Source organism: Gopherus evgoodei, chromosome 4 (assembly GCF_007399415.2).
Source record: "Gopherus evgoodei ecotype Sinaloan lineage chromosome 4, rGopEvg1_v1.p, whole genome shotgun sequence".
Lineage (NCBI taxonomy): Eukaryota > Metazoa > Chordata > Testudines > Testudinidae > Gopherus > Gopherus evgoodei.
The window spans coordinates 127283250-127353575 of NC_044325.1; the positions used below are offsets into that span (position 1 = coordinate 127283250).

General features: G+C 50.5%; 2 protein-coding genes, 1 long non-coding RNA gene and 2 other non-coding genes across 6 annotated transcripts; 3 read left to right on the forward strand and 2 right to left on the reverse strand.

Moving 5' to 3' along the window:
• Positions 1-1439: 1439 nt before the first annotated feature.
• Positions 1440-25524, forward strand: OSBP (oxysterol binding protein). 2 transcript variants are annotated; one of them, XM_030560995.1, is made up of 14 exons: positions 1440-1774; positions 12297-12505; positions 15895-16145; positions 17241-17439; positions 18006-18108; positions 18426-18480; positions 18904-19035; positions 19243-19488; positions 19717-19837; positions 21788-21891; positions 22180-22275; positions 23658-23830; positions 24167-24387; positions 24488-25524. In XM_030560995.1, the coding sequence occupies exons 1-14, from the start codon at positions 1455-1457 to the stop codon at positions 24628-24630; spliced, it is 2373 nt and encodes a 790-aa protein (XP_030416855.1). In that variant the 5' UTR covers positions 1440-1454; the 3' UTR covers positions 24631-25524. The 2 variants fall into 2 exon arrangements, with proteins under 2 accessions (XP_030416855.1, XP_030416856.1); XM_030560996.1 differs by lacking the exons at positions 24167-24387; positions 24488-25524 and adding an exon at positions 23931-24160.
• Positions 25525-25993: 469 nt separating this feature from the next.
• LOC115650694 lies at positions 25994-28965 on the reverse strand. Its single transcript, XR_004000197.1, has 2 exons — positions 27360-28965; positions 25994-26737 (listed from the first exon to the last, which is right to left on the reverse strand). It is a non-coding gene; the product is annotated as an uncharacterized LOC115650694 (long non-coding RNA).
• Positions 28966-30207: 1242 nt separating this feature from the next.
• On the forward strand, positions 30208-30280 carry TRNAV-UAC. Its single transcript has one exon. It is a non-coding gene; the product is annotated as a tRNA-Val (tRNA).
• Positions 30281-36295: 6015 nt separating this feature from the next.
• On the reverse strand, positions 36296-36378 carry TRNAL-UAA. Its single transcript has one exon. It is a non-coding gene; the product is annotated as a tRNA-Leu (tRNA).
• A 27849-nt stretch (positions 36379-64227) lies between these two features.
• LOC115650695 (mas-related G-protein coupled receptor member H-like) lies at positions 64228-67400 on the forward strand. Its single transcript, XM_030560997.1, has 2 exons — positions 64228-64522; positions 64961-67400. Exon 2 carries the CDS (start codon positions 65015-65017, stop codon positions 65978-65980), a length of 966 nt encoding a protein of 321 aa, XP_030416857.1. The 5' UTR covers positions 64228-64522; positions 64961-65014; the 3' UTR covers positions 65981-67400.
• Positions 67401-70326: the final 2926 nt, after the last annotated feature.

Sequence of the window (70326 nt, forward strand, 5' to 3'; positions counted from 1 at the left end):
GATGGGCAAAGTAAGCAAAATGCTGCTTGAGAACTTCTTAGAGTGTGATTTAAGGATATTTACTTTGTATATGTTGACATGTGATGCTGACTTCCTCTGTGATCTTGGGGAAGTCTCTGTGCCTCAGTTCCCAATATGCAAAAAAACAGACATAATAGCACTGTCCTGCCTCTCAGGGCTGTTTGCAGGAGAAATACATTAAAGATTTTGAGGTGCTTTGACATCTATTGATAAAAAGCCCTATATTATTATTTTCTGCATCCATTAGTCATTGTCCAATCCTGACTGGGCGGTAAGGTGAAGCGTTACATGACAGTGGTGCATTTGCCATCTTTTCCACACAATTATGCTTTTTTCCCTTTCATTGCTCTTCAGGGGACAGTCTTTTCTCACTGCTGATATGGAAATCCTTATCTTGAACTTCCTCATATTTTGGTTGTGACAAGCAGAATATACCCTCCTGTCATGCTCTCTTTTCCTGACCCTGCATGTCTCCTACTTTCCGCCTCTAATTTATGGTCAACCGTTGGGCCAGGGTCTGTGCGGATTTCTCCTGATGTGAAACAGCTTGGTGGGACAAATCCATGCAGGGGTGGAGGAGCAGCCTAGCTTCAATCCACTCCTATGCTATCCTTTTCAGATGGCAGTTTAGGAGCCTTGGTGTCTGTGGGGATTTGATTGGGACAGTGGGGATCTGTTCCCGGGGCACCCATGTGACATTGGCTGAGTCTGTTGCCATCCTAGGCCCATTTTCCCAGCTCTGACTTGGGGCATCAAAGGGTCCAGTCCTAGCAGGTGGGGACACCAGTGGGGCATGCTGGGGCCCCGGTCCTGGGAACAGGTCAAGTATCAGAGAGTGGCATCCCAGGGTGACAATGACTCAGGCTCAGGGGGTCATAGGTCAGAGGTTACTAATAGCCGGGCTTGGACACGTCCATGAGTCCCGCTCCTTCCTTTGTAGTCAGCCAATCCTGATATTAAGCTGATGGAGACCCCGCCCACTGGAGCCTACCTCAGACGCAGAATGAATCACCTCTCTGCGTGTGGCGTTGCCTCATCATCACCGCCCGCAACCAATAACCGTCTCGGTTCTACGGTGACGGTAGCTTATCCCCGCCCATATCTCCCCATTGGGTGCAGATGGAGACAAACAGGCTAAACAGCCAATAATAAAGAAGAGCGACGAGGCCAATGGGATGGCAGTGACTGCTAATACCAGCCAATAGACTGCCAGGACCCGCCCAGCAGAGGCCATTAGGCCAATGGGAGAGAACGGGCGGGGCCGCGGCGCTGGTGGGCGGGACTCCTGCCTCCAGAGAGGGGAGGCGCCGCCAATGGACAGCTTGCGGGGCGGGTGACAGCGCAGCGCACGGAGGGAGGAGGGAGGAGGGAGGAGGGGGCAGGGCACTTGGGCTCCGGGCGGCGGCGCGACGAGCTCTCGGACGCGGCGCGAGATGTCGGAGGTGCGGGCTGCGGGGCCGGGGCCCGGGCCAGGCCCAGCTGCAGCGCCCGGACCCTCGGCACCAGCCGCGGGAGGAAGCGGAGGCTCCGGGCCCGGACCGAGCACCTCGCTCCCCTCGCCGGGACCGGGCGGCGGCGGCGGGCCCGGGTGCCCCGTTGGAGCGGGCCCGGGCGGGGTGACATCCACTTCCGGGTCGGGCAGCTCCGCTTCCGGGTCGGCCCGCGAGGGCTGGCTCTTCAAATGGACCAATTACATCAAAGGGTATCAGCGGCGCTGGTTCGTGCTGAGCAACGGGCTGCTGAGCTACTACAGGTGAGCCCCGCCCCCGGCCTGAGCCCCTCTGCCTAGCTCTCCTGCCCCATAGTAATGGGTTGCGGTGCTAATACAGTTGAGACTCGGCCTGGGCCCCGCCCCCCAGCTCTCCTGCCCTATAGCAATGGGCTGCTGAGCTGCTACAGTTGAGACCTGTCCCCCGGGCTGGGCCCAGCCCTCCTGCCCCATAGGAATGGGCTGTGGCGCTACTACAGGTGAGACACTGCCCCCGAACCTGAGATCATTCATGCTTTGTGAGCTGATTTTCCCTAGAGTAGTGGGTGCTGATCTCCTACATCCCCCTGGAAATAGGAGCCTATTGTGTCTCTGCCACACCCCCAGTGGTAGATCCCAACCCCTGAGCTATGGGTGAGATCCTTCCCCCTAGAGTAGTGGGATCCTAAACTTCTTTATGGAAGTCCCTCTTTCCCCTTCTGAGCAACACAGCCTCCTCCCCACTGTGTCATGCTCCCTTCCCCTCCCTCCCCCAAGCTACTACAGGTCATGGCACCCACTGTGCTGGGGACTGCCTCCCATTGGGACCCCACCCTAGGATGGGTGATTTAGCCCTGCCGAGATTATAGATCACATCCTTTCCCTCACACTGACACATCTCTGGGCCTGGGATGTCCCGACAAAGAGGCTCCTTTTCCCACCGAGAGCAATGGGTTCCTTGAGTAGTGTAACTCTTGGTCTGTAACCCTCTTCCTGTTTGGAACCTGCTGGGAAGAGCCCATTTCACATTCTCCCAAAGCAGCATTGGGGGGCTCAGATCCTGTCCTTGCATTGAAAGGTTTATACATTAACTCAGATAGTGATTATTCTCCTTCTGCCTCTCACAAGGAAGGATGTTCTTGTAGTTAAAGGACTGGATTGGGTCATTCAGTTCCCTGCTGTGCTACAGACTCCGTGTGTGACCTTGGGGGAGCCAAATGTTCTGTGCCTCATCTGTAAACTGCAAATATTACCCTGCCTTGCAAGAGTGTGGTGAAGATGGGCCAGATAAGCATGTAGACCAACAGACTCCTTCAGGTAGCAGGGTCTCTGCCTCCGCGTGATGAAGATTCAAAACCCCTAGGGAAAAAGAGAGAACCCCCTTGCTTATGCCCTGAATAGTGGGCATCTCAGCTGCTACAGGTAACTTTCCTTAGGAAGAGCCACCAGTCACGTGCCCCCCTCTGGCCCCATCTTTGCAATGAGCTCCTCAGTTACAGTTGCTGGTGGCCACCCCTTCAGAGAGTGTTTCCCAAGACCAACAGGTTCCATGGTTGTTGTAAATATCAGGGATCTTCCTGTACAGCAAGACCCCTGTAGAGAGAGAGAGAGAAAATAGCAGAACTAGAGGGAATTCAGAGAAAGGTGATGAAAATGATCAAAGGCCTGGATAACTCTCCCAGGCAGAGAGATTAAAAAGACTGGGATTGCTACTTTAGAAAGATGATGAATGAGAAGGGTCATGGTAAAAGTCTATAAAATGACTGGTTTTGAGAAAGGGAGACTGGGAGCTTCTGCTCTCCCTGTCTCCTAACCCTAGACCAAGGGACATTCAAAGGCCATACTTTTTTTGCACCAGTGTGGTATTAGCCTGTGGAACTCACTGCCACATGAAGTCATCGAGGTTCAGACTTTAGCAAAATTCAAAAAAGAGATTTGGACAGCTGTATGGAGGTTAAGAACATCCAGATTAATTAAAGGTTTTTTGGAAGGGCTTAAAGATTGGCTTAAGCCTGAAATTTATTAGGACGAAAGGAGGCCTAAAGTAAGAGACAGATTATCCCTCTCCTGCCATGGCAGCGTTCTTACATCTTACTGTGTGCTAGCCACTGGCTGAGACAGAGTATGGGACTAGATGGACCTTGGAGCTGATCCAGTCCGACAATTCCTATTCTTACCCACCAGAGCAGTGGGCTCATCAGTTACTGGGATACCTGACCTGAAACCCCCTCTATCCTTGGTACAAATATCAGCAAATAGATCCTCTTCCAGGAGATTCCAACCCATCCCCATTCCTTGGTAGCTGCGGGCTTTTCAGCTAACACTGGCACTGGAAAACCTCACTGAGGCTCCTGTGGGGGATGTCTACTCCCATCCCCTCTTCTAGGCAAATAGCTTCTAGCTAATAGAGATACCATGACCCTATCTCCTGAGCATCTGTGGAAGGAGAGACCCATCCAGACCAGTGGGTTCCTTAGCTATTACAAACACAGGAGCAAGCAGAGCAGCAGACTTCTCATCTACTATAGGTATTTGGACGTGGGAAGTCCCTCCCCTGCCCTCCTCCTCCCCCCCAAGGGAGAGGCAAACCCTTCCATATCTCCACCCAGCACAATGGGCTGCTGGTCTGTTATAGATATGGGTGCGACCAGGACCAATTATCACTCCAGTAATTCCCTGGAACCGCCACCCTCCCCCATCCAAACCCAGAGTAACAGGTTGCTGAGCTATTCCAGCTACAAGCAGAGCAGTGTTGCTTAGTGGATAAAGCACTGGACTGGGACTCAGGAGATCTAGGTTCTATACCCAACTCTGTTGGGCCACCTTGGGCAAATCACTTCCCGTCTGTTTCCTCCATCAGTAAAATGTGAGTAATGATACTGACCACCTTTGTAAAGCACTTTGAGATCTACTGATGAAATTGCTAGATAACTGGCTCGGTCCTGTCCCAGGGAGAGACCCTTCTGGGCTTCTCAGCTGCTAAAGATACCCCCAGCAAGAGAGATGTCTTTTTGTCCTGGGGATGTTCTTTTCCATGAAAAGCAGTGAGCATGCAGAGTGCTGGGATTCTTAGGTAGAGAGACCCCTGCCCAAACTCTTGCTGGATAAAAATCTCCCCGTCCTCCCCCACTCCCAGCCAGGGCCACTGAGTATGGGGCTGCCCTACTCGCTCACCCTAACTGGGCTTGCTGAACAAAAGGTTCCTTAGTTATTTCAGAGACTGGGGTTCCCTCTTGCTCGGAGTCACCCCCCTCCTCCTCACTGAGCTGTTGGCAGGGCCAGAATTTCCCCTCACTTAGCAGAGAGATTCCCCCATGTTATCCCTTCTTTGGAACAATGCTGCTACAGATGCCCCATCTGAACTCTTCTCCTCTCTCACTCAGTAATAACCCCTATGTACTGAGGCCATCTCTTCCTGATATTCCCTCTGAGGCCCAGCTGGCTGAGCAGAGCCCCAAGAATTTGGTAAAGTAGCAGGAGGGGGACTCCTTTGTTCTTTTGGTTGGTGGCTGGTGCCCATCAGGAAACTGCAGGCACAAGAGGCCAACTCTGAGTCTCAGCGCTTGCTCAGCATCGCTCTGCTGTTTGGCAGGTAGAGCACTGAGCGGACATCATTCACGTTCCCTTGTTCGGCTCAGTTTTGGGGCATCTTGAGCTGTTGGCAAACCCTCCTGCTGCCAGTCCCTAATTCCCCTTCCCCAAACTGGGCGATGGAACCGTGTTTCCTTACCTAAACTGGGTTATACATACACTGAGCTAGTGACCTATAAGTAGCGCTGGCAGCTGCTAACTGTAAGCCCCTTGCAGCCCATCGTACATTGTCTTGCATGCCCTTGGTTAACACTGTACCCAGAATCACAGGCTACACGCAGCAGCCCCCTGAATAGCGGTTGGTCCATAACATGTCTCCTGGGTTCCTTCCCCCTTCAGGGACTAATCTGAGCTTTAACAAAATATTTATTGTTCTGAGTGCATGGATCAGTGAGGTGTAAGCTCAGGGGATGTGTGGTCAGTACAGCCCTGCAGTGACTTGCACCAGGAGGGATTTGGAAAGCAACCTCTCTGTCCTCCCTAGTTTGGGTGAATGGGGCATCAAGGGCATTGCCCACACAGCCAGAGGGGCCATGTGCACCTCCTGCCCCATCTGAGTTTTGGACAGTGCAGGAGTGTTGGAGCTCTGAGGCAGCTCCAGCCTGCTCCTTGTGTAACAGTGCTGTTCAGTCTGGCTGATTGTGGGTATCAAAGTGCCACTGTGTGTGATGGAGGGATTCTGTGCCCTGGGCCCTCCAAGGTGCTGGGGTGGAAATAAGGACTGCTCTCCTCTACCAGGGTGGGCACGTTAGAGCCTTCTATAAAAATCCACTGAAATCTTTCTCCAGCCCCATCTGCCCTCAAGGATCTCAAAGTGGTGTTTAGACTGGATTCAGGCATCACTTTACCCACTCCTGTGAATTGGAATTGGCCAATTGGCCAGGTTGGGGTGGGGAGTGTGATAAGATTTTAATCACCAGGGCTGCTTACATCGTCACCTTGTGCAGCCTGGTATCCACCACCCCACTGGGGCCTTAAGTCACTACTACCCCCGAGGGCATTCCTTCCTGAATTGTTTGCATTACTGCTTGTAGCACCTCAGAGTTCGCTGGACATCTCCCATTTGACCTGGCTTTGCGTGTTTAGCGTTGGGCAGCCAGGAAGTAATTTCATTCCCACCTGCATGGTAAATATCTGCAGGTAGAGCAAAACTATTTTGCACACCCTGCCTGTAGCTGACATTTGAGCCCCAGAGCCTGCACAAAGGTTAAAAGCTTTACCAGAGGCCTGGATTGAAGATTGGAGAGAGAGGGAGGGGATGGTTCCTTCTGCCAATCCCAGCCCCACCCCCATGCTTGATGGGGGCTCCTTCATATCTGTCCCTTGCAAGTAGATGTCTGACAATCTTGAAGCCCCACCTCTGCCCCTCTTCCTACTGGGAAGGCGAAGGGTTTTTTTCCTGCCATCTCCTGACTGTTGGGCTCTTAGCGAATGTAAAACTGCCCCTGCCCCAGCCTCCTAGCTGCTGTGAGTGTGGGTGTATGGGGCTATGGGTACACTACACATGCTCCAGCTGTGCCTACCCCACTGTAGCACTGTACTGTAGAGGGGCTTTGCAGCTGTAGCTACCCCATTGTATAGAGTGACCATATGTCCCATTTTGGCCGGGGCAGTCCTCTTTTTCAACTCTGTCCCAGCCGTCCCTACTTTTTCACCAACACTGGGCATTTGTCCCAGCTGCAAGGTAGAGCAGAGTGTGGCAGCTGCTGCCTGGGGGTCAGCTGAAGGCAGTGTAACCCACCAGCAGCAGTGGAGAAATTTGCTGCTGGTGGGCAGCGCTGCCTTCAGAGCTGACCTCCCAGGCTGCACAGAGCTCAGCAGGTCAGCCCTAGCTGCAGGTGGCACTGAGCTCAGCCCGGCAGCCGGCTGCACAGGGCTTGGCAGGTCAGCCCCTGGTGGCGTGGGGAGGGCGGCTCTGGGGATGGGGACTGGGGACCGCTCGGGCGAGTCCTGTGCATGGGAGAAGGGCGGGAGCAGTTCTGGCGAGCACTGGCTGTCGTGTTTTTACTTTAAGACATATGGCCACCCTACCGCTGTAGCACTGGACTCTAGAGCTGGGGTTTCATTTGAGGTAGGTAATTCACATCCTCTAGAGGTGGCAACTAGGTCCATGGAAGAATTCTTCTATTAGCCTAGCTGCATCTACCCCAGAAGGTTAGGGCGACCTAACTACAGCACTCGGCATGAAACTTCACAGCACTGAGTGACATAGCTAGATCGATGTAATATTTAGGTGTGGACCAGTCTGCTTCTTTACTACATTGGATCCTCCTGAGTGCCTGCCACAGGGCCTGGCTTCTGCTCATATCTTTCCCCAGCGGCAGCATAAGGGAGAAGGATAGTCCAGTGGTCAGAGTACTAGCCTGATACTTGAGAGTTGTAGGTTCAAATCCTGGGTCTACCACAGGCTCCCTGTGTGACCTGGAGCAAGTCACCTAGGCTTTGTGTGTCCCTATTTTACAGATGTCACAGTGGAACTGCCCAGCTTCTCCAGGGTGTAGTGGGGATGTTAGATTGTGAGGTGCTCAGATGATGATGTAAGTGCAAGTAGCTGAGCGAGATTCTTGAGACCCTTACTCTGTTCCAGAGGGCTCGAAATGGCAGCTATGAAACTGACCAGTATCTTGTTAATGTCACTCTGCTGATGCTCAGGAAAGCCATCAGCAGAGAAGCTGCAGCTTCAGGAAGGCAGCCCTGCATTTGGTCATGTTGGGAGGATTTTCTTCCCAACCTTAAGGGCTAGAGACTTCATGTCATAAATAAATGAAAGCTTAAATCTTCAGAAGGCAGTGACTTTCCTCCCCACCCTTGACACTAGGCCTGTGGCATCTCAGAAAAGTCCCAGACAAATGGTTCAGGAGTTGTCAGGCAGGCATCTTGATTATAAACTGTTTAAAGTGACAACACAGAGGAAGGACGCCCAGCCTGGCTGAACCTGGGGTGGGGCAGCTGCTTGTTAGCTGTTCTCCTCTAGCTAGCCCTGTATTATTCATGGAGTAACTAGAGCCTGGAGGGTAAGAATAGCTGGCAATGCAAGCTCATGTTACACAGCTGAGAGTGTGGGAGGGGAGAATGCATAGTTCCCCTCCCCCAGCCTCCTTGTCTGATACTCTCCAGCAAAGACTTCCAGGGTTTAGGGAGTACTCAGAAAAAGTGGCAGCCCCTGAGATAAAGCAGCTCACCCCCATGTTGTCTTCTCCCCCTCTCCAAGAGGGTGACCTACAACAGCTTCCTTGGTATGCCAGCCCCAAGCTGCCAAAGCCAGGGGAAGGTGTGGGTGTGCGCCAGCCCTTGGCTGCCTAAGTGTTGCTTGGTTATGCAGACAGGGAGATGGCCCTGCATTGTACCACAGCGATACAGTGGGAACTTCGAACTCATGCTGAGCTGGGGTGGGGGAGGGAAAGGTTGCAGCCTGAATAACTAGATTGGCTGGTGAAGAGCTCACCTGACTGTCAGGGCAGGGAGGCTGTGTGTACTTGCCAAAAGTGATGTCCCCTGCTGGCTCAACGTATCTGTGGGGGGGGGTGGGGGGAGGAGAGAGACTCCTTGACCTAAAGGGGCAGCAAGAGAGGACCCACCCTTCCAGCCATGCTAATTCTGCCATGGCTATTTGGGGGCCTTTCTCTTCCCATCACTATTGCCCAATAAGTGAGATCAAAGGACAGGATCTAGCAGGGACATCTCCCCTGGCCAGCTCTGGAATTTCCTGCTGGGTGGTGGGTGTTCTGTGCGTGCTCTGCTCCGTGCATTACTGGGCACGTTGACAGCAGAGTGTGACGTGGCTAGCCAGGAAATTCACTAGTCCGCTTGGTTAATATTTACTTTGGGAACAAAGGCTGTCGGTGTGAACTCTGTGAAGCCACATCCACCTGGGGGTTAACACCCCCAAAAGCTCGCCAGTCTGGCCAAGTCCCAGCAGCGAATATAAAATCCCCAGCCATCTGGCCTGCCTAGTGTGCGGCTGGCTGGGCTAAATTACCAGGCAGTTCTATGAAGTTCAAGATGTTGCCCTATTAATAGAAATGCCTGCCAGTCTAGAGATCACATGAGCATAGAAAATGGTCCCCACCTAGACCCTTAAAAGGGGATTGGCCTGACCCATTAATAGAACAAACTGGGAGCCACTGCCAATGTGCAGGGTGGCATGAGAGGCGGAGAGAAATGCCTCTGCAGCTTGCCATATGCTACTGAAAGCTAGCAAGGAAGAGATCTGGCTAATAATGTCCACATAGCAAGCAGCTCAAATCAGAATAAACAGCCAGTGTATGGGGTGCCCGGCACTCCACCACCACTCCTCTGGCTGATTCCAGAGTTCTGTCTGGGAAGGAGGATGGGATGCTAGGGGAACAGGGAGATGCTGCGATGATGCCATGCCATAAGAACAGGTATATTGGGTTAAACCAATGATCCAGCTAGACCACTATCCTGTCTGCCACTAGTGGCTGGCACCAGATGCTTCAGATGGGATGAACAGAACAGTGCAATTATCAAGTGAACCATACAGTCCCAGCTGCTGGCAGTCAGAGGCTTGAGACACCCACACCACGGGGTTGTGTCCTTGACTATCTCAGCAAGTAGCCATTGGTGGACCTATCCTCTAGGAACTTTTCTAATTCTTCTTGAACCAAGTTATACTTTTGGCCATCACAATGTCTCTTGGCAAAGAGTTCCACAGGTTGACTGTGTTGTGTGAAGAAGTACTTCCTTTTGTTTGTTTTAAATCTGCTGCCTATTTATTTCATTGGGTGACCCCGGTTCTTGAGTTATGTGAAGGAATAAATAATACTTCCTTATTCGCTTTCTCCACACCATTCATGATTTTATAGACCTCTATCATCTCTCCTCTTAGTCATCTCTTTCCCAAGCTGAACAGCCCATGTCCTTTTAATTTCTCCTCATATGAAGTTGTTCCAGATCCTTAGTCATTTTTGTTGCCCTTCTCTGTACTTTTTCCAATTCTAATCTATCTATTTTGAGAAGAGGCGACCAGACCCGCATGCTTTATTCAAGGCGTGGACATATCCTAATGTCACTATATAAATCCATAGTATTTTCTGTCTTGCTATCCAGACTTTTCCTAATGGTTCCTAAAATTGTTAGCTTTTTTGACTGCTGGTGCACATTGAATGGATGGTTTCAGAGAACTACCCACAATAAATCCAAGATGTCTTTTTTTTTTTTAAGTGGGAACAGCTAATCTAGACCCCATTGTTTTGTATGTATAGTTGGGATTATATTTTCCAGTGTGCATTAATTTGATTTACCTACACTGAAATTCATTTGCCATTTTGTTACCAACCCACCCAGTTTTGTGAGATCCCTTTGTAACTCTTCACGGTCAGCTTTGTACTTAACCATCTTGAATAATTTTTTGTTGTCTGCAAACTTTGCCATCTCACTGTTTACCCTTTTTTCCCCAGATCACTTATGAATATGTTGAACAGCTCTGGTCCCAGTACAAATCCCTGGGAAAACCCACTGTTTTCCTCTCTCCAGTGTGAAAACTGATGATTTATTCCTACCCTTTGTTTCCTATCTTTTAACCAGTTACTGATCCATGAGAGGACCTTCCCTCTTATCTCATGACTGCTTGGTTTGCTTAGGAGTCTTTGGCAAGGAACCTTGTCAATTACTTTGTGAAAATCCAAATACACTGTATCCGACAGATCACCCTTGTTCACATGTTTGACCTCCATCAAAGAAGTTTAATAGATTGGTGAGGCATGATTTCCTTTACAGAAGCCATGTTGATTCTTCCCCAATATATTGTGTTCGTCTGTGTCTAATAATTTTGTTCTTCACTATAGTTTCAACAAATTTGCCTGGTACTGAAGTTCAGGCTTGGTGACCTATAATTGCCAGGATTGCTTCTGAAGCTTTTTAAAAATCAGTATTATATTAGCTATCTTTCAGTCATCTGGAACAGAGGCTGATTGAAGTGATTTTAAGTTACATATCACAGTTATGGCTTAGGTGTGGGAATCTCCTTCACATACTCTCCAGGGAAGACTGATGCAAATTATTCATTTAGCTTCTCTGCAACAGCCTTGTCTTCTTTGAGTGGTTCTTTAGCACCTTGATCATCCAGTGGCCCGAGAGATTGACAGGATTCCGGCTTCTGATGTACTTTATTTAAAAAAAAAAAAAAAAAGTTGCTGTTAGTTTTTGCATCTTCTGCTGATTGTTCTTCAAATTCTTTGTTTAGCCTGTCTAATTGTACTTTTACACTGGACTTGCCAGAGATTGTTCCTTCCTGTTTTTCCTCAGAAGGATTTGACTTCCAATTTTTAAAAGGTGTCTTATTGTCTGTCTCTGACTCTTTTACTGTTGTTTAGCCAAGGTGGCATTTTTTTATTTGGTCCTCTCACTGTTTCTATTGTTTGGGGTATACATATAGTTTGAGCCTCTATTATGGTGTTTTTAAGAAGTTCCATGCAGTGTGCAGGCATTTCACTCTTGTGACTGTTCCTCATACCCATTTAACTATCTTCTTTATTTTTGTGTAGTTCTCTTTTTGAAGTGAAATGCTACCGTGGTTTGTCTCTTTTGGTATTTTTCCCCCTAAGGAGGTTAAATTTAATTGCATATGTTGCTATTACCTAGTAGTTCAGCTATGTTCACCTCTTGAACCAGATCCTGTGTTCCATTTAGGACTAAATCAAGAATTTGCCTTTCCCCCTGGCCACCACCACCATCCCGCCCCCTGTGGGTTCCAGGGCTAGCTGCTCCAAGAAGTAGTCATTTATAGTGTTTAGAAATTTTATCTCTGCATCCCATCCTGGGGTGACATGTTCCCAGTCAATACAGGGATAGTTGAAATCCCCCATTATTATTGGGTTTTCTGTTTTTTGCAGCCTCTCTAATTTCCCTGAGCATTTCACAAGCACTGTCACCATCTTGGTCACATGGTCAGTAGTTTATTCCTACTGCTATACTCTGATTAATCAAACATGGAATTTCTATCCATAGAGATTCTATAGTACAGTTTGATTCATTTAGGATTTTTACTGTATTTCAGTCTGCTTTCTTTCACATATAGAACCACACCCCCACCAGCACACCTGTCGACTTTCCCCGAGCCCTTAGTTTAAAAACTCCTCTATGACCATCTTAATTTTACATGACAGCAATCTGGTTCTGTGATGCCCCTCTCAGTGTTGACTTGGGTTACCCATTGTTTTCCTTTGTTCCCCACCCTTCTCCACCATAATTGCAGATCAAAAGCGGAGATGCGTCACACCTGTCGTGGGACCATTAACCTAGCTACAGCCAACATCACTGTGGAGGACTCCTGCAACTTCATCATCTCCAACGGTGGGGCACAGACCTACCACTTGAAGGCCAGCTCGGAGGTGGAGCGGCAGCGCTGGGTCACAGCCCTGGAGCTGGCCAAGGCCAGGGCTGTCAAGATGCTCGCTGAATCGGGTGAGGGATGCCATGTGCAGCTTCGCCGAGGGAGCTCCATGGAAGAGAAGGGAGGGACCCAGTGGTGGTGCAGTACAGAGGACACAGGGGAAACTAGGAATGAGTGAACACAAAGACTGAATTCCCTTCCTCTCAGGGCTGGGAGTGCTCACCTAGGCTTGGGGTCTCGGGGTGGAGTGCTGTGTGTCAGGAGGGGGGATCTGAGCCCCTTAAGTAATTGTATCTCCCCACTTCTGTGACTCCCAGCTCAGAGCTCTCTTGAGAGCTGCAGGTGATTAGAACCTCGCACCTGGACCACATGCTTCACCCCGAGATACCAATCACCTTTCCATTTTAGAGATGTGAGGTGTAGCCTGGGGATCAATAAAGTTTTACTCTTCGCCCAGTTGGGATTCCTGGCATGTTTCGTTCCATCCTATATAGAGTCTCAGCTCCTCGGGGCAAGGACCACGCATCTTCAGCCTTGCCCGGCACCAAGCCTGTGATTCTCCAGTCACTGCTTAGGGCCTGCTGAACTGCGTACCCAATGCCCCATGGCAACACACAGCTTGGGGGCTTGTTGCCTTCCAGCTTGCTTTAGTATAAAGGGCAGATGGACTCTGCTTTATCCAGTAGGCTGTTCAATCTCTGGTAGATCTGTAGCTCCAAAACTACACCGTGTTTGTCTGTGTCACAAATCTGCCTGGCTCCCAATCTCACGTCTAAGCTGCTATGTTCTGCAGCAAGAGGCTTTTGAGGCCATTCTTCCCGCTGGACTGATGTGTTTAGCTCCACTGAATTTTATTTCCCATGGGAACACAGGGGTCTGACTGTGGCTCAGCTACCGCCTTGTGCTGTCTGAGGCTGTGGCATGAATGCGCATATAAAGATCTCTCCACACTCAGGCAGCTGCAGTTGGAATGTTCAGGAAAGTGAAATCAGCGCCATTGGAAGGTGTCCGGCCATCCCCAGGGACTGAATTTTGTGTTTGACAATCTGAGTTCTTCGCCTTTCTGCTTAGAAATAGACACTAGCCCCAAGCATATTGGTTTTCTAGCTTTATTGTTGGGAGTGAGATCTGCATTTTTCAGTGAGCAGTACTTCAGGTCCAATGTGAGAATTCCTTGATGGTCTCTGAACCTTTCTAATAGTGTCAGCTGTTACCTCCTTTAATACAAAAATGCCAGGTCTCCTCTGACTGTTGCTTGAACAGCAGCTGTCACTTTTACACCATGTAATATAGAACAAATGATGGAACAGGTCTGGAAAATGAAAGGTTTCTTGCAGTTTTGAGATGGGGGGAGAATATTCCAATTTTTCTAGACCTGGTGTGGCCAATGTGTGGTTCCACCATGTGGCTCTTCAGAAGTTAATATGCGGCTCCTTGTATAGGCACCAACCCCAGGATTGGAGCTACAGGCACCAACTTTCCAATGCGCCTGAGAAGTGCTCACTGCACAACCCCTGGCTCTGCCACAGGCCCTGCCCCCACTCCACCCCTTCCTGCCCCCTCCCTTTAGCCTGCCTTGATCTTGCTCCTCCCCCCCCAGTCTCCCGCACACCATGCCACGCAACAGCTGATGGGGAGGGAGGGAGAGGTGCTGGTGCTGATCAATGGAGCTGCCAGTGGGCGGGAGGTGCTGGGGGCAGAGGAGCTGCTGTGGGGCTGCTGACATATTTCTGGGGCTGTTTGGCAATGTATGTTACTAAACTCTGGCTCCTTCTCAGGCTCAGATTGGCCACCCCTGCTCTAGACCTTTTCCAGATTAACCTGTATGGACATAGCAAGTGATTAGCTATATCTGGTTGGGACAGTATGTACATCTGCCAGGACAATGAGGTGTCACTCCTGAGTGATGCCTTTGGGAGCGACCCCAATAAAATTTAATGTAGCTCTGCGTTGGCCTGCTTGGGATTTCTGGACCTCAGGTTTCTTGGGTTTGTTTTTTTTTCAGGACAACGTAGACCACTAAAAGATCAGCTGTCAGGTGTTTATTGACTCTGACAGTAATCAGGACTTAGCATTATCTCTGCCTTCTCTATCCGTGAATTCCAGGATTTGGGGCTCTGGTATTCTTGAGTTCTAAAATATACCATAGTGTTGGCTCTCTTGCTGTTGAACACACACCTCATATGCCAGGACTCCCAGCCACATGGTCAGATCAGAGCTTTCTCTTAAGATTTCCTGGCTTGATCTGTTCTGATAGTGTCTTCACATAGACTTCTCGGAGCCGCTTATGCAGTGAACAGCCCTACCCATTTAATTTTATCCTGGCTTTAGAATAATCCCTTTCAGATTCTGTTTTGAAAGAGAGGGGGGTGCAATAAATAGCCCCTCTGGAGTAAAAATGCCCTCTCTCTTTAATTCCAATCCATGCTCCTTCTCAGCTGCCTGGGGCCAGCAGACATATGCTGTTCGGCCAAGGAAGAAAGCTCAAAAGCCCCTGTCTGCTAAAGCTCTGCCCTAACAGTTCAACCAGGGCTCCAGCACTTCAGCTGCTGAGATGTCACCTGGGTGGAAAAGGCAGCGCCCAGTCCTGTCCAAGGGTAGAACCAGGAACTAAGACACATTGGTAGCTGGCATGGAGCATAAGTGTAATAATTCTTGCCAAGCGATTGGGCTGCTCCCTTGAGCACTAGGTGGAGTTTTGTGATGTGGCTTATGTAGATTGCAGTGCGGGAGCCCTGCTGCCAGCACAGGTCACTAGCAGTGGTTCTGTAACCCACAGCCACTCTGTGCCCACCAGTGCTGGCCGGGCCACAGATGGAGCCGTGGCTAACGGAGCTGGCTCTTTTAGTCCAGGCAGGAGCGGCTTATGTTTTGAGAACCAGAGGTCCTAGGTCAGTCCCACTGCTGACCCCAGCCAGGGGTTGGGTGGTACAGTTCCAACCTGAGCAGCCATTGGATGACAGCTGCTGTCAATCATTACTGACCTCCAGCTGGATTGGATAGGATGAGGGATCGTTTCCCCTTAGCTGTACAATCCACTACCATCACTTTGTGGAGACAGAATGTAGGAAGTGCTGACAGTGTCTGAGGCGCAGGGGAGGGTTTGATCTCAGCAGAAGCAGCTCCAGGCACCAGCGCGCTATCCCGCGGTGGGTACTCTGCCGGTCGCCGCGAGGGCGGCAGGCAGGTTGCCTTCGCCGGCATGCCTGCGGAGGATCCGCTGGTCCCGCGGCTTCGGAGGACCTCCCACGGGTGTGCTGCTGAATCCGCGGGACCGGGGACCTCCCACAGGCAAGCCGCCGAAGGCAGGCTGCCTGCCGTGCTTGGGGCGGCAAAATACCTAGAGCCACCTCTGGGTCTCAGGGGAGGGTTTGGTACCACAGATGACCGGTTGGTGCTGAGCATCCCTTCTTGGCTGGATGTGACATGGCTTGTCCTTGATACCCCTCGCACCCCCCAGATGAGTCGGATAATGAAGAGTCTGTGTCACAGACGGACAAGACGGAGCTGCAGAACACACTGCGCACCCTGTCCAGCAAAGTGGAGGACCTGAGCACGTGCAACGACCTGATTGCCAAGCACGGCACGGCACTGCAGCGCTCCCTCAGTGAGCTGGAGACCCTCAAGCTGCCCGCAGAGAGCAACGAGAAGATCAAGCAAGTCAACGAGCGAGCCACGCTTTTCCGCATCACCTCCAACGCCATGATCAATGTGAGTGTGGCCAGCGGCAGGGTATGGAGCTGCAGGGATTACATGCCCCGGCATGCGCTGCTCCAGATCGGAGAGGTCTCTTGGATCTGTGCGGAACGTTGCATGCTAGATCATATGCTGTGTGGGGCAAGCAGCTGTGGCCTGTGTCTGTGTGATGCAATAAGGTCCTGATCACTATTGCAATGAAGGCGAACTCTGGAGCAGAGGGCAGATGTATTGTCCTATGTAAGTCAGTACAGGCAACCTACAGGTTCCAGCTCAGCACAATGATTTTTCTGAGGCCTGTGTGGGCGTTGTTCAGCAATCGCTCATCTGGCCATCGAGGGTTGAGGTGTCATCCCCCTGGTGCCAGAGGGAGATGGGGAATCTGATTACAGGATGTATCTCTGGGGGTGGGGGAGGTTCCCAGTGTGCGCCGGTCCCCAAAAGGGAGCTGGGGCTGTGAGGGAAATGGGGATCTATGCTCACTCAAATGACTGGGCTGACAGGGCCTTCAGCTGGGAGCCCCCTCCACTTCTCTGCCCAGGGAAAGGAGACCTGAGTGATGAAGATGACGATAATGAGTTCTTCGATGCACCGGAGATCATCACCATGCCGGAGAGCATGGGCCACAAGCAGAGAAGTGGAAGGGGCTCCCAGCTGGGGCTGTGAGGGAAATGGGGATCTATGCTCACTCAAATGACTGGGCTGACAGGGCCTTCAGCTGGGAGCCCCCTCCACTTCTCTGCTTGCTGGCTCAGCTTTGTAAACTGCCATGCACTTGTCAGGGAGTCACTGGCCTCAGAGCTGCCTCTAGTCCTCAGAACCTCAGCACAGAGGGGCTCACAAGGAAGATGTCTTGACAGGCCAAAAGACTTATTGTCTGAGTGGCTGCTGGATGCTTGAGCTGGGGTGATGACTGGGACACTGCCAGTGGCTTGAAAATTCCCCTGCAGCTCTTGTTTGTCCACAAGAGGGCAGCATTGCCCCTAGTGGGATAAGAGGCATCTGGAGACTACGTACGCATGCTGAACAGACCCCGCTAAGCCTAACACAGCGCTCCTGGGGCAAGGTGGAGTGCAGAGCTGTGGCATTGACCTGTGCTCTTCCTTGCAGGCCTGCCGAGACTTCTTGATGCTGGCGCAGACACACAGCAAGAAGTGGCAGAAGTCTCTTCAGTATGAGCGAGACCAGCGCATCAGACTGGAGGAGACCCTGGAGCAGCTGGCCAAGCAGCACAATCATCTAGAGAGAGCCTTCCGAGGGGCCACCGTGCTGCCAGCCAGCGCCCCCCGAGGCGGGGGCTCTGCTAAAGGTCAGAGGGCAGAGCTCCTTCCCTGAGGCTACATGGCAGCAGTCTGCAGTTGCTCTTGCTGGGTGCTCCGCTCTCCATTGTTATGCACTATTCCCTTCTAGAGCTCCCCCTACTGAGAGAGGCTGGGACTGGAGTAGCCAGGAGCTTCTGCTATGGCAAGCGCTCCTACCTTTCTCCTGTTGGAAGAGATCAGAACTGAAGTAGCTGGGAGCTCACTCCAGGGCAGCATTGCTTCCCCGCTCCCGACAGTGCCCTCTGGTCTGGTGGGAGAGGCTGCAGCTGGAATAGCTGGGAGCTTCTGCAACAGCCAACACTCCTTCCTTGCTCCATACAGCTCCCCGTGCTGGGAAGGGTCTGGACTCAAATAGCCAGGAACTCTCTTATAGCCAGCACTCGTGCCCTGCTCCTTCTAGCACCCTCTGCTTGGAGAAGCTAGGACTGAAATAGCCAGGAGTTCCCCACACAGCCAGCACTGCTGCTTGCTTCCCATGATGCCTCCTGCTGGGCTCCAGGCAGATGGAGACTGAAGACTCTTATGTATAGCTTGCCACCATTCCCTCTTGCAGATGAATGCTGCCCAGGGAAAGGAGACCTGAGTGATGAAGATGACGATAATGAGTTCTTCGATGCACCGGAGATCATCACCATGCCGGAGAGCATGGGCCACAAGTGAGTGATCGCGGGCTGAGTCTCGGGCATCGTTCTCCTTGTTCCTCTGCCTAACAGGGAGGATGCCCCTTCCCTGCGCGTACGCCTGTGGATGATCATATAGATCTGCTTCTGCTGGTAAGCACCATATTCTAGGTTCCTGTGATGAAGAGGGGTAGCTATCAGCATGGCATGGGCCTCTCCACCTCCCTGCCATGTCCTGTACCATTCCTCTGCTCTCCAATGCGCCTCAGATTGAGAGAACCTCTGATGGCTTGGGGGAGGGAGGGCATTGAGGGGTGCAACATGCTGACTTGTGTTTTCTCTACTTCCTGCAGACGCACCGGCAGCAACATCAGCGGCGCCAGCAGTGACATCAGCCTTGATGAGCAGGTAGTTCTGTGCCCGGGGCAGGCACAGTCTTTTTGCTGATGGAAGCCCCCAGAGAGAGAGAGAGAGAGGCTGTCTGGGGGCATGGGCAGCTATCCCAAGGAATGTTGCTGGCACTGGTGACTTGAGCTTGCTGGGTGCTTTAAGCAGGCATGAAGCCAAGGGCCTGACAAGCTTAGCCTAAACAGGCAGGCCCATGGGAGTGCATGAAAGCTAAGTGGGGAAGAACTCAGCCTTCTGGAAGTGGAGTGGGAGGAGATCTGGTGGGCTGGGTCAAGGATTGTGTCCCAGGCATAGGAAGCTGCATGGAGGGAGGCTGGAGATAGAGAAGGAGATGAAGGGAGGGAGGGAGTCGAGATTGAGAGGTCTGCAGACTGGCTTTCCCTTGGTCATCCCAGCATGGTCTTGCCCATGTCTTGCCCTCAGTACAAACATCAGCCGGAGGACACCAAAAAGGAGAAGAGAACTCGGATTCCCAACAAGCCGAACTACAGCCTCAACCTGTGGAGCATCATGAAGAACTGCATTGGGAAGGAGCTCTCCAAGATCCCCATGCCGGTGAGTCCCTCAGCCTGCGTGGGGTGCTCGGGGGCTAGCTCTCTGAAAGAGAGTGACCTCCAGATTTCTGAGGAACAGCTGGAAATGAGGCTGCAGGTTGATGAGCCCCATTGATCTAAGGTTGTTGGGTTCCCAGTGCCAGGGCTGCCTGAGCAGCCATGGTCCTGGGCTCATCCCTTGTCTCTGACTCCTCTCTCCTGCTCCCAGGTGAACTTCAACGAGCCTCTGTCCATGCTGCAGCGCCTTACCGAGGACCTGGAGTACCATGAGCTGCTGGACCGAGCAGCCAAGTGCGAGAGCACCCTGGAGCAGCTCTGCTACGTGGCCGCCTTCACCGTCTCCTCTTATTCCACCACCGTCTTCCGCACCAGCAAGCCATTCAACCCTCTCCTGGGGGAGACCTTCGAGCTGGACCGGCTGGAGGAAAACGGCTACCGCTCCCTCTGCGAGCAGGTGTGAACTGCCTCTGCCCTAGAGGGCAAGCCAGGCTGCCCTGCCGTCTGTGAGCGGGCTCCTTAGAGATCTCCTCCAGCTGAAGCTCCTAGCGCTGCCATCCCTGCCTATCGCACCCCAGATCCCCACACCCCTCTCTTAGGGAAAACGAGGGGCTGGGCTTGGGAGTGACAAATGATGGCACAGGTCCCTTGGTGACTGTCTCATCCTCCCCCTTATCTCTCCCAGGTAAGCCACCACCCTCCTGCTGCCGCCCACCATGCTCACTCCAGGCACGGCTGGACGCTTCGCCAGGAGATCAAAATCACCAGCAAGTTTCGTGGCAAATACATCTCCATCATGCCCCTTGGTGAGTCCTGGCCACCAGCACCCCCACTGTTGGGCAGTAGGGAGGGATGAGGGTTACCATCTCTGCTCCCCTTGCTGTACCCTGTATGCCAGCTAGAGTCTCCAGCCCCTCCTGTAGTGTTGTCAGCTGCCCACGAAGGAGGATGGTAGAGTGCGGTGAAGATACTGCCCCAGCCCATCACAGGAACATGCACTGAAGAGATCCTGGGATCCATTCCCACTCCGTCACTGCCTTGCAGAGTGATCTTGGGTGAGCCACCCTGCTGCTGTGCCTCAGTTTCTATAGTGGAAATGGCCTGAGCTGTTGGGGAGCTTGGAAAGCGCGAAGCAAGTGCTACTGCAGCAGGCCAACCCCAGCCCCACAGTTAAGGTGACGTTTATAACCTCTAGCTCTGACCTAGAGTTTTTCAGCCATAGAGATCAGGGTCAAGACCCCTATTTTACAGAGTGGAAACTGAGGTACAGAGAGGGAACATAACTTGTCCAAGGTCACCCAGCTGGCTGGGGCACAGCTGGGAGCTAAGTTTGCTCTAAGCTGTGCAGCCGGCAATAAAAGGGCTGCGTAGATGGGGAGAGGCGCCCCTCCCTCAGCCCAGCCCTGCTGCAGCTGCTGGGCCAGGGAGAAGCACCCCTCCCCCAGCCCCAAGCTTCTGCAGCGAGACCTGCCGCAGCCCCAGGGCAGCCTGCACCCAACCCCCTTATCCCTGGCCTCACCACCAGCCAGAGCCCTCCCCCTCCCCCACCCCCTCCCCGCACCCCAGCCCTGAGCCTGAACCCCTCATCCCTGGCCCCACCCTGGAGCCTGCTGCCAGAGCCCTCACTTCCCTGCACCCCAGCCCTGAGCCCCCTCCCATGCGCCAAACCCCTCAGCCCCGCCCCTGCCACATATCGCCTTCATATTGGTGCACAGAACAAACTTCATTCTGCACATGGACGTAAAAAATTAGAGGGAACATTGGCTGAGAGTAGAACCCAGGTCCCCTGACTCTCGGCCGTATCCACTAGGCCATGTTGTCTGAGTTTCTTTGCTAGTGGAAGGAACAGTGAATATCCTGGGTCTGAGGGAGTTCTAGTCAATTGGACGGTAACTCCAGAGTAGTGGGGAATTGGTTGCACAATTGGAAGTCTGGAAAGCTTATAAGCTGTTGAGAAATAGGCATCTGCAGTATTTGCTGGAGAGCATCTTGCTCTTTTGTACCCCTTGTGCAAGGAAATCGGACACGCTCTGGGACCCGTCCTTCAGTCCCCTGGCTGCTCCTTGTGTGCTGCTTCCTGGAATTGGTACATGGCACGAGTGTCTGTCCAGAAACTGTGTTCGCCATAACGGCAAATACACACATCCAGCGGAAACCACCAAAATAAAGATGTTCTGCTGCGTGAACGCAGTCGGTCACCTCCGAAGAGATTGGAAAACGAATGAACCCAGCAGTGTTCTGGCTCCTGCAGGGACATCCTCAAATCTAGTGTGCCCCCACTCCCCTGCCTCGGTCCCTACAGCACCCTCTGCTGGGAGGGGCTGGGGCTGGAGTAGCCAGGAGCTCCCTTCACAGCAAGCACTCCTGCCCTGCTCCCTACAGCACCCCCTGCTGGGAGATGCTGGGGCTGGAGCTGGAGTAGCTGGTAGCTCCCCGTACAGCCAGCTCAGTACTTCCTAATTGCTTGGCGCGTGTGACTGTCAGATAAAAGCAGATTGGGTTGCTGTTAAGTGTTGGGCTGGGTGAAGTTGGGTTCATGTTGTGTTGGGGCTCTCCTGGAGATGGGCGGGAGGCCTGGATGGGCGCAGGTGTGTGTCGTCTGCAGCGTTGTAAGGCAGCCATTGGGGTTAGACTGGCCATTCCCTTCCCCCATATTTTAGTGCTTCTGTGGCATGGGTGGGCGGAGTTCTGTCCTGTCCCAGCACAGAGGGGAAGTCTGCTAACGGCTGTTCCAACTTCCACCTCCCCGTCTCTAGGTACCATCCACTGCATCTTCCATTCCTCCGGCAATCACTACACATGGAAGAAGGTGACCACCACGGTACACAACATCATAGTGGGCAAGCTGTGGATAGACCAGGTGAGCAGGCGGGTTTGGGAATGTGTTCACAGGGCAGCTGTAGGAGGCAGGACTCCTGGGTTCTGTTCCCAGCCCTGCAGTGGCCCCAAGGCCAAGCACGACCAGGAGCGGGTCATACAGCAGCAGTGGGAGCCAGGACCCCTGGGTTTTATTCCCAGCCATGTGACTTGGGCTAGGCATCTAACAGCCGTGGCTCAGTTTCCTCATCACTACCATGGGAGTGGGGGCTTGGAAAGTGCATTGTGAGTGCCACTGAGCCTAGCTAACCCAAACCTTTCTCCCCCACAGTCCGGCGAGATCGAAATCATCAATCACAAGACAGGCGACAAGTGCAATCTCAAGTTTGTTCCTTACAGCTACTTCTCCCGGGACGTGGCCAGAAAGGTAAGAGGGGGACTCATGGCTCATCCTCATCCCAAGTCTCCTTCCCCACCCCTGAGCAGGGTGCAGTGCTCACCAGGGCAGTGCAGTACAGGGGCTTGGGGGATAGAGGAGTGGAGAGAATAAAAGGGCCAGGTGCTGTGGGACAGAGGGGGAGACAGGATGGGAAAGGACCTGTGTAAGTTGCTGCCCCATGGCAGCTGAGGGAGAAGACAGCACATCATGTATGACATGGCAGCCACTTCTGCGGAGTGACCTGCCCAGCCAGCCCTGATGTTGGGGCTCAGCTCGGATCCCAGCTTGCTGTTGCTCTGGGATCATGGGAGTGCTGAGATAACAGGGCTGGGGGTGGATGGGCTCTGGGGAATTTGTGGAGGGAGCAGTGGGTCTGGGGCAAGGAATCTGGTCAACTCCTGAGTGGAATGATGGGTTAATGAGGAGGAGGGAGGTGGAATATGGTGAATTCTGGTTCCTGCAGCTGGCTGCTTCGTTTGGCTACTGGGAGTGGCACTAGAGCAGGGGCAGGCAAACTTTTTGGCCTGAGGGTCTCATCTGGTTTCAGAAATTGTATGGAACGCCAGTTAGGGGAGTCTGTGCCTCCCCAAATAGCCAGACATGGCCTGGCCCCTGCCCCTGCTTCTTGCCACCTGATCCCTTCTCCCCCCCCCCCCCCCCCCGACTCCTGCCCTATCCAACCTTCCCGCTCCCTGTCCCCTGACTGCCCCTGGAACCCCCACCTCTGACTGCCTCCTGATGCCCCATCCAACCCTTCCTCTCATTCCTGAATGCCCCCCATGGGACCCCTGCCCCCATCCAACCACCTCTTCTCCCTGAGTGCCCCTGAAACCCCTGCCCTGATTGCCCCCTGTTGCCCCCAAACAAACCCCTCCTCCTTCCTGTCTGACCCCTGGAACCCCTGCACCCATTCAACCCCACTGTCTGATTGCCCCGACCCCTATCCACACCCCTGCCCATCACCTCAAACTTCCCTGCCCTCTATCCAACCTCCCACCCCCACCCCTTTTACTGTGCTGCCCGGAGCATCGGTGGCTGGCAACTGTGGCTGGAGCCAGCCATGCCACCATGCAGCACAGAGAACCGGGTCAGGCCACGGTTCTTCAGCTGCGCCTCCCAGCTGCCCAGAGCATTGCACCGGTGGTGTGGCATGTTGATGCTGTGGGGGAAGGAGAATAGCGGGGGAAGGGCTGGGGGCTAGCCTCCCGGGGCAGGAGCTCAGGGGTCAGGCAGGAGGGTCCTGTGGGCTCTAGTTTGCCCACCTCTGCACTATAGGCTCACAGGGTAGCTCCCTCATCTCTGCTGCTGTGCTGGGTGGCTGGGGAGACAGCTGCACCCAGTGCCCCACTTTGTACTCTCCATCCTGGCAGGTGACGGGAGAGGTGACAGACCCCTCTGGGAAAGTGCACTTTATCCTGCTGGGCACCTGGGATGAGAAGATGGACTGCTTCAAGGTGCTGCCAGGCAGTGGGGAGAACGGTGCTGAGGGGCGGCAGAGAGCCGAGGAGAGTCAGGTTCTGCTGTGGAAAAGGAACCCCCTCCCGTGAGTGATAGCTGCTGGGCTGGGGGTGTGGCTGAGCCACAGTGGGGGGCTAGATGCTCCAGCATACCCCCAGCTTCCTTCTGGGCTGTCTCATACACAGGTGCCGGCTCACACCTTGCCATCTCTGCCCTCCATAGCAGCTATGGAGCTCCCCTCACTTGCGGCCACTTCTCCTTTGCTGGGAGGACTGGCAACCAATGCAGAGATTGGGGATTCCCATGGGATGGGGAAACGCTTCCCCACTGGCGGAGCAGGCAGCAGTGCTGGAGGGAGGATGCCATGGTGGCAGGATCTCCATGGATTCCACCCCACTGCCATGTCTCACCCTCGGCACAGGAAGAACGCTGAGAACATGTACTACTTCTCCGAGCTGGCGCTGACACTCAATGCCCCCGAGAGCGGCACCGCCCCCACCGATAGCCGGCTGCGGCCCGACCAGAGGCTGATGGAGAACGGGCGCTGGGATGAGGCCAACGCCGAGAAGCAGAGGCTGGAGGAGAAGCAGCGCATCTCCCGCAAGAAGCGCGAGGCCGAGGCCATGAAGGCCACAGAGGATGGTAAGGAGACTCTTTGCTCCCGGCCCCTGCCCCTCTCCTCCCCCACAAGCAATGCTCATGTGTCTGAGACCCCGCTCGCAAATCTTCCTTCCACCTCCAGGCACTCCCTATGACCCCTACAAGGCTCTGTGGTTCGAGCGGAAGAAGGACCCTGTCACAAAGGAGTTGGCACACGTGTACCGAGGAGGCTACTGGGAGAGCAAAGAGAAGCAGGACTGGAGCTTGTGTCCGGACATTTTCTGAGCTGGAAGTGGCAGGATCAGCAGCAGGAGGAAGAGAAGGAAAGAGGATGGAGGTTGAAGGGAAGCAGCCGATCATGTGACTTCCTTGCCTAGTGCTTTCCTCGAGTGTCTGTCTGTCTTAACCAATCGCTTGTTCCGAATCAATCACCCCAAGCAAAAGCCAGTGGCGGTGATTGGCTGGGTTGCCTTAGCTGATTGACACTGATGTTGATGATGTTTAGATCCCTAGGGCTGGCGCTCTGTGCCCTATATGGCTGTGTCCCCCAGCTCCCTTACACGGCCATCTATCTGTCCAGCTCGGCCCAACCCCTCCGGGAGCTGTGGGGGGAAGAGCTTGCGAGCTGTTAACAAGGGCCAGTCCTTTTCTAACACCCTCACACAAGGGGATGCACACAATGGGGATGTGGGTAAGAACAGAAGCCCCCCAATGTACTTCCCATGGGGGGGGCTGTTTGGGGGAGCTGGGGATATCCTGTATCTCATATCTTGGTGGGGAGGGGTCAGTCCCCCCTCCCTTAGGCGGGAGCTAGGGGCACCCAAGTGGCTGGGGGAGCCTGGTACGTGCCCATGGAGACAGAGGAATGTTGCAGGAAGCAATGCAGAGCCGCAGCTCGCCTTCCACATCCTGGAGCAGGAGGCTGTGACTGGCCTTGCTCTCTGAGAACCCTTCTTTGGGGCAGTCTGCTGAACTTTCCGTCTGATTTCAGAGAGGGCCATTGGCAATGAGACCCCCACCCCCCTGCTCTCCCCTCCTCTTCTGCCAAGAGGAACGCACCCCACCGTCTTCCCCCTCCCCATGTGCACTCTGGAAGGCGGGGAGCTGCTGTGGGGGTGGAGCATCCCTCTGGCCAAGCAAGCACCTGTTATATATCTGTATATTATATATATGTAGAGAAAGCTAATATTTTGTTTGATTTCTGCCCCCTTCTTTCCCTCCCTCTCCCCCTCCCCCAAGTGGGTCCCAGTTTTGTAACACCCCAATCTCATGTCTCCAGCACAGTGAGTACCTAGGCTGGGCAGGACCTCTGCAGAGCTTTTCAGGCACAGCACTGACCTGGGGGAGAGCGGGAGGAGGTGCTTGGACCCAGAGCCATACTTGGCTTTGAGCTAGGCCCCTGCCCACTTGAGCTAGCATCCCTCCTGCTCCACTTGGCCACTCCCTTCCTCGTTAAAAGTCACCTGCCCCTTCCAGCAGGGAGGACAGAGGCACTGACAGCGGCCAGAGCTGGATCTTGAGGTTCAGAGGTGCTGCCATAGCAGGAGAGGATCAGGCAGGGCCAGGAATCAGGCCAGCCCCAAAATCAGAGGGGTGTCTCTCTGCAGCCCTGGCTAAGAATCACACACTGAGGTGCCTTCCTTGTATGTTTCATTCTGGGTTCCCCCCCCCCCGACTCCACCGCCTCTGCCAACAGGGTGAGGGAGCAGTGCTTGTGCTGCCTGTGCTAGACTGCTGGCTGGATGGGGCGGGTCCCCTCTCGCCAGCTTGGTGAGATGAGGCCAAGCCCAGTGCTAACCGATCCCTGCTTGTTGGGACAGGAGAAGGCACAGAGGGGGCATGGGCCCTTTATTTCCATGGGAGGGACACTGGTAGATTTAAATTTAAAAAAAGAAGAAAAAATCCCTCCACTTCTAGTTTTGGGTTTTTTGCCTTACTGTTTTTTTTCTTTTCTTTTTTTTTCCAAGAAAACTAAATTAAAAAAACCTGAAAGCCCCAGCCTTGTGCACGTGTTACTGCCAGCTGATTTACTGTGGAGCATAGTGGAGACTGGCTGGGTTGGTATGTGGACCTACCCTGCTGGGGCTGAACTGGTCCCTGGCATGGGACTGTCTCTCTGGCTGGCTGCTCCTGCAGAGGGCTGGCAATTGAGATGTTGGTACCAAAGTCCTCTTCCCCTGTGGTTATGGTAGGTTCATCTGTGTACCTGGAGTGAGAGGTCATAGAATGAGTGAAGACATCTAGCCCTCTGCTTTTCCTTCTCGACTTGTGTAGGTCTCTCCCCTCCTCTTCAGCAATACAGGCCTTCAGGTGGGCTGTATATGGTGACAGAGGCCTGCAGGGCTAGGACATGCTCCCTTCATGCCACTGCCCAGCAGAGTGGGCTTAAGTTCTGTGGAAAGATTGAGGGTGGGGGTATGATTTTGCAAGGGGGTGTCACAGGCAGAGGGCAAACCCTCCCCCATTCCCATCTCCATCATCACTTGCTTCCCTAGGACCCCACTTCCTGGCTTCTGCCAATTCTTCCTCTGCCGGTTGGTGGTAGGCCGAGAGTGCTAGGCCCAGTCCATACCCCTTGTCTCCCCCTACTCTCAACAGCAGTGGACAGTCGTCCCCTGGTTCAAACAGGGCCACATAGTGTTGCGGTGAGAGGGATATTAACTGCTGGGCTGGCAATGTTTTAACAGAGGCCTCCTTTCAAAAAATGTTCTGCCACTGGCACATGGACTACTCCATTTGGGGAGGGGGGGAAATTATTCCCTGTTCCTCTGCCCACAGAATGCCCTGTTGTTCTCTCTCCCACACATCCCCCTTGTTATGCTCTGGCCCTGCTCATGTTAACATTATGCACACAGCCATGGTTGGAAGCTGTTCCTTGAAGCACTGGTGGGGATGGGCAGGTGGGCCTGTGGTAATCAGTTGTGGGGGTTATGGACTCTCTCTGGGCTAGGGTATTAGGTGGGGAATCAGTGGGGGAAACTCCTCTCTTCTCTTCCCCCCGCCCCCATCCTCACCAGCATAGGAGAGGAATACAGCTTCTTGGGTGGGTGGGGCATAGCTTCAAGCGCCTGTCCTGGTTTCAGCTCTTCTGCTCTGCAGCTGGACAGGTGCTGGTGCAGAGGGGCCTGCAGCACCCCAAGTCCTCTTCCGCTGGTGGAAGGCAGCATTGTGTCCTCTAGGGGCCCTGCAGAAGGGTAGAAGTGGGAAGCTCCCTGATGGTAATGGGGGGGCTCTCTGAAGTGTGTGCTGCTTACCAAGCTGAGCTAGCCCTAGGGTTTACAAACTATTCTTTGCTGCATTCCCTCCTGCCACTAACCTATTTTACTCCATGCTGCACCCATGGGTGCCCCCTAGAGTCAGTTTCAGCTCATAATACTACATACCTCCCCTGCCCACCCTGAGTGGGGGGACTGGGAGGGGTAGGTGTGGGCCGGGATCCGCCAGGATAATCACCAAAATAAACTGACTCATATAATGCATTAAGGGGAGCAGGGGGAGGATATGCACCCCAGCCTCCTGCTGCAGAAGCAGCACACAAGGGGGCTATCCTTCCTGGCTTAGCCCTCCCTTTGCACCAACTTATAGTGTAAGGAAAGAGTGAGATTCATCCTGCTACTCACCTCCTCAACCTACTCCTGCAAGCTGAAAGGTTAGGGGCAAAGCTGCCTTCAGAAATAATGACACCTAGTATTAGAGCAGGGTTGTTATCATTCTAGAGAGGGGAAACTGAGGCACAGAGCATGGTAGGAATTAACCACTGGCCTGCAGAGTGACCTTGGGTGACCTGGGACTAGAACCCAGCTACCGTGAGTGCCTATCTACCAAGTAATTAATTAAACACATACAGCGCGGGGTGAATGCAAATAGTGCTGCTGCACAAACAGGGAACTCACAGCAGGACACTCCTCTCCAGCCTGGTCCTATTGTAGTGTTGCCAAGTCTCAAGGGAAAAAAAACGCAGCACTGCCTTTCAAGCACACCTAACCCATTTCAGAGGGAGGGGAGTGGGGTCAGTGCTTAATTTGTAATGAAAAAGCTCCCCCAGCACAAATTTAAGCCCTGTACATATCAAAGGGGGCAGGATCCGTGGGAGATTTTCCTTCTCCGGCTTGGAAAGGAAAAACTCAAATGTTTGCAACAGGGTTTAGCCAGAGCAAAATGTGGGGGGGCTTCCCCCCCGCCTCCCCCCACCTCAGCCTGATTGAGGATGAGTGGGGTGACATGGAGGGAGAGGCAGACAGCGAGCGAGGGGCAGGGGATGGCCAGAGCCGTGGAGCTGCAGGCGGCAGCCTGGGGAGAGACCAGCTCCACCCCTGCTCCCCCAGACCACATGCACTACATCCTGCCCCCCGTCTCGCCTGAAAGCCCCTCCTGACCCTCCAATATTGTCCCACCCGCTCTCCGGAGACAGCCCCTGTTTGCGTCTTCCCAACCAGGGAAGGCTCTAGGATTTTTGCTGCCCCAAGCAAAAAAATTGTTGGCCGTTCCCCCTTTTTTTCATGCCCCTCGGCCCCTCACCAACTCCACCCCTTCTGAACCCCTTCCCCAAATCCTCAGCCCCGTCTCCTCCCCCAGGCGTGCAGCATTTCCCTCCCCATTGCTTCCTGGGGGCCCCCACGACCTCCCACCCTAGCTCACCTCAGCTGCGCATGCTCCCCCCCTGTGCGCTTCCGCTCCGCTTCTCTCCCCTCGAAGCGGAGCAGCAGCGCATTCAGGGAGTAGGCGGAGCGGACCTGAGCTAGAGTGGTGGGGCGCAGGAAGTAACGGGGGACAGAGGAACCGCTCCCCGCTCCAGCTCACCTCCGCTCCACCGCTCCGCTTCTCCTCCCTCCCAGACTTGCTGCGCAAAACAGCTATTTCCCGGACAGCAAGCTTGGGAGGGAGCGGGAAGAAAAGAAGTGGCGGCTGGGCGCTCAGGGGAGCTGGGGTGGCAAGTGGGGGCGGCGGGAGCACTTTTTCCCCATGCCCCAGAGTCGACACTTATGATGGCCACCCCACGCACCTGCTTGTTTTGCTGGTGCCTGGAGCCGGCCCTGCCCCCAACACCCCATTACTTAGCCCCCACCTAACATCCCAGACAACTATCCATTCCCCTTTGAGCCAGCCTCCCCACCCATACCTGAAGCCTTCACCAACCTACCACTGACCCCCCCCTTATCCAGCCCTCCCCCAGACCCCTTCCAGCACTCCCCAAGTTCTGTGCAGCACTGTCTCCTAGCCCTGGTGCTGCCTGGGAGCAGGGAGCATTGTTCACACAGGCAGGGTGCTGGAGGTGTTGGCCTAGTGGGTGGAGCACTGGGCTGGGATTCAGCCCTGCCTACCAGTCTCAGCCTGGCTGGGTGACTGTGAGTGAGTACCCTCGAATCCTGGCACTTCAGTTTCCCTGTCTGTGAAATGGAAGCAGTGACCTTGCCATCCTCTGCAAAGCTACGTGAGAGCTACCGATTAAAGAGTGCTAGCTAAAAGTGGGGCATTATTATATGCCAGTTATTTTAGGTCACTCTATAACTGGTGCAAATTGGAGCAGCGACAGAGGGGGAGCCTTTCTGGGCATGACTGTTTTTTCCAGGGTTGGCGCACTCAGCTGACTGGCCGTACACCATTGCTCTGGGGTCCTTCCCAGCCCCACTTCCCCGGCCCCATGCACGCAGACTTTGCATCTTCCGTGGGGAAGCACCCGGTTATAGCAAGCAATCTGCAAGTAACCACCATGCTGACCCTAGCTGTGTGGCTTCCCACAGGCAGGAAAGTACTCTGAGCACTGTGCAAAGTGAACTCTCAGCATTTCCTTGGCTTGTCCACAGCAGCTGTATGTCTCCTGGCCTGACAAAAGGTGGGAGGTGGCCTTCTTTTCTATTAGATGGTTCTATAGTGTAGTGGTTATCAGATCTGCTTTACACGCAGAAGGTCCTGGGTTCAAGTCCCAGTGGAATCGGTAATGAGAGGTTTTATGGGCAGCTATGAATAATCCAAGGGAGCCGAATGTACCTCTCATCAGGAGTTGATTTTTATCCCCCAGCAGGGGAGAGGCGCTGCCAGCCATTGCTTCTGCCACTTGCCCCAGCTTGCAGCATTCTGTGCTGCCTCCATGTGACCATTGCAAGTACTACATCCAGCCCCCATTTCTCTGATACAACCTGGGGGTTTTGGGCCTTGTCTCTTCACTAGGGACTGGCAGGGGTACCAGCACCAGACTCGCCCCTCCAAGCAAGGCAAAAGTGGTCAGTGGCATCCCCCCACCACTCCCAGGGGGTGATCAGAGGGCTGAGCCTCTTGCCCCCTCACAGGTGTCTGCCCCTGAGCCCTGCCCCTGCTGGAGATAATCCCTCCAGGGGGATGAATGTAACTGCCCGTGAGAGGGGAAGAGACAGAAGGGTTTCCCAGCAGTGCCAGAGGACTGGGGTAGGTGAGTGAGGGCCAGAAGGTGATTGGGGTGGTGGTCAAGGGGTCATTTGGCCCTCGCCTTTTCCCAGAGCCAACAACGTACAACGGTCTGCAGCCTCTGTACACCCAGGGAGAAGAATCCAGCCTGTCCATCTGCCTGGTAATGCTGCAGGGCTCAGCTGGGTCATGTTCATGGGGTACAGAACCCTAGGAAGGGAGGAGCTGTGCTGCCAGGGTGCTCAGCTCAGCTATTTCCCAAACTTCTCACTGGCAATTTCCCAATGGCAGGCGCTCTGCTGATAAGCTAAGAGCCACTGGCGATGATAGGGCAGGCACAGGGCATGGTAAGGAAAGGGGCATTAACACATGTGGGGATCGGGGGAAAAAAGTCATTGGCATCACCCGAACAGGGACTTGAACCCTGGACCCTCAGATAAAAAAAATCTGATGTTTTACCAACTAAGTTATTCAGTCTAAATTTTTTCCTACAGCTTCAAATCACTAATCCAAGCAATTGTATTGGCTGTAGTTTCAATACTTTTGTAGCTATATCTACATGTTCATTTAAACAGCACCAGATGCCTGAAACCTGGGGAGAAAACATACAAGAGACACAAAAAAAAAAGCAGCAGCAGCTCTTAGATATAATTTAGTTAAACAGCAGCAGGAGCTTGAACCTGGCTACCCATCCTCCCTGTATAGGCTCCTTCTTTCCCAAAAGGTTCCCCAGTTCCTAATAAACCAAACCGCTCCTTCCTACTCCATCCTCTCAGCTATTCCTTGAGACCCTGCAGTTCTGCCTATCTAACTGGCCCTGCACATGGAACTGTAAGCATTTCAGAGACTGCTACCATGGAGGACCTAGATTTTAATCACTTACCTAGCAGCCTAAATTTGGCCTCCAGGACCTCTATCCTACCTTTCCCCATGTCACTGGTACCCATGTGTACCACAGCCACTGGCTCCTCCCCAGCACTGCACATAGCCTGGCTAGATGTCTCGAGACATTGGCAACTTTCGCACCCTGCAGGTAATTCCCCATATGGTTCTCCCAGTCATCACAAACCCAGCTACCTATATTTCTAACGATCAAATACTCCATTACTATTAGGAACAGACATGTAATAAATGGGATTCCCTCCCACAAAGAGGTATCCTCAGTGTGAGAAGATACCATGACATCATCTGGAAGGAGGTTCCTAAATATGGAATCATTTCCCTCCACTCCACTTTGATGTTCTCCTTTGCTGAGACATTCATCCTCCTCAACAACACAGAGGCTGTCAGATTGTGGGTAGGACCACTCTACTGTGTCCTGGAAAGTCTCATCTGTATATCTCTGTCTCCTTTAGCTCCTCCAGTTCAGCCTCTCTGATCTCCAGAGCCTGTACTTGGTTTCTGAGGGCCAGGAGCTCCTTGCACTGAATGCACATGTACACCACCTGCCCCCAAGGGTGGCAATCAGACATTCTGCATTCAGCACAATAAACTCTGCCACTGGACTTCGACTTGCATTCTCTTTTTTACTCCGGCAGCCATTTTTGTTGGGTTTTGTTTTTGTTTTGTGGGACAGTCTTTATTGCCCTAAGTCTAGGTAATGTTCATCTGGTGTATCTGGGTTTCCCACTCCCTTGCAAAATTCCCATGTTCACTAGCTCCTCTGGTCACTTAGAAGGGGGCTTTTCAAAGCTCTGTTCTCCCTGAGTAGCCCCACCCCTGGTTAAGGGTTGATGGGTACTAAACGGTTTAGGGATCAAAGCCTTGTTAAGAAGCTCTCAGCCTTGCCTAGCAGGCTGGTAGGCTCAGCACATGGCCCCCCGAACAAACAGAGCACGCTATATACTTCAGTCAAGCTGCAAGCACACAACAAACAAACTGACAACAAACTCACCCCCAAGATTCACACAGTCACTCCTCCTTCCACTGGAGAACTCCCTCGCAAAACTCTGTTAGCTGCTCCTGTTCGCTGGCTGGGATCTGGTCACTTCAAAGACATAGGACACAGTGAACTCCACTAGAGGGTTCACTAACCATTTAAAGACATACTACCCTATTCCTATTCACTATATTCCACCACTCCTCAACCCACTATGGCGGGTAACATTCATCCCCTCCCCCTCACTGACTCTCCACCCCTAGTCTAACCATCACCCCCATTGTCTGGGGAGTTAATGTTGTGACCAACCCATCGCCACAGCCTCCCTCTTCTTCAGCAAACATCACACCTCACCTGCCCCAGACCTGCATCAAGCATCATTTCCCCTAAGGTTGGGGAGCTGGTCCCTTTGCACTGTGCTACAATAGAGAAGTAGCCAGCAGGTGTCACTGTGAGATCAAGGAAGAAAATGAAAATGTTCTTTCATGTGCTCATGGCATGTGGCTCAGAAACCCACAAAGTCAAGGATGGTATTAGCCAATCATCTCTGTTAAGTGTAGTATAAATCACATTAATAAGTTTTATGTGGATGGTATTATTATAATATGCATTTTATACACACACACACACACACACACACACACACACACACACACACACACACACGACTGTTGGGAAGTTTTGTTAACCAACTGTATTGCGCTTTCCCCACAATTCTAGCACCCATGTCAAGTATCCCACAACACTTTGCAAAGCTTAATTCAGCTTTGACATTAGACAATAGGAAATGAATCAAAGGCAAAATACTTTAATGTGTTACCAGGGTACAAGCTGATACCTTCTTGGACCAGTACCCAGAATGCTAATATCCAGAACAAAGATAAGGAAAGTGTAGAACAACAAGTTAAGGAACTGGGACAAACTGATGGGTAGGATTTTAGTGACTTTAGAAAGCTTTGTAACTTGTAAAATCATCTGATAAATACTGCTATCTGGAATGTGTTTCTTTGAAGTACATGTTCTATGTAAGGTGAATATGCAGCGAGAATTTGCTTCTGAGAAGTAGCTATGTATGTCTCCTTTACATATTGTACTGATTTGTCTTTAGACAATACATTTGGCTATGTTCAATTATTTGGTCTCTCGAACATTTTAAGAGCAAACCACGAATGTAGTTGGACAATTGGCTACACCTTTTAGTCAATAAATGAGAAACAGGAGGGCAAAAATAAAAATCAGTAGGTAATTAAAGCAGAAAGAGCCATTATATTTCATGGATGTTTCAAGGAAATTTGGTGTGAATCACATCAGTTGTTTTTGGATGGAAAAGAAATGTTGGGAAGAAAATTACCACATTTAGCAACATTCTGGGGATTTTCATCATCCAAATAAAAGTCATTTTTCAGTGACAACCTCAAATAAAAAACTGTAACCAACAGATCTGAGCGTGGTTGTTATAGTGATGTTATAGGTTATAATTTCATGTATATAGTTATGAGGCTGAAAATGTATCCTCATGGCTTAAAGCAAGCCCAGGCAAAAACTCTCCAAGAACTCTCTCTCGTCCACTCACGCCCCTTCTCTACCTACGCTACATTGATGACATCTTCATCATCAGGACCCATGGGAAGGAGACTCTGGAAAAATTCCAACACGATTTCAACAGCTTCCACCCCACCATCAACCTCAGCCTGGACCAATCTACACGGAAGGTCCACTTCCTAGACACCATGGTGCAAATAAGTGATGGTCACATTAACACCACCCTATACCGAAAACCTACCGACCACTATGCCTACCTTCATGCCTCCAACTTCCATCCCGGGCGCATCACACGATCCATTGTCTACAGCCGAGCACTGAGGTACAACCGCATCTGCTCTAACCCCTCAGACAGAGACCAACACCTACAAAATCTCCACCAAGCATTCTCAAAACTACAATACCCACACGAGGAAATAAGGAAACAGATCAACAGAGCCAGACGTGTACCCAGAAGCCTCCTACTGCAAGACAAACCCAAGAAAGAAACCAACAGGACTCCACTGGCCATCACATACAGCCCCCAGCTAAAACCCCTCCAACGCATCATCAAGGATCTACAACCCATCCTGGACAATGATCCCACACTTTCACAGGCCTTAGGTGGCAGGCCAGTTCTTGCCCACAGACAACCTGCCAACCTGAAACATATTCTCACCAGTAACTGCACACCGCACCATAATAACTCTAGCTCAGGAACCAATCCATGCAACAAACCTCGATGCCAACTCTGCCCACGTATCTACACCAGCGACACCATCACAGGACCTAACCAGATCAGCCATACCATCACCGGTTCATTCACCTGCACGTCCACCAATGTAATATACGCCATCATATGCCAGCAATGCCCCTCTGCTACGTACATCAGCCAAACTGGACAGTCTCTACGGAAAAGGATAAATGGACACAAATCAGATATTAGGAATGGCAATATACAAAAACCTGTAGGAGAGCACTTCAACCTCCCTGGCCACACTATAGCAGACCTTAAGGTGGCCATTCTGCAGCAAAAAAACTTCAGAACCAGACTTCAAAGAGAAACTGCTGAGCTTCAGTTCATCTGCAAATTTGACACCGTCAGCCCAGGATTAAACAAAGACTGTGAATGGCTTGCCAACTACAGAACCAACTACAGATCCTTGGTTTTCACACTGCAACTGCGAGAACAGGGCCTCATCCTCCCTGATTGAACGAACCTTATTATCTCTAGCTTGCTTGCATATATATACCTGCCCCTGGAAATTTCCACTACATGCATCTGACAAAGACGGATGTGGTTTTGTGGGGTATTGGATGGGGAAATGCCACTCCGCCCTCTCTGGCTCTTACAAATGACACCTCTCCTATGCTGTGACCCAACTACATTGTCACGTCGGTGGGAGCAGGGTAAGGCTGGCAAGGGCTGGGCCAAGCCTTGTTCCCAGAATGCCCAGTATTCCAGGAACATGGAGTGGCTTCTTTCGTACCACTGCAAAATACTGGAAAAGCTGATACAGGATTAAATCAGTAAAGACTGGGAATATAATTAATGCCAATCAACCCGGTTTTATGGAAAGTCAGCCTTATCAAACCAACCTGATATTTTTGGATGAGATGACAAAGTTTTGTTGATAAAGGTGACTGCGTACGTCATATATTTGGAGATTTGGAGACTTAGCAGCACACAGCATTCTGATTAAAAAATTAGCCCTGCTCCACATTAAGAGGAACCCTCTGATCCCTCAGGACCAATGGGATCAGCTCTCTCCTTTTTCTGTGACACAGGCTTCATCCAGACACCAGCTCCTAGGCATTTTGTGATGTGTGACTTTGGGTGCTCGTCATGTGAGCAACTTTGTTGTGTGATGGGGTAGCATGCCAACCTCAGGCCTGGAGAAGAATTCAGGGGCGTAGTGATATGAAGTAGCTCCTTCAGCAGTGCCCCCCAAGTCCCATCTAATCCAGATAAAGGGATTCAAGGGAAATCATAAAATATTATGATAAGGTCTATAGAAAAAGCTTAATCAGAGCTAGGAAGGGCCTAAGTTAATCATTTACTTTAGAATTGTTCAGTGTGACGACTAAATGTCAAGTGGAATCAAGAACTGAAAGAAAATGGTTTTATTTATTGTTAAATGGAGATATTGGGTGGGGAAAAAACACTTCTACCAGAAGTGGGGCTCGAACCCACGTGGACATATGTCCATTGGATCTTAAGTCCAACGCCTTAACCACTCGGCCATTCTGGTGCTTGACAGTTTAGTGCTTTTGCCATAGTGAGTTTTGCTCCCTGGATCCATGACTCGTTCACCCCAAGGTTCCCTGACTCTTTAGCAAGTCAGGGGAAAGCTGCAAGGACAGGTATTTCCTGTTCTCCCTATCTTGCACTTTCAGCTCAGTCCATACCTCTCTGAGCTCCAACTCTTTCTTCCTGACTGTAATTTACAGAGATCCTGCCTACCACAGCTGCAAGGATCACAGTTAAATGGAGCCCTGAGGGGCCCTTATCTAGTAACATAGTGTAGTGGTGTGCTTGGCTCTTTTCAGACAGAATTGAGTTTGAGGCCCACTCCAGTAAAACCAGCAGCTCTTCTTTGAAGCAGCAGTGTTTAAATAGTACCTCTTTGCTCTGCATTTCCTTATCTTTCCCCCCCTGCTTCTCCCCAGTCCCCTGTGGATCACAGCAGGGAGGTGAAGGCAGTTGTGGAAATGAGATTTGATCATCAGACAAGGAGAAGTAGGGTGTGTGGTGACAGTGTAAACTGCTTTGTGGCTTGCCTGCCAGGTGTCATTGTAGGGGACACCTAGACAGACCTCTGATGAGCAGTGAGGAGGAGCTTGCAGTTGTGGTCCATTTTGGTACCAGTGATCTGGAGAGAGATCCTGAAAGCTAAATGTTAGGGTGACCATATGTTCTGCTTTGGCTGGGACAGTCCCCTTTTTAAGCCCTGTTGGCAAAAGAAATGGGACAGATGCACAGTTGTGCCGTAAAAGTGGGATGCAACCCCTAGCAGGAAGTGGAGGAACGTGCGCAGGGGGCAGGGAGTGACAACACCAGCCCCACACGGGAGGAAGTGCTCAGGAAAGCAGCTTGGGCCAGGCCAGCCCTGCGTGGGAGGGAGGCAGAGGGTCTCAGGCCATTCCACGGGGGCCTCTGGCTGGCCCTGTGCAGGCAGGAGGCAGGGAGGGCTCAGGCCAGCCCCACGCAGAGCGGGGCCTTGGACCCCTCATGGTGTGTCCCATTTTCCCTTTGGGAAAATATGATCACCCTACTAAATGTAGACTGCTAGGTCAAAGGCTCAGGGACAGGGCCTCAGCGGTAGCATTCTGTGAATGCTTTGCCTCCTGGGCAAGTCCAGCTAGGCATGGGAAATGCCAGGGTCTCCATGTGTGGTTGAAAAGATGGTGCCAAGAAGGAAAGTTTCAGTTGATTAGACACTGGGGAACATTTTTGCTGGCCGGCTTCACCTGAGTCAAAATGGAAACAGATGGCTGCCAAATGAATAAATAAGATACCGGAGGAATGTTTAAAGCGAGAGCTGGAGGAGAGGCTGCAGGAGCTGAGGAGCCCCTAAATCAGCCAGGGACATTTGTTAAAGACATGGGTACTGCAGTGTTGTGTGTGCACGCACCCAGGAAATGGGATGCTGCACATTACAAGTGTATAGGCGATGGGGACAGGGAATTTACACAGGTAAGTTCTGCAGAAGGTGGAACCATATGGGGCTCCCAGCAAAGACAGGCACATTTCACCACTCATCACACAGGCCCATGGGAGGCTGCTCAGGAATTTGGAGTGCGTGGGCAGAGAGGCATTGTTTTAGTAGAGGGTGTGTGTCATAGTAGAGACATTAACCCTTAGCTATCTATTTATGACAGTGTGTGTATGTTCTTGTTCTGTTCGGCTGTAGGAAAGGATAAGGAAGTCCACAGATGCCATGCTTGTAATACAGTAAGAGATAAAGAAGCAGCTAGAGCACCAACAGAGTAGCTTTTATAGAAAAGGCATCCAGTAAAGTAGGCAGTGCTAAGGAAAGATAGAGTGTCTGAGGACTGACCAACTATGGTGAATGCCCTACACAGATCACATAAAAAACAGATCTAAGCATGTTCTTGAATGATGAGTCCTTTTGAAATGAAAGGCCAACTACGCTAAGTGTCAGCCCACCATCCACTGCTGTTTATCAGATTGGTGGACTATGTCAGCGGGACAATCCCAATAGGACAGGGGTTCTCAAACTGGGGGTCAGGACCCCTCAGGGGGGTCTCGAGGTTATTACATGGGGGTGTCACGAGCTGTCAGCCTCCACCTCAAACCCTGCTTTGCATCCAGCATTTATATTAGTGTTAAATATATAAAAAAGTGTTTTTAATGTATAAGGGGGGGTTGCACTCAGAGGCTCAGTATGTGAAAGAGGTCACCAGTACAAAAGTTTGAGAACCACTGCAATAGGAAAAGGCGAGAAGCTGCTCTTTGCAGACAATATAGCAATAAAAGCATCCTCAAAAGAAGGATGGTAGAAGAAATGGTAAACCAGTGATATGACGAGTAAGCAGGAGTGGGATGAAAATAAGTATGACTAAAACTGAGGTCAGGCGGGTCAGTAGAGGTATAACAGAGATTAATGGTGTGCCTTTAAACCAGACTGAGCAGTTCAAGTACCTTGGCAGCAGGGTCACAGAAGTTGGCAAGTTTGAATGGGAGACCCAGTCTAGACTAGGGAGTGCTGGAAGAGTGTGGAATAACATTTCAGGTGATGTCTATGAGAAAAGTATGCCACCAAGACTGAAAGTACAACTGTACAGAACAATGATGCATCCTCCAATGCTGTCTGGTGCAGAAGCTTGAGTGGTAAAGAGACGGCAGGTTCAACACCTACAATTGTTTGAGATTAGATGTCTTCACGCCAGCAGAGGAGTTCACAAACACAATGAAAGCACTGCAGGGGAAGTCAAAGTTCATGATGTGGCTGACAAATCCAGAAAGTGCAATTTTGCTAGTAGCGACCTATACAGAGGATGAATGAAGGAGATCTGGTGAAGAGAGCATGGAAGGAGAAGGTAGAAGGAAAGAGATGCCAAGGAAAGTTGAGGAAGCGATGGATGGATGGCATCAAAGAAGATGGGAAGCAGGTGGACCTTAGTGCCATCTAGGACAGAGGTGGGCAAACTACGGCCCTTCAGGCCACATCCAGTCCGTGGGACCATCCTGCCCGGCCCTTGAGCTCCTGACTGGGGAGACTAGACCCTGGTCCTTCCCCTGCTGTCCCGCCTCCCCCACAGCTGCACAGGCAGCGTGGCTGGCTCTGGCTAGGTGGCGTGGTTGCCAGTCCTGCCGCTCTGAGTGGCATGGTAAGGGGGCGGGGAGTGGGGGTGTTGGATAAGGGGCAAGGTGTCCCAGGAGGCAGTCAGGAGACAGGGAGTGGTTGGATGGGGGGGAGGTTCTGGGGGGTGGGGGAGCAGTCAGGGGATGGGGAACAGGGGGGTTGGATGGGGTGAAGATTTTAGGAGGGCGGTCAGGGGACAGGGAGCAGTTGGATGGGTCAGAGGTTCACGGAGGGGCTGTCAGGGGACGGGAACAGGGGCAGTTGGATAGTTGTGGAAGTCCCAGGGTGCCTGTCAGGGGCCGGGGGTGTGGATAGGGGTTGGGACAGTCAGGGGACAGGGAGCAGAGGGCGGTTGGATGGGGCGGAGGTTCCGGGGGAGGATGGGGATGGTCAGGGAACAGGGGGAGGTTTTGGGACCAATCTTATTTAACCTTTTTATTACTGATCTTGGCACAAAAAGCGGGAATGTGCTAATAAACTTTGCAGATGTCACAAAGCTGGGCAGTATTGCTATCACAGAGAAGGACCGGGATATCATACAGGAAGATCTGGATGACCTTGTAAACTGGAGTAATAGTAATAGGATGAAATTTAATAGTGAAAAGTGCAAGGTCATGCATTTAGGGATTAATAACAAGAATTTTAGTCATAAATTGGGGACACATCAGTTGGAAGTAACAGAGGAGGAGAAGGACCTCGGAGTATTGGTTGATCACAGGATGACTATGAGCTGCCAATATGATATGACCATTAAAAAAGCTAATGCAGTTTTAGGATGCATCAGGCGAGGTATTTCCAGCAAAGATAAGGAGGTGTTAGTACCATTATATAAGGCACTAGCAAGACCTCATCTGGAAGACTGTGTGCAGTTCTGGTCTCCCATGTTTAAGAAGGATGAATTCAAACTGGAACAGGTTCAGAGACGGGCTACTAGGATGATCCAAGGAATGGTAAACTGTCTTATGAAAGGAAACTCAAAGAGCTTGGCTTGTTTAGCCTAACCAAAAGAAGGCTGAGGGGGGATATGCTTGTTCTTTAAAAATATATCAGAGGGATTAATATCAGGGAGGGAGATGAATTATTTAAGCTTAGTACCAATGTGGACACAAGAACAAATGAATATAAACTGGACACTAGGAAGTTTAGACTTGAAATTAGACGAAGGTTTCTAGGCATTAGAGGAGTGAAGTTCTGAAACAGCCTTCCAAGGGGAGTAGTGGGGACAAAAGACATATCTGGCTTTAAGGCTAAGCTTGATAAGTTTATGGAGGAGATGGTATGATGCAATAGCCTAATTTTGGCAATTAATTTAGCAATTGATCTTTGATTATCAGCAGGTAAGTATGCCCAGTGGTCTGTGACGGGATGTTAGATGGGTTGGGATCTAAGTTACTATAGAGAATTCTTTCCTGGGTGCTGTCTGGTGAGTCTTGCCCACATGCTCAGGGTTTAACTGATTGCTCTATTTGGGGTAGGGTAGGAATTTTCCTCCAGGGCAGATTGGCAGAGGCCCTGGAGGTTTTTCACCTTCCCCTGCAGCGTGGGGGCATGGGTCACTTGCTGAAGGATTCTCTGCAGCTTGAGGTCTTCAAACCACAATTTGAGGACTTCAATAACTCAGACGTAGGTTAGGGGTTTGTTATAGAAGTGGATGGGTGAGATTCTGTGGCCTGCATTGTGCAGGAGGTCAGACTAGATGATCATAATGGTCCCTTCTGACCTTAAAGTCTATGAACCTATGAGGTTGGATATGCATGGGAGTCCTGGGGGAACAGCTAGGAGGTGGGGGTGTGGATAGGAATCGGGGCAGTTAGGGACAGAGACCAGGATGTTGGATAGCGGGTTGGGTCCCAGGGCGGCTGTTTGGGGCAAGGGGTCACAGGAGGGGCTGTCAGGGGACAAGGAACAGGGGGGTTGGATGAGTCAGAAGTTCTGAGGGGGGCAGTCAGGTGACAGGAAGTGGGAGGGGGAGGATGGGGGCAGGGGCCAGGCTGTTTAGGGGGGCAGTTTTGCAACCTTGATGTGGCCCTCGGGCCAAAAATTTTGCCCATCCCTGACCTAGGACAAAAGATGGTAGATGATGGTATTACAAACCGACCCCAGATGATGGAGTAATGGAAAGAAGAAGTGTGTGTACGAGTGACAGAAGCAGCAAGAAAGCACAGAAACAGACACAGAGAAGGAGCACAAAAACCAAAGACACAGTCAAGACAAGCACTGGGACATGGCCCTGAGCAAAGCTAGGAGAGAGCTTTGGAGCTAAATGCTGCCTGGAATGGTGCTGGGAACCATAAGCAATGACGTTGTCTCTCATTGTTTGATTCCTACTGTGTTCAGGGGAACAGGACTTTGTACATTCTTTGTGACTGCCTCCCACACACCCCCTCAAGGCCAGAGGTAGCCTCAGTTTCTCTTGTTCCTGGGCTCCTCAGACTTCACTCACTGGCTTCTTTCTGTGCAAACATCCCTCCTTAGGGTCTGGGTTTATTAATAGTTCAGTTACAAACAAAACTCAAAGTCTCAAAATAAAGTCCACACCATCCACCTCAGTTCCCTGCTTTTCCCTGGCCACTCCCAGCCCTACTTGGCTGGAGTCTTGTTGTCCTGGTATCTCAAGCTCTTCTGTAGCCATCTGCTCTCTGCAACCTGCTGGAGTCTAATTCTCTGCAGCTCCCTCTGCCACAGCTGCCCTCTCTCAGGCCCCATGGCAAGGCTACTAATGAGGCACAGATGTGCTGGATCTGCTCCCTCTTAAAGGAACCCCATCCACCCTGTGGTAATAAGCAAACAAGACTGCATTAAAGAAATGCTTAATTCCGTCATCAATTTCTCCTCCTAATTAGAACAATCCACCAGACCTCAAATTTTTGGCTAGCCACCCAGGTTGAAAGGGGAAACTATTGAAAAACACAGCAAACAATCTAAGATAAGTTTTCTGTAAAATGTTTTCTGGCTGAATTCACATCCTTGGTGTGGCTAGCTCTGGTGATTTTACCACAAGGCTCGTGATATTTGATATTCTTCTTAAACACCCACAGCTTTAATTTAAGAAAACAAAAGTGTATTGTCAGCCTTTGTGGTGGTAGAAAAAAGCTGGAAAATGTGAACCCCAAAGGCTCCAAACCCAGGATATAAATAAAAGAACCAAATATAAGTTTGGTTGATTTTACTCTTGATTGAAAACAATCCCAGGAGTTCTTGGGACCCTACTCACATCTGATGACTGTTTGGAGCTGGCATTACCTCACTCTGTTCATAGGCCTGGTCTACACTAAGAGTTTATGTCGAATTTAGCAGCATTAAATTGAAGTAACCCTGCACCTGTCCACACAACTAAGCCATTTACTTCGACATCAAGGGCTCTTAACATTGATTTCTGTACTCCTCCCCGACAAGGGGAGTAGCGCTGAAAACAACATTGCTGGTTCGAATTTGGGTTAGTGTGGATGCAATTCAATGGTATTGGCCTCCGGGAACTACCCCGGAATACACTATTGTGACCACTCTGGACAGCAATCTGAACTTGGATACACTGGCCAGGTAGACAGGAAAAGCCCCATGAACTTTTAAATTTCATTTCCTGTTTGCCCAGAGTGGAGCGCTGATCAGCACAGATAACCATGCAGTCCAAAAATTGAAAAAGAGCTCCAGCATGGACCGTACGGGAGGTACTTGATCTGATCATTGTATGGGGAGAGGATTCTATGCTAGCAGAACTCCATTCCAAGAGACGAAATGCCAAAACATTTGAAAAAATCTCCAAGGGCATGATGGAGAGAGGCCACAACAGAGACTCACTATAGTGCCACGTGAAAGTTAAGGAGCTCAGAGAAGCGTATCAGAAAGCCAAAGAAGTAAATGGATGCTTTGGAGCAGAGCTGCAGACATGCTGCTTCGATGATGAGCTGCATGCAATTCTAGGGAGGGTGCCACCACTACCTACCCCGACTGTGGATTCTGAGGAGGGGGTACTCTCAGCCATGCTTGAGGATTTTGCAGATGGGGAAGAGGAGGAGGAGGAGGAGGACAAGCTTGCGAAGAGCACACAGCACACCGTTCTCCCCAACAGCCTGACTGAAATAGCCTCCCAACCCTCCCAAGGCAATACCCTGGACTATGAAGATGTAGAAGGGACCTCTGGTGAGTGTACTTTTGTAAATATAAAACATGGTTTAAAAGCAAGCATTTTTTAATGATTAATTTGCCCTGAGGACTTGGGATGCATTCGCAGCCAGTACAGATACTGGAAAAGTCTGTTAACATGTCTGGGGATGGAGTAGAAATCCTCCAGGGACATCTCCATGAAGCTCTCCCGGAGGTACTCTAAAAGCCTTTGCAGAAGGTTTCTGGGCAGGGCAGCCCTATTCTGTCCTCCATGGTAGCACACTCTACCACGCCATGCTAGTAGCAAGTAATCTGGTATCATTGTATGACAAAGCCTGGCAGCGTGTGGTCCCGGTGTTTGCTGGCATTCAAGCAACATCTGTTCTTTATCTCGCCATGTTATCCTCAGGACAGAGATATCATTCATGGTAACCTGGTTGAAATATGGGAGTTTAATTAAGGGGACATTCAGAGGTGGCCATTCCTGCTGGACTGTTTGCCTGTGACTGAAAAGAATCCTCCCCGCAGTTAGCCAGCTGGGGGGGGGGGCATTGGCGCTGAACTGTTCGCGTTTGGCTAGCAGGGACCTTCCCTGATATCAGCCACACAGTGGGGGGAGGGGTAAAGTGATTATCCCAGAGAATTGGGGGGGAGGGGTTAGTTTGGTTGCTGCTGCTGCAAATTAACAGGAAAACCGCAGCACTCAAGGGGCTTTGCTTGGTATGGGAAAGGAGGGCGCTGCTTTTATGAAGGTTGCAGAAGCCAAAAGACAATGGCATACCATGGCCGCATGCAAGCCAAATTCTGTTGCCCAGTCCTCTGTCTGTGATCTCTAACACCAGAGCCACAGGCACTCAATATTAAGATGCAAAATGCAACCTTGTACCGAAATCACGTGTGCTATGTAATGTGAATAGTGTTTTTTACTATGAAAAAGTATACTCATTGTTCTGTAAAATGTATCTTTTTAAATACTTCTCTCCCGTTTTTCCCTCTCGCAGCTTCAAATTTTTCAAGCCTCCCTCCTCCTTCCCGAAGACTATCTCAGATAAGGCATCAAAAAAAGAAAAACTCATGTGAGATGAAATGTTCACTGAGATCATGCAGTTGACCCGCAATGAAAGAGCTCATCTGAATGAGTGGAAGGACACAGTATCACAGTACAGGAAAGTGGCCAGTGAACGTGAGGACAGGAGGGATGAATGTGAGGACAGGAGGGACGCTCGAGATGAGAGGTGGCAGCAGGAAGATCAGGGGAGGCAGGATGCAATGCTGGGGTTACTGCGGGATCAAATGGACATGATCAGGCGTCTGGTGGAGCTTCAGGAACGGCAGCAGTGCCACTGCAGCCCCTGTTTAACCCACCTTCCCCCCTCCCCAAGTTCCATAGCCTCCTCATCCAGACGCCCAAGAATGCTGGAGAGGGAGGTTCCATGCACCCTGCCACTCCACCCCAGTGCACAGCCCAAGCAACAGAAGGCTGTCATTCAACAAGTTTTGAAGTGGCCTTTTGCTTCCCTCCTCCCCTCCTCCCACACCCCACCTGGACTACCTTGTCAGTTATCTCCCTATTTTTATAATCAATTAATAAAGAATACATGGTTTTTAAATAATAGTGACTTTATTTCCTTTGCAAGCAAGCTGTGATTGAAGAGGGGAAGGGCAGGTGGCTTACAGGGAATGAGTCAATCAAGGGGCAGGGTTTCATCAAGAAGAAACAAACAGAACTCTCACACTGTAGCAAGGCCAGTCATGAAACTGGTTTTCAAAGCTTCTCTGGTGCGCAGCGCTTCCTGGTGTGCTCTTCTAATCATCCTGGTGTCTGGCTGCACGTAATCAGCGGCCAGGTGATTTGCCTCAACCTCCCACCCCACCATAAATGTCTTCCCCTTACTCTCACAGTGATTGTGGAGCACACAGCAAGCAGCAATAACAATGTGAATATTGGTTTGACTGAGGTCTGAGCGAGTCAGTAAAGTGTGCCAGCAACCCTTTAAATGTCCAACTGCACATTCTAACACCATTCTGCACTTACTCAGCCTGTAGTTGAACAGCTCCTGATTACTGTCCAGGCTGCCTGTGTATGGCTTCATGAGCCATGGCATTAAGGGGTAGTCTGGGTCCCCAGTAGGGTGACCAGACAGCAAGTGTGAAAATTCAGGACAGGGGGTCGGGGGTGTCAATGTTCCTTCCCCATTCTGAACTCTAGGAACAGATATGGGGACCTGCTTGAAAGCCCCCTAAGCTTATTTACTAGCTTAGGTTAACAGTAAGCTGCCGCCACCAAGCATGTTCCAAATTCTAGGGGAGAGCCACTTGGAACTCTGCCTTCCCCCAAAGATTTCCCAAGTCCTTACATCCCTTTTCCTGTGTAGGCTCGAGAGTATACCCTCACCAATTAGTCCTGGTGAACACAGATCCAAAATCTTTGGATCTTAAAACAATGAAAAATCAATCAGGTTATTAAAAGAATAATTTTAATTAAAGAAAAAGGTAAAAATCATTTCTGTAAAATCAGGATGGAAAATAATGTTACAGGGTAATCAGATTCATAGAGCCCAGAGGAACTCCCTCTAGCCTTAGGTTCAAAGTTACAGCAAACAGCGGTAAACCCTCTAGCAAAAGGAACATTTACAAGTTGAGAAAACAAAGATAAAACTAACACACCTTGCCTGTCTGTTATTTACAAGTTTGAAATATGAGAGACTTGTTCAGAAAGATTTGGAGAACATGGATTGATGTCCGGTCCCTCTTGGTTCCAAGAGCAAACAACCCCCAAAACAAAGAGCACAAACAAAAGCCTTCTCCCTCCCCAAGATTTGAAAGTATCTTGTTTCCTTATTGGTCCTTTGGGTCAGATGTCAGCCAGGTTACCTGAGCTTCTTAACCCATTACAGGTGAAAGGATTTTGGTGTCTCTGGCTAGGAGGGATTTTATTGTATTGTACACAGGAGGGGTGTTACCCTTCCCTTTATATTTATGACAGGGGGTAATATAAGAAAAAGCCCCAAATATCGGGACTGCCCCTATAAAATAGGGACATCTGGTCACCCTAGTCCCCAAGGATAACTATAGGTATGTCAACATCCCCAAAAGTTATTTTCTGCTCTGAGAAGTAAATCCCTTGCTGCAACCGTTTAAAAACAAGCTAGTGTTCCTGAAGACGCGAGCATCATGAACCCTTCCTGATCATCCCAAGCTGATGTTGGTGAACCATCCCTTGTGATCCAGCAGTGCTTGCAGCACCATTGAAAAGTACCGTTTAAGATTTATGTACTGGCTGCCCTGGTGCTCCAGTGCCAAGATAGGGATATGGGTTCAACCTATTGTCCCACCACAGTTAGGGAATCCCATTGCAGCAAAGCCATCTACTATGACCTGCACATTTCCCAGAGTCACAACCTTTGGTAGCAGCAGCTCAGTGATTGCTTTGGCTACTTGGATCACAGCAGCCCCCACAGTAGATTTGCCCACTCCAAATTGATTCCCTGTCTGGCACTGCAAGCTTCCAGAGGGCTATCGCCACTCGCTTCTCAACTGTGAGGGCTGCTCTCATCTTGGTATTCTGGTGCTTCAGGGCAGGGGAAAGCAAGTCACAAAGTTCCATGGAAATGCCCTTACGCATGCGAAAGTTTCACAGCCACTGGGAATCATCCCATATCTGCAATACAATGTGGTCCCACCAGTCTGTGCCTGTTTCCTGGGCCCAGAATCGGCGTTCCACAGCATGAACTTTCCCCATTAACATCATGATCTCCAAAGCACTGGGGCCTGCAGTCTGAGAGAATTCTGTGTCCATGTCCTCATCAGTCTTGTCGCCACATGGCCTTTGCCTCCTCCTCGCCTGGTTTTCCAGGCTCTGGTTTAGCATAAACTGCACGATAATGGGTGAGGTGTTTACAATGTTCTTGACTGCTGCGTTGAGCTGAGCGGGCTCCATGCTTGCCGTGGTATGGTGTCTGCACTGAAAAAAGGCACGAAACGATTGCCTGCCATTGCTCTCACAGAGGAAGGGGCGACTGATGACATGGCTTATAGGGAATTAAAATCCACAAAGGGGGAGGCTTTGTATCAAGGAGAAACACAAACAACTGTGTCATTAACAGATAGTAGGGGTTAATAGAACAGAAGTACTTCATATCTTTTTTGCCTGTAAAGGGTTAACAAGATCAGTGAGCCTGGCTGTCACCTGACCAGAGGACCAATCAGGGGACAAGATACTTTCAAATCTTGAGGGAGGGAAGTTTTTCTGTGTGCTGTTAGTGTTTGGTTGTTGTTCTCTCTGGGTTCTGAGAGTGACCAGACGTGCAACCAGGTTTTTCTCCAATCTCCCTAGTACAGATTCTTATAGATTCAAAATAGTAAGTACTAGGTAGATAAGGCGAGTTAGGCTTATGTTTGTTTTCTTTATTTGCAAATGTGTATTTGGCTGGAAGGAGTTCAAATTTGTATTTTGCTGAAAGGATTTTACTTGTACTTGTATACTTAGGCTGGGAGGGTATTCCCAGTGTCTATAGCTGAAAGACCCTGTAACATATTCCATCTTAAATTTACAAAGATAAATTTTTACTGTTTTTTCTTTCTTTAATTAAAAGCTTTTCTTGTTTAAGAACCCGATTGTTTTTTTATTCTGGTGTGAGATCCCAGGGGATGGGGTCTGGATTCACCAGGGAACTGGTGGGGAGAGAGGAGGGAAGAGGGAGAGAAAGGTTAATTTCTCTCTGTGTTAGGATTACTATCTCTCTCAGGGAGAGTCTGGGAGGGGGAGAGAGAAGGACGGAGGAAGGTGAATTTTCCTCTCTGTTTTAAGATTCAAGGAGTTTGAATCACAGTGATCTTCCAGGGTAACCCAGGAAGGGGAAGTCTGGGAGAGGCAACGGTGAGGGAAAGGGTTTACTTTCCTTGTGCTAAGATCCAGAGGGTCTGGGTCTTGGGGGTCCCCGGGCAAGGTTTTGGGGGGACCAGAGTGTACCAGGCACTGGAGTTCCTGGTTGGTGGCAGCGCTACAAGTACTAAGCTGGAAATTGAGCTTAGAGGAATTCATGCTGGTACCCCATCTTTTGGACGCTAAGGTTCAGAGTGGGGAATTATACCATGACAAACTATCACACAGAATAGCCCCCTCAAGGATTGAACTCAAAAGCCTGGGTTTAGCAGTCTGTTGATTTCACAGAGGGAGCGGGGAAGCAAATGAATACAAAGCAAATCTGATCTATTTCTTATTTTGATCCACTCTATCTATCTTTTACATCTTAGGCTAGCAGCAGATGGTGCAGTATGACTGCAAGCCATCATCATCTCCTGGACACTCCGCAGAAAATGGGAAATGGCCTGGCTGAGTCACTCCCATCTCTGTATGATGACAATGGCTTTCAGTCCTAATACACCATTTGCTGCCAAAAGGCAATGAGCTACTGCTGTGTAGCAATGCAGTCCCACATCTGCCAGCACCCAGGAGACATACGGTGACTGTCAGCTGTGCGGGCTCCATGCTTGCGTCTGCAGAGGTAACCCAGGAAAAAAGGTGCTAAATTGTTATTTGCCATTGCTTTCACGGAGGGAGGGAAAGAGGGAGGGAGAGGGAGGCCTGATGACATGTACCCAGAACTACCTGCGACAATATTTTTTGCCCCATCAGGCATTGGGATCTCAACTCAGAATTCCAATGGGCAGGGGAGGCTGCGGGAACTATGGGATAGCTACCCACAGTTCAACACTCCGGAAGTCGACGCTAGCTTCAGTACTATGAGGCACACTGCTGAATTAATGTGCTTAGTGTGGCCGCATGCAGTCGATTTTAGACAATCCGTTGTCAAAATTTCAATTCTGTAAAATCGGAGTCATCCCATAGTGTAGACATACCCATAGACTGCTGACATACTACAGCATTATGTAATAACCTAATTAGAGCAGAGCAGCAGCTCTGACACCATAGGTAAGAATTGCTTTCTGTTCCAAGTTCTAAGTGCTCTAAAATTCACCTGGTTAATTGGATTGCCTTGAATCTTCATGTTCCTCCAGGGAACATGGGGTAGAATGAGTGCCCCCAATTTGGGGTGATTTGACTAACGGGTCCCTGAAATACATCCCCCTCCAAAAAAGAGCTTTTCTTAAGACTAACAAATTCTTTGAATGTTTTTTCCCCTAGACCTGGGATCAAACCACAGTTCAGATTGTGGCCCAAATGATCTCAATCTGCCAGTATTTACTCCAGCCATTGTGTGCCATGCACACCTCCTATGGAAGAAACAAAAGTGACAATGGTATTCAGAAAGAATTTCGCTCTCCAGCTAGGCATGGACACTCATGCACCAAATGGATTACATTGTGCATGTTATCTAACTAACTTGGTAACTTTTTTGGATGAGATTACAAGTTTGGGTGACAAAGGTAATAGTGTTTGATTGCAATGGTCCCTTCTGGCTGGAGTCTACGATCTTTAAAAGTTCACACTGTTTGAAATAATCCTTTGAAGGTCATAACACATCCCAGAATTTACATGGGTCCTGTTTCCACCCCCCTGGAGACGTTCCGTACCAAACCACAATAACACATAAACATATGCAGTCTTTATACAATGAACTCTACCGTATCTGTCATACGCATACACCACCCATATCTCTTTTCATAATCACAACACTGTGGTGTGCTTCAGCTTACTCCCCAGATCACATATGGCCATCAGATCACACCGCTGTCAAGGCGTTCCAGCTAATGCCACGACCATTCAATACACCTCCACCTAAGAGTCACAATCTGAACTGTGGTTTGATCCCAGGGGGCAGATAGGCACCTGCATCTTGAACCATGCCCTTAGAGCCCCTCAGGAGTCAGTGAGATGTTCTGGTTTGGCAGATGCCCCTTGTCCAGGAACTCCCAGATTGCAGAGCATCCCGTATCCATTAACACACATCCCTCAGTGCCATGGGAATCTGCATGGTGATGGGCAGAGCCATCAGGGAATGCAAAGGTTAAAGCCGGACTCTCATCCTTTAGTCAGTGTCCGACTGCCCCCACCCGCACTGGGTTATCTGCCATGCCAAAGCCTGCTCCAGAGGCAGTGCAGTGTAGGAGCTGACCCCACCCCCCGCACCAGGATATGTTCCTCTAGTGCATCCCAAGGCATTTTGGGTGCCCACCATGATGAAGGCCTTGGGCCTTCTCCCATCTCTGCTAGTAGCTCAAATATTTCCAGCACCCCGTTCAGAGGGAGCTGGGTCATCAAAGGTTTAGAGAGGGGCCCCCTTATTCTGTCCATCCTCCTCACCCTATAGCACAAGGGTTAGTGGATGTTTGCCCTCAGGCTCTGCTCTGGCAGAGATCCTGAGTTCCAATTCATCTCGTGTGCTGAACCTCTTCCATATGCCACAGAGTCCCACGTCCAGGAAATGGGGCATCCGCGGGGGAGCCACTCACATGTCAGGAGATGCAGAAGTTGAGCTGAATGTTCAACCTCCTCTCAGCCCCGAGACAATCCTATGGGGGGAGGGGCTCTGTCCAACCATCCCAACGGCGTGGGCTGGCAGCCCAGGGTCACTCCTCAGGGGGATTGGTAAATGAAGGGTTCGTTACCCTTCTCACTGTCCGCCCTGCCAAACAAACACCCCTAGCGGATGTGGCACTTCTCGGTGTGTAAAGAACTGGCTTGTCTGCTGACACCCAACGAACAAAGCAGAGTTCCTGGCCACAGAACCCTGATCCCAGCAATGTTAACATCCTGGCATTTGATAAAGTAACAGGTTAAACACTCCCATCCTACCCACCTGTGCAGTCCCCACGGCACTTCCTCTCCCCTGTTGGCTACTGCAGAACAGGGTTCCATAGCTGGGCTGCTGCTGCTGCCAGACTCATCCTAGTCCCTTGTCTAAGGGCCTGATCTAAATCTAGTGATACTCAGTGGAAAGGCTCTCATTGACTTGAACAGGCTTTGGAATAGGTCCTCAGTGAGCATGTCCATCCCTTCATTGCTTTCTTTCTGAGCCTGGGATGGATCCCTGTGTGAGCCTGGGCCCTTTCTAATCAGTGTGCGGAGCCACGCTTGGGGCAGCCGTCGCTGTGTTTGGATCAGCCAATGAGTTCCTGGTGGGTGAGGGACTTAGCTTGCACCTGCTGAGTGAGCTGTGCCTTGAACTCTGTAGAGAAGCAGAACCTGGCTGGACATCTGGGAGAGGGGCTGGACGCCCAGCCTCTCAGCCATGCCCATAGTCTATCCCTTTATCCTGTCCACCCCCCACAGCAATCGGGATTCATTGGCTCCACCAGAAGAACCTCTCTGGAAATACCATGGGCACCCAAGGGAAGGAAACACCCCTTTGGGCTGATCCTTCTGGAGATCAGGACCTTCATGAGCAGTTCCTGTTCAGGGCAAGAGACAAGGAGCAATCACGGCAGAGCAATGTGACTGTGACACAGTGTTTATTCACGTGGTCCCACCCAGGCCTGGTCAAGCTCCTCTGACTGCACACTCATCAGGCTGCTGGGTTTGGGTCCCACCCCACTGGTCCCTAGTGCTCTGAAGCGTCCCTTAGTCTGAGTAGGCTGCAGCATTTCCCTCCCCTTGGCCTGTCTGGCACATTTCCAGGGCTCAGGCTCTCTGTCACAGAAATGGGACCAGACAGCCCATCATCCCTCATCCCTAGGAACAGTGCTGACCCCCCAGACTCCCCAGTAGCTTAGAAACCCTTTCCCAGACTGCCAAACTTGTGAGCACTCTGGGTTTACAGTTCACCTATTCAGGGGGTGGTGATAGTGAAGCAAAGAGACAGATGGGCTTTGCAAAAGGGTTTCATTCAAACCAATCACTCTTTACTGTAGCTAGTGCAAGAAATATACATATCTATACAAAGCAATAAGAAATCGTTCTCACTTTCCTCACCATACTGATGTATGCTTTGGGTGAAGGTCAGAGTCCCTCACGTGGTCCCCGGTCCCCAATCCTGGACATGGCTTCTCTTCTGAACCAGGCAAAATCTCTCTCTCTCTCTCTCTCTCTTCTGCAGTCAGTGCCCTCATCTCTCTATCTCTAAAATGGCCACTGACAAACCCTCTCTTTTCCAACCTCCCATCCCCTTTGACAGGTGAAACCCTGGCAGCCTCATCAGGTGCTCAGAGTCCCTCACCAGGTGATCTATTGCTTAGTGATGTCCTCACAGAAGTCACACTTGAATCATGGGTGTGCCCTGGGCAGCGGCCATCTCCATGTTCAGGGGGATTCCATTTGAATGGACGACCATCAAAGCTAGACAATCTCAGGTAGTATCCCTGGGCCACCAACCCTATGACTTTAGTCCAAAATGGAGGTACAGAGGCAGCAGGAAGGCAATAAAACAGCTGTAGAATCAAAATGATGTTTGCAGCCAGATACCGATACATGCAGAGAGTTCATCTCACAGCAAATTCATAATCTGGAAATCGATTCCCCAGATTGTCACACATTCCCCAAATTGTCAAGGCCGGGGTGAGTACTGAGGAAGAGGAGTTAGAGAGCAAAACCCGGCAGTTAGTCAGGTCATTTTGCAGCACAGATGCCTGGTAATATTAGTGGAGGAGTTTGAATTTGATTAGTCGATAGTTAATTTGTCTTATTTCCATTGGAATAAAGGCGAATGATTTAAATATCAGCTGGGAACAGCGGGAGTCCAGAGCTGCATGGAACAATCCTCTGCCTTCCATGGGAGTGTCTCTGCACAGGGAACTGGCTGGGGAATGAGTTACACAGGGATAGTCCTACATTAGTTCTACTATTATTTCCCCCCCACCCCCGCACCATTTCTCCAGGCCATTGAATTTTTACTCAGCATATATACAGGGGAAGTGGGAGCAGTGAAGCATGTAAAGTGCCTCCTTATCCCCTCTGAAATCTGGGGCTGCGCTGGCCCAGAACAGCAACTGTGAGTGAGGTACAGAAGAGGAATGGGCAAGTCAAAGGGACTTCTGGGTTGCTGGACTTAAGACCCTGAGGTGAAAAGGACACTGATCAGCTTACTTGGGGGTGGGTCTTTTCTCATGGTTTGTGAGGTAGGGTTTTGTAGGGTTTTATGAACCCTAGTTGCAGCGTTTTCCCAAATGAATGTTGGGTTATTTCCCTCCTTTTATTAAAGGTCTTTGCTACACTCAGACTCTGTGCTTGCAAGAGGGGAAGTATTGCCTCTTAGAGACACCCCAGGGATGTTGTGTTCTTGTCCCAGGTCACTGGGTGGGAGCTCGAGCTGCTTTTGTGTTGTATTGTTGAAAAAGAACCTCTAGATACTTAACTCGACCCTTGTTGTTGCCGACTCCAACTAGCAGAAGGGTTACACTAGTTTGGATCGTACCCAAAATACCATGCTGCCTGCCAATCCTTTCGTATCTAAAACCAAAGGAAAGAATGAGAAGAGAGTTGTTAAATGGTCAAAGCAATCAGATACAGACATATGACTTCAGAGTCCATATATCAGGTTTTTAGCAGCATTGGTGAGTTTGCTGGCTTGTGAAGTCCCTCTGGAACACATCCAAAGCTTGGATGGGTCTATCAGTCCTTTGTCCAAAACTTCAATTTGTAGAGAAGTTGCTCCAGAGGTGAGACGCAGGATTGAAGACAAAATGGATGTGATGCAGCTACCTTTTTATATCCTTTGTCATGTGGCTTGTGCATGCTTTGTCCCAAACACAAGCTCACAGCATATGGGCATGGAAAAGTGTTGGCAGTGCCCTGTCCACAGGCATGTCCCTACATGTCCTGCTGACTCATAGGCTTGATAGGCCATCAAGCGGGCTGGATAGTGCTGATGCTAATCTGTCTGGGAGTGTCACCCAGATACACAGCACAAGTTTGAGATATCACATATTTGCACTCACGATACAGAGATGATACCTACATATAAACAAGTTTATCATATTTTACAAATTGTATCTTTTCCACTGATCACTTACATTGCCTATCTGGTATAAGATTCATTGCAATTTTGTGATATTGGTATCGATAATATTATAAATGGTCACCCATATTCCATACAGTGTCACACAGACATTTCACAATTATATTAACCAGGGCGTCCCCGGCTTCCCTAAAAGACCTTACTCACTACACTTTTATAAATACAGTGATATTGTAGACAACCAGTTGAATCAATTGTTTATTCTTTGGGGTTTAGATCCCCGCTGGGGTGCCTCGCCCCGATTGCCACTTACCCTTTTATGTTGTGATAGCTGGAGACAAGAGAAGCCAACACCCAGTTAAACTATGTGGTTGGAAGGGTTTCCCTTGCTGGGATTGACAGCAAATGCAGGGGCTAGGGGATTGCTTGGCAAATTGTGTGAGGCAGGAAGGCATCAGACAGCAAGGGCAGGAGCTGTGAGCATGGATGTGAGGAGCTGAGCTCCTTGGGGCACAGGACTGGCTGGAGATGCAGGTTTCGGGATTTCTGAGCAAGGAAACAGACAGCTGCTGATTGTTCCTGTTGGTGCAGGGGCACAGGACTGTGTGGGAGAATTCAGTAAATAAACAGGACTGCACCAAGGAAATACAGTTGGAAATAACCCGGCAAGGCCCCAAATACTGGGAGGTGGAACAAACTCTGGAATAAACCTGGTCTCATTGCACTGCTGTCCCCCCACCTGCAGCCACAGTTTCTAACAGGCACTAATCAAGGATCCTGTGGGCCGAGCTTCCCTTTGATTGCTCAATTAACAAACCCACCTGCTCCCCCCGGGATCTGATTCTCAGAAATGGTCCTTCTTCCTTTAACCCAAACCCACATTTTCCTCCCCCAAATGATCCCATCTTGACCTGCCTCTCTCCATCACTGGTTGCTGAGCACAGGGCCGGTGAAAGGAAGTTTCCCGCCCTAGGCCAAACTTCCACCTTGCGCCCCCCCCAGCCCTGCAGCAGCTCACCTCTGCCCTGAGGCGCCTCCCCCGTGTCAGCTCCGCGCCCCCCACGGCAGCTCCCCATCCCCAGGCCCGGGGAGCCCTGTGGTACCTCCCCACCCTAGCTCACCTGTGCTCCGCATCCTCTCCGAACATGCTGTCCTGCTCTAATTCTCAAACAGCTGATTGGCACCGCAAGCCTGGGAGGCGGGAGAAGCGAAGCAGCGACTGCGTGGTGGAACCCCCAGGCTGCCAGCGGCGCACTGACCCAGGGGAACCCCTGGGCTGCCGGTTGCCGGCGGCGGCGCGCTGTCCCAGGGAAACCCCTGGGCTGGCCGCCTGCTGACTCAGGGGAACCCCCTGGCTGTCGGCGGCGGCACCCTGACCCAGGGGAATCTCTGGGCTGCCGGTGGCAGCTCAGACTCCCTCTCCCTCCCAGAGCAGCGGCCGCTCAAACACTTAAAAAAAATTGGAGGGCGCCGCTTTTTGGTGTCCCCAAATCCTGGCGCCCTAGGCAACTGCCTAGTCCGCCTACATGGTAGCACCGGCCGCAGCCGAGCAACACATGTTTTTTCTCCTCCTTTTCTCCCTCTGCTCTCAGCCCGCAGCTCAGATCACCGTGCCCCCCCGGGTCAGGGACGGCTCCTTTGTTTAACCAGCACTGATCACCTGAAGCCAATCCCTGGCAGCTGATCAAAACCTCCTGCCATTTCCCAGTCTCGCTGGTCAGCAGTTTTGTCTAACCACATGCCTGCTGCATGATACGGACAGAATCAGGTGGCAAATCTTAACTCACCTTCTTCAGGACTCCCAAAGGAGAGGAGAGGAGCAGGCGGCAGACCAGCAGCACCTCCAGGACCCATCTGAGATCAGTCCCATCCCTCCCTTCCCCCATGCTGGGTGCTGTACAACCATCCTGTGAGACAGCCACTGCCCCAAAGAGCTTACAGTCTAAACAGACCAGCCAGAAACAGGGTGGGAGAGGAAAATGAGGTGCAGGGCAGTCTTGATCCTGGTTACTCAGTAGGCCATGGGCAGAGCAGGTCTCCTAGTTGCCAGTCCAGTGCTCTATCCACTAGGATACACTGCCTCTTAACTCATGTTATTCCCCAATTCTCCCACCCAAGGCACTTGGTCCCAACAGCCTGTCCCTGCAGACACGCACTCCTGTCCATGTCCACAGGGGCCACTTAGACTCATAGACTTTAGGGTCAGAAGGGACCCATATGATCATCCAGTCTGACCTCCTGCACAAAGCAGGCCACAGAATCCTACCCAGACGAAGTCTGCAGCCATGGGTGAAGCTAGCTGAACAGCTGAGCACAGGATCCCAGGCTGGATGTCAGCTCTTCCCAGCCTGAGTGGGCTCAAGGGGCCTGAGACTTGGGGGTGGGGCCTGGAGGTGGACTTGGGTAAGTGCTAGCTGGACTGCCCCTGGTTAAATGATATCTGCCTCCCTGGGTCCCTGCCCCACTGGCTCACACCATGTGCCTCCACCCCCCACCCCTCCCCTGCTTCTTCCTCCCTTGCCACCGATATAAATCAGCGTCCTGCTCCTGCTGACTTTCCTCCTTCTCCAGAGACCGGGCAGTGATTGAACACCAGGCGGGGGCTCACTCCATCCTAACCCCTGCCTGACTCATGCTGCAGACACTTTATGTAGGTCCTACATTATCCCTCCTTCCCATGGGTGACCTCTCAGCCTTTGGTGGCAGGTTGCAGGGGGATTGAGACTAACACTTCATGAATGGCACTAACTAGCTTGCACCAGACCCTGCCTGGCTGGTTCTGCAGCCTGGTCCTGCTCTGATGGACTGGCCACGACCAGGGATCCTGTGACTGATGCCCAGGTGGCCTTGCCCATGGTCTCCATCTCAGGGCCAGACAGTGCATTTAGGCATTGGTGGGCACTTAGGCTTTGTGCCAATATGGGAGTGTGTGTGCGGAATATCTTCTCCTAGCCTTTTGGAGAGAGCCATAACTCAGGAAACAAATTCTGCTGGGTCTCAGCCCATTGGTATCAGTCTGGGCAGAGGGGCACTGGGGGCAGAGTGCAAGCCCCAGTGCCATGAGCTGCATGTCACGACAATGTCCAGGCCCACCAGGCTGTGGCTGTGTGCTGTGGTGGTCAGAGGGAGCCGTCCCTTCCCTCCCTGGCTCTAGGCAAAATCACTCTCTCCCTGCCACTCTTAACTCTGGGGCTACACTGGCCAAGGACAGCAACTGCAAGGGGAGGTACAGAGAAGGGACGGGCATGTTAAAAGGATTTTTGGGTTGCTGGACTGTCAATGAGCATGTCAGGCAAATCATAACTTGTGCATCCAGTCCTATTATTTTTGTCCCGCAGTCCAGGCTGAGATCTGTTGGGTACATTGTGCTCAGTTCAGTTGTCAAGAAATCTCCATTATGGGATATTGGTCTCTCCCTGTCATCCTTTCTCACGCACACCTGTTAGCAGAGAGCAGGTGACTTGGACATCGCCAGTGCTGTGTTTTACAGATCACTCCAGCCCCTCCCCAGCCTCATGGAATCATAGAACCATAGAGGGAGAAGGGAACACGAGGGTCATCTAGTCTAACCCCCGCCAAGGAATTTGGCCTGGAACAGACAGATCCCAATGAGTGGGAGTGAAAAATATCCAGAGATAGTGCACATGAGAATTGCTAGAGACAGAGAGAGCCACAGAGAAAGGTTGATGGGTATGGATCAGCTTGGACAGAGAAAGAGAGAATTAAACACAAAGGGAAAGATGAATAGACAGAGAAGGAAGAAACAGAAATGGGAGGGGCTGTTGGCCATGTCTGGGCAGAGGATGGCGGGTGGGATAGATGTGGCAGGGGAAGTGGAGAGTGAGAACAGTTATGTTTGATTAATGAGGGCAAACAGCACAGAATCGATCCAGCAGTCCCTTACCATCCTTCCTCTAGCCCCCAGGGACTGAACCACATGTTTGTGGGAGCAGGACTGGAACAGATCCTCTTTAGAATCTCAGTGCATCTCTATCAGTACCTTCTGCGGGATCTTTCTGGGAAAGTTTCAGACCATTTCCCTGACAGTCCCGGTACAGCAGCCAACACTCAGTTCCCACCAGGCCTTGCAGAGAAATGTCTGTCTTCCCTGCCCCCTCCCCCTGTGCTGGGGAGAGCTGGACACACAGTTCACAGCATCAGGAGGTCTCATGATCACTGGGTGGTTGATACTATCAGGCAGTAACAGGGCTCTGCACATTGCTTCTGAGATTCTAAACATAAAGGAAATGGCTTGCCCAAGATTAGGCCTACTGGGACAGATATCATAGAAAGCTACACTTATCATGTAAAGGTTCCTAATGTATTTAGGCTGTAACGTAGCAGAGTTAACTAGCCTGGAACTTAGCACCTTCATAATAACTCCATTTTCTTCTCATTTTCCAATTAATATATTTTTATGATGTTTCAATCATGTGACTCCTACATTGGTCATCAGCACAGCTGGAACCTTTAGTTCCATCACACCGACATCTGCCCCTTGAGCTAAAGCAATAACTGATAGCAGTAGTAGGTTGTTATACTCTATGTGGACCAATAGTAGAAGGGGACAAGACATGCACTTTGCCAGGGGGCTTCACAGCTGTTTGCTGACAGCAGAAGAACAGCAAGACTCAGGAATGGTGGGTTCCATTCCAGGCTCTGCAGGGGAGTGTGCTCTAGTGGGAGCAGACTCTCCTGCCTCTGTCTCCCTCCCTCCTAGAGCACCCCTGAAAGAAAAAATAGTGGGTGCTCAGCACCCACCAGCCACCTGTTGATCAGCTGTTTGGCTGGCCCTGCCAATCAGCTTCCCCCTCAGCATCTCCACAGTGGAAAGAAGTTAAATAGTGGGAAAAGTGTGCGTAAGACAGGCTGTTCTCCCCCACCCAATTTTTTTTTGGAGGGGGGGAGGGATTAAAAATAGGAAAAAGCAGGATAATTCCTGCCAAAATGAAATGTGAGGCTGAAACTGCTGTGTTTCTAGGAAATTAATGGCTTCCCCGCCCAAAAAGTTGATGTCTTCTAATTCAGATTTCACTGTACATATTGTGTAGGACAGTGAATGCTGGCCTGGAAAACAGTAGCACACCAAGGAAGAGAAGGAGATTCCAGACTCAGGACTTTTTCCTAAATTCACACTTTGTTCCCACACAAACGTCCTTCTTCTAGTGAACTGAGGTTTGCAGGTGTCTTACAGTTCAGCCTCTAGATTGGGGTGCCAAACATATGGCCCACAGGCCTGAACCACCCCTTCCCCCCACCATGGAACAGTTTCATCCATCTTACAGACTCCTGTGAATTGTCAGGCTTATCTACATGACCCTGCACTCCATGCTATGGGGGTGTTATTTGCAGAGTGCACCAGTGGGTTGAACTCTAACACCCTTGTGTGTGTCCTGCTAGTGTTCATTGATGAAGTCCTATTTCAAATGCACACTAATAAACATTTAATGCACCTGAGCAGGGCTCCCCTGGGGGAGTTAGGGTGCAACACAAATCACTGCTGTAGTCCAAACTCCAGGGCCATGTACATACGCCATTCATTTCTTTATTAGTATGATGGTGATCAGCTTATTGTTGGACCCTCATGTCTACCTGAGGGTGAGTTCAAATCCTGGGGAGTAGCATTAGTTTGTACTTTAAGATCAACCAGGATGGCTGCGCAACAATCCAGCAAAACCTCACAAACGGGTATGGAACCACACAGAATCATACAATATCAGGATTGGAAGGGACTTCAGGAGGTCATCTAGTCCAACCCCCTGCTCAAAGCAGGACCAATTCCCAAATAAATCATCCTAGCCAGGACTTGTCAAGCCTGACTGTAAAAACCTTGAAGGAAGGAGATTCCACCACCTCCCTAGGTAACCCATTCCAATGCTTCACCACCCTCCTAATATCCAACCTAAACCTCCTCCACTGCAACTTGAGACCATTACTCCTTGTTCTGTCAACTGCTACCACTGAGAACAGTCTAGATGGAACCCCCTTTCAGTTAGTTGAAAGCAGCTATCAAATCCCCTATCATTCTTCTCTTCTGAAGACTAAACAATTCTAGTTTCCTCATCCTCTCCTCATAAGTCATGTGCTCCAGCTCCCTAATCATTTTTGCTGCCCTTCGCTGGACTCTTTCCAATTTTTCCACATCCTTCTTGTAGTGTGGGGCCCAAAACTGGACACAGTACTCCAGATGAGGCCTCACCAATGTTGAATAGAGGGGAATGATTACGTCCCTCGATCTGCTGGCAATGCCCCTACTTATACAGCCCAAAATAGACTCATAGACTCTAGGACTGGAAGGGACCTCGAGAGGTCATCGAGTCCAGTCCCCTGCCCTCATGGCAGGACCAAATACTGTCTAGACCATCCCTAACAGACATTTATCTAACCTACTCTTAAATATCTCCAGAGATGGAGATTCCACACCTCCCTAGGCAATTTATTCCAGTGTTTAACTACCCTGACAGTTAGGAACTTTTTCCTAATGTCCAACCTAAATCTCCCTTGCTGCAGTTTAAGCCCATTGCTTCTTGTTCTATCATTGGAGGCTAAGGTGAACAAGTTTTCTCCCTCCTCCTGATGACACCCTTTTAGATACCTGAAAACTGCTATCAGGTCCCCTCTCAGTCTTCTCTTTTCTAAACTAAACAAACCCAATTCCTTCAGCCTTCCTTCATAGGTCATGTTCTCAAGACCTTTAATCATTCTTGTTGCTCTTCTCTGGACCCTCTCCAATTTCTCCACATCTTTCTTGAAATGCGGTGCCCAGAACTGGACACAATACTCCAGTTGAGGCCTAACCAGCGCAGAGTAAAGCGGAAGAATGACTTCTCGTGTCTTGTTTACAACACACCTGTTAATGCATCCCAGAATCATGTTTGCTTTTTTTGCAACACAATCACACTGTTGACTCATATTAAGCTTGTGGTCTACTATGACCCCTAGATCTCTTTCTGCCATACTCCTTCCTAGACAATCTCTTCCCATTCTGTATGTGTGAAACTGATTGTTCCTTCCTAGGAGGAGCACTTTGCATTTATGTTTATTGAACTTCATCCTGTTTACCTCAGACCATTTCTCCAATTTGTCCAGATCATTTTGAATTTTGACCCTGTCCTCCAAAGCAGTTGCAATCCCTCCCAGTTTGGTATCGTCCGCAAACTTAATAAGCGTACTTTCTATGCCAACATCTAAAATGTCTTTAGACTTCTTGGCAACAAGGGCACACTGTTGACTCATATCCAGCTTCTCGTCCATTGTAACCCCTAGGTCCTTTTCTGCAGAACTGCCGCCTAGCCATTCGGTCCCTAGTCTGTAGCAGTGCTTGGGATTCTTCCGTCCTAAGTGCAGGACTCTGCACTTGTCCTTGTGGAACATCATCAGATTTCTTTTGGCCAAATCCTCTAATTTGTCTAGGTCCCTCTGTATCCTATCCCTACCCTCCAATGTATCTACCACTCCTCCCAGTTTAGTGTCATCTGCAAACTTGCTGAGAGTGCAGTCCATGCCATCCTCCAGATCATTAATGAATGAATGATATTGAACAAAACCAGCCCCAGGACTGACCCTTAGGGCAATTCACTTGATACCGGCTGCCAACTAGATATGGAGGTATTGATCGCTGCCCATTGAACCCGACTATCTAGGCAACTTTCTATCCACCTTATAGTCCACTCATCCAGCCCATACTTCCTTAACAAGAATACTGTGGGAGACCATATCAAAAGCTTTGCTGAAATCAAGGAATAACACATCCACTGCTTTCCCCTCATCCATAGAGCCAGTTCTCTCTTCATAGAAGATTGAAGAGTCATAAGTCTAGTGGAAGCTGGTATGTGTCCAGAAATGGCACTGAAAAGTGTTACCTGCTGGCTGGAGAGTAGATACCCCAGTGCCAAATCAAAGAAAAGAAAGCTTCAGCTAAGTCAAAGGGTGGATGCCTCTTGCCAATGGTAAACTGGCACACTCCCAGTTTACACTTTTTAAATAAAAAGAAAAAATCTACCTTTACCTGTCCTCATTTCTTTATTTAGCCAAGAAGAGAAAGGTAGATCAAGAGTGTTGCGCATTTCAAGAGAAATTGTATTTCTTTGTGGGCATGAATGGAAATGTGGGCTAAGGGAAATGAGGCGGTGAAGCAGTGGAATGGGTTACCTAGGGAGGTAGTGGAATCTTCTTCTTTTGAGGTTTTTAAGGTCAGGCTTGACAAAGCCTTGGCTGGGATGATTTAGTTGGGGATTGGTCCTGCTTTGAGCAGGGGGTTGGAGTAGATGACCTCCTGAGTTCCCATCCAACAAAAGAATACCACATTCGAAGACCCTGTGAAGCAAACCCTGGTGGAAAATGTAATAAGTCATGGTTCCTGAATCAGAGAATCATTCAGCAATTTTGCCCATGTACCTTTCTTTGGCCTCACCACACTGAGTCCCTACAGTGTCAGGTAGCGATTTCGAGGCAGGAATAAATGTTCCACATTATGATGCTGAAACTTAATTTCAAAGGCGTGAATGATAGTGTAGAATTCTGTCCTTACTTGGTTGCACTCCTGCATTTTTGTATTGAGTGAGTTCAGGTGCTGTGTAATATCTGACATGAAAACAATGTCTTGAAGCCTTTCATTGTCCTCTAATTCAGTGACACCTTTCACTTCCTGATCCATGAAAACTTGGATCTCACCATGCAGTTCAAAAAAATTACTTCAACACGGCGTACCGGCTTAGCCAATGATTTCAGTGAGATACAGGAGTCCATGATGAATGTCCCGTTCTTCCAAAAGCTGGTGGCTGAGACCTGAAGCTTGAATAAATGTTCAGTTCTAACAATCACATCTATCACATGATTCTATTTCAGTATTTTACTACAGAAAGCTTGTTGATGTGAAATGCAGTGAAAAACTGTTGGTTATGGTTGATTTGCAATTTGGCCTTCAATTTTCTCACAACTCCAGCTTTCCTGTCCACCACTGAGGGTGCTCTGTCTGTGTCCGGACTCACAGCTCTTGTCCAGTCCTCATGCAGTTTGTTCAGAATTCCACCAAGTTGCTGAAAAGGTAATTTGTTGTTATTGGGTCTCTCATCGGAATCAATTTTGAGATACAATAGAATCCCACAGTAGAGCTGTTAAAGAAGAAAGATTTTTTTCCCTGGATGATTGGACAAATAATTTTTTTTTCTGAATACATTTTTCCATTGAAAGATTCAAGTTTTGAGTGAAAAATTAAAAACCAAAATATTTCAATTCTGAAATGTCACCATTGCTGCTCATGGGAGATATAGTTCAAGTGCAACTAATTCCCATTTTCCTCTATAGATTGTGCTCCCGGGTTGGACTATATCTCCCATGATACATCACAATCTTCCCTCTTGGTAAGAGGAGGCTGTTCATTATGGTAGTCATATGGACGCAGTGCGTAGTGGGAGATTTCGTTCAGCAGGATAGCCTGGGCCATAGAGAATGGGAGCATGAGGTAACTCAAACTATAGCTCCTATGAGGCACCACAGAGGATAAAAATATTGTTGTTTTGTCTAAAATATTTCCATCTGTGGTGTTTAGTTTTCTAACAAACAATAAAAAATGCAAGGAAATTGGACGTTTTTTGCAAAAATATTGATTGATACAAAAACCTAATTTCTCCACAACAAAGAATATAGATTGGAAATTTTGACCCTTTCCCCATCCCATATTTCTCTTCACCATAAACGCAGCTTTCTACCAGATCTAACTCATGCAATTTAATCTTAAGCAAGTCATTTCCTTTACATTTAGAAGAGCAAGAGCAATGTGCAGAGCCCTTTCGCTACTTGATGTTATCAAACCACCCAGTGCTCACGAGACCTCCAGATGTTATGATCTCTGTGTCCCACCACACAGCATGGGCAAGATATTTCTCTTTCTACACCTTGGGAGGTGCTGGGTGTCAGATACTCCACAGGGACTGGCAGGGACATTCTCCACATCTCGATAACAGATTATTACTTGGAAAAGTTTCCCAAGAAGATCCAATATGAAGAATTGCAGTTAGTGACTGCGAGATACCGAGATTCTGAAGTGGATCCAGCCAAGCCCGGCTCCTGTGACTAGTCGGTTCAGACCCCAGGAAGGAAAGAAGGTAGGGAACTGCTGGATGGATTCAAAGCTCTTTGCTACCATTAATTAGACATGGTTGTTCTCTCTCTCTCTCACACTATCCACTTCCCCAGCCCCACCCCATTCCCAGTGCTGTTCCTTGTCCCTACATGGGCAACATCCTGTCCAATTTCTGTTTCTCTGTCTTTGTCTGTCTGCCCAGCTCAGCCCTTATGTTTAATTCAGTCTCTGTCACTTGCTGTCAGTCCAGGATGCTCCCCACTCATCAGTCTTTCTCCAGGCCTGTCCCTGTCCCTAGCATCCCCCATGGCCATTATCTCTCTGGATATTTCTCACTCCCACTCATTCGGATCTGGTTCTACCTGGCCAGGGGGCTAGGGAGGGACTGGAACAATCGGTGAAACCCAGCGCTGGGGATGTCCAAGTCACTGATTCCCCTCTGTCTGCTCTCTGCTAACAGGTGTATGTGAGAGAGGGGGAGAGGGAGAGACCGGCATCCTGCAGCAGAGGTTTCATGATGGCCGAGCTGAGCACAGTGTCTCTTCCCCCAACACCATTTGGCCTAGATCTTGGAGAAGAAATCAAGACTGGATGCGTAATGTTTTATGCACCACCAGTGACCATCTACGGCATCACTTGGCTCATCTGTCTGTTCGGGCTGGTGGGGAACGGGATTGTGCTCTGGTTCCTCAGCTTCCATGTTAAGAGGAACCCCTTCACTGTCTACATTCTCAACCTGGCCATCTCTGACACTTTCTTCCTCCTCTGCTCAACTGCTTATCTCATAATTTGTGTGGTGGAACATACATTTTGTGTGAATATTGTTTTTATTTACATATTCATGCTATTTAATGTGCTGTCTCTGTTGACGTACAACACCAGCCTGTACCTCCTGACGGCCATCAGCACTGAGAGGTGTCTCTCCGTCCTCTACCCCTTCTGGTACCGATGCCACCGGCCAGAACACTTGTCTGCCATTGTCTGTGCCCTGCTCTGGGCTCTCTCCATACTACTTTTCTGTCCAGTGGGTGTTTTTTGTCTTGATCTTCCAAGTGAACACTGTGTCATATCCTTCCTACCCACCTGTTTTCTGAATGTTCTGATATTCGCTCCCATCATGATTCTGTCCAGTCTGACCCTGTTCATCAAGGTCCGACATAGCTCACAGCAACATCAGCCAGGAAAGTTATATGCTGTTATCCTTCTCACCGTCCTCTTCTTCCTCCTCTTCACGGTCCCTCAGAGTGTCCAGATCTTTCTCTTTTATTGTAAGATATTCGATTCCAGTGAGATATTTCACATGCTGGCTTCTGCAAGCAGCGGCATCAACCCATTTATTTACTTTCTAGTTGGGAGCTATGGGAAGCGGCAATTCCGTGGCTCCATCAAGGTCGCACTCCAGAGGGTTTTTGAAGAGAAGACAGATTCCAGAGAGCATGGAGAGAAAACCAGTGCAGAGCCAATGAACACTGTCATTTAAATCCCTACATCACCCAGCCTTGGAGACCTTGTTCTTAGGATGGAGATTTACCTAGATCCCAGAATCAAAGAACTTAGAATGGGAAAGGACCTGGTAGGTCACTTGCTAATTCTTCCCCACCCCCACGCAGAGCAGAGTCCTTCCCTAAAGTGGATCCCCAGGGTTATGTGCAGTTGTAAAGAACAACAATGAGTTACATGGGGCCCAACCTGCTCCCAGTGGAATCTGTTTGGAAAGCCCTGTTGACTTAAATGGGATCAGGAACAGGTTCATTATGGTCTGATATGCTTTGTTCTAAAAATGCCTCTGACAGGGAATTTCAGTTTTGGTGGCAAGATTCCTGGGGTGTTACCTGTGAGTGCTATTTTCTCTTCTGTAAAGAATTAGTGTCAGGGATGCCGTTCAGCCTCCCCACTTTCCCTGTAAATATGCTGAGTAAAAATTCAATGGCCTGGAGAAATAATAGTAGCACGAATGTAGGACTATCCCTGTGTAACTCAGTCCCCAGCCAGTTCCCTGTGCAGAGACACTCCCATGGAAGACAGGGAATTGTTCCATGCAGCTCTGGACTTCCGCTGATCCCAGCTGATATTTAAATCATTCACCTTTATTCCAATGGAAATAAGACTAATTAACTATCAACTAACCAAATTCAAACTCCTCCACTAATATTGCCATGCATCTGTGCTCCAAAATGACCAGGCTAACTGCCAGGTTTTGCTCTCTAACTCCTCTTCCTCAGTACTCACCCCGGCCTTGACAATTTGGGGAATGTGTGACAATCTGGGGAATCGATTTCCAGATTATGAATTTGCTGTGAGATGAACTCTCTGCATGTATCGGTATCTGGCTGCAAACATCATTTTGATTCTACAGCTGTTTCATTGTCTTCCTGCTGCCTCTGTACCTCCATCTTGGACTCAAGTCCAAGGGTTGGTGGCCCAGGGATACTCCTTGAGGTTGTCTAATTTGATGGTCGTCCATTCAAATGGAATCCCCCTGGACACAGAGATGGCTGCTGCCCAGGGCACACCCATGTTTCAAGTGTGACTTCTGTGGGGACGTCACTAAGCAATAGATCACCTGGTGAGGGACTCTGAGCACCTGATGAGGCTGCCAGGGTTTCACCTGTCAAAGGGGATGGGAGGTTGGAAAAGAGAGGGTTTGTCAGTGGCCATTTTAGAGACCAAGAGATGAGGACACTGATTGCAGAAGAGAGAGAGAGATTGCCTGGTTCAGAAGAGAAGCCATGTGAAGGATTGGGCACTAGGGACCCCTTGAGGGATTCTGACCTTCACCCAAAGCATACATCAGTATGGTGAGGAAAGTGAAGTAGGGAAATGTGCCTAGGTTTCTTACTGCTTTGTCTAGATATGTGTATTTCTTGCACTAGCTACAGTAAAGAGTGATTGGTTTTAAACCCTTTTGCAAAGCCTGTGTGTCTGTTTGCTTCACTATCACCACTCCCTGAATAGGTGAACTGTAAACCCAGAGTGCTCACAAGTTTTGCAGTCTGGGAAAGGGTGTGTCTAAGCTACTTAGGAGTCAGGGAGGGGGATCAGCACTGGTCCTGGGGGTGAGGGGTGCTGCGCAGTCTGGTCCCATTTCTGTGAAGGGCTAACAGAAAAAGAGCCTGGGCCCAGGGAAGGGAATGCTACAGCCTACTCAGATCGAGGGACGCTTGAGAGCACAAGGGGCCAGTGGGGTGGGAACTGAACCCAGCAGCCTGATGAGTGTCCAGCCGGGGGAGCTTTGCCAGGGCTGGATGGAACAACACGAATTAACACCGTGTCACAGTCACTTTGCTCTGCCTGTGATTGCTCCTTGTCTCTTGTCCTGAACAGGAGCTGCTCATGAAGGTCCTGAGCTCCAGAAGCATCAGCCCAAAGTGTGTTTCATTCCTTTGGGCATTCATGGCATTTCCAGAGAGGTTCTTCTGGTGGGGCCAATGGATCCTGATTGCTGGGGGGCGTGGACAGGATAAAGGGAGAGACTATGGGCATGGCTGAGAGGCTGGGTGTCCAGCCCCTCTCCCAGGTATCCAGCCAGGTTCTGCTTCTCTATAGGGTTCAAGGCACAGCTCACTCAGCAGGTGCAAGCTAAGTCCCTTGCCCACTAGGAACTCATTGGCTGATCCAAACACAGCGATGGCTGCCCCAGGTGTGGCTCCGCACACTGATTAGAAAGGGCCCAGGCTCACACGGGGATCCATCCCAGGCTCGGAGAGAAAGCAATGAAGGGATGGACATGTTCACTGAGGACCTGATCCAAAGCCCATTTAAATCAATGAGAGCCTTTCCACTGAGTATCACTAGATTTGGATCAGACCCTTAGACAAAGGGCAAGGATGAGTCTGGCAGCAGCAGCAGCCCAGCTATGGGACCCTGTTCTGCAGTAGCCAACAGGGGAGAGGAAGTGCCGTGGGGACTGCACAGGTGGGTAGGATGGGAGTGTTTAACCTGCTACTTTATCAAATGCCAGGATGTTAACATTGCTGGGATCAGGGTTCTGTGGCCAGGAACTCTGCTTTGTTAATTGGGGGTCAGCAGACAAGCCAGTTCTTTTCACACCGAGAAGCGCCACGCCCGCTAGGGGTGTTTGTTTGGCAGGGTGGACAGTGAGAAGGTTAACGAACCCTTTCTTTACCTATCCCCCTGAGAAGTGAACTTAGGCTGCCAGCCCATGCCTTTGGGATAGTTGGACATGGCCTCTCCCCCCGTAGGATTGTCTCAGGACTGAGGGGAGGTTGAACATTCAGCTCAACTTCTGCATCCCCTGATGTGTGGGTGCCTCCCCCGTGGATGCCTCATTGCCTGAACATGGGACTCTGTGGCATATGGAAGAGGTTCAGCTCATGGGGCAAACTGGAACACAGGATCTCTGCCAGAGCGGAGTCTGAGAGCAAACGTCCACTAACCCTTGTGCTATAGGGTGAGGAGGATGGACAGAATAAGAGGGCCCCTCTCTAAGCCTTTGATGACCCAGCTCCCTCTGAACGGGGTGCTGGAAATATTTGAGATACTAGCAGAGATGGGAGAAGGCCCAAGGCCTTCATCATGGTGGGCACCCAAAATGCCTTGGGATGCACTAGAGGAGCATATCCTGGTGCGGGGGGTGGGGTCAGCTCCTACACTGCACTGCCTCTGGAGCAGGCTTTGGCATGGCAGATAACCCAATGTGGGTGGTGGCGGTCGGACACTGACTTAAGGATGAGAGTCTGGCTTTAACCTTTGCATTCCCTGATGGCTCTGCCCACCGCCATGCAGATTCCCATGGCACTGAGGGATGTGTGTTAATGAATATGAGATGCTCTGCAATCTGGGAGTTCCTGGACAAGGGGCATCTGCCAAACCAGAACATCTCGCTGACTCCTGAGGGGCTCTAAGGGCACGGTTCAAGATGCAGGTGCCTATCTGTTCCTGTGCACGTTAGGGAAATGACTCACGGCTCTTAACGGTTGCCAGTCTCTCCTCATCTGGGGTCAGAAATGTTTAGCTTCTAGTGTAGATGGGGCAGACCCAGCATCAATCCTCAGACAGAAAACACAATAGACCTCCATGACAAAGTGGGAATTTTCTTAATGTTTTGTCTGAACACGGTGGGTGTCTATTTCCCCTGTGTATTGAACAAGTATCTAGGTGATGGGATAAGGGTGCGTGATCTTTGTAGAGACCCCTAGCGGGCAGGTGTGACTGCAGTCTAGCTGCTGGGCCCAGACAACAGCCGGACACTCTGTATCCTGGCAACTGATGACTAGGGCCCATCATCTGCAAGAGCTAGCTGGAGGAGTTGGAGAACTAAGCCAGAGGTGGCAGCTAGGTGACCGGTTTGCCTGGAAAGAGACAAAGGATGGAGGAGGGGCAACTGGGCATGACTGAGGGTCGGCCACTGGAAGCGAGTTAGTCTCCTGGTGTGGGACTCAGGGAGACAGCCCAGGGCTCAGGGCCTCCCCAAGATGGACTTGGCTGAATCTTTCTACCTTTCTGTGCTAACAAGCACTGTTCTACACTGTGTTTCTGAGGTCTAATAAACCTTCTGTTTTGCACGCTGGCTGGGAGTCACTGCTGACTGCGGAGTGGGGGTGCACGGTCCCTTTGCGGGCATGTAGGGCTTCCCCAGGTGTCCCATCCAGGTGGACTCACTGCAGGGAGCTTATGACATGGAGCAGGGGAGCTGAATGCGCCAAGGTCAGACCCAAGAGGTGCTGAAGTGGAGGAGACTTGCCCTGGTGAGAACTGTGCCCTCAGGGATGCCACACTACAAGAAGGACCTGTCTCTACTCCTTTCCGAGCCGTTCCAGAGTGCACAGTGACAGCCTCACATTCCCCCAGGAGCTCCTCATGCCA

Bases quoted from the DNA above. Each gene is read 5' to 3' on its own strand.
- OSBP (XM_030560995.1), top strand. From the start codon at position 1,455: ATGTCGGAGGTGCGGGCTGCGGGGCCGGGGCCCGGGCCAGGCCCAGCT. The intron at 16,146-17,240 runs GTGAGTGTGGCC...TCTTCCTTGCAG, and splicing joins CCTCCAACGCCATGATCAAT to GCCTGCCGAGACTTCTTGAT. The intron at 21,892-22,179 runs GTGAGCAGGCGG...TCTCCCCCACAG, and splicing joins GCAAGCTGTGGATAGACCAG to TCCGGCGAGATCGAAATCAT.
- LOC115650695 (XM_030560997.1), top strand. From the start codon at position 65,015: ATGATGGCCGAGCTGAGCACAGTGTCTCTTCCCCCAACACCATTTGGC.